The sequence below is a fragment of the Drosophila montana genome, unplaced genomic scaffold (genome assembly GCF_035044405.1).
Source record: "Drosophila montana isolate Dmon_TW-CO22-7 unplaced genomic scaffold, ASM3504440v1 contig_3543_1, whole genome shotgun sequence".
NCBI lineage: Eukaryota > Metazoa > Arthropoda > Insecta > Diptera > Drosophilidae > Drosophila > Drosophila montana.
In genome coordinates, this window is record NW_026998424.1 from 262,254 (window position 1) to 334,342 (window position 72,089).

The following is a 72,089-nucleotide window of genomic DNA, read 5'->3' on the forward strand; positions in this document are numbered from 1 at the left end:
AGACGCTGAGCGCTGACCGGGTGTGCACGTCCGTTCGCCAGCGGCTCGCTTAGCGATTCCTTGGAAGTGGAAATGAGTAATTTTTTTTTTCAATTTTGTTACTTAAAATTAGATTGTAGGCGTCGATAATGGAGGTAGAGATAAAGTTAATGCGTGTCATGATGGGCTACTGTTTACCAAATATAACTGAAAAATTTGATTAACAATGAAAATATTAATAAGCCTATTAATGAACTGCTGGAAACACGGAACCGCCAAATAAGCTGCTACTCATGCACATATATATGTGTGCATGCATATTAATGAAAAATATATTTTAATGAATGAACATTTTTATATTTGTAGCTTACTTTCTACTATTCATATATATTTTTTTTTAAGTCAGCTGAGTTGCATTTTCTGACACTTGACTAATTTTTAGCATGTCTGGCAAAAAGTTGTGATTCAAAAGCCAAAGCAATATTAATTCATATCATTTGTGTGACCTCTATTCGGTCGAGGTTAATAAAAATATAGCAGCTAATATGCTATTCAATCTTCTTCAGATTGAAGAAGTACCTGAGTACAATTGATCTAGCTCATAGGCATTTAATGCCTAGCGCTCTATTTTCCGGAGCCCAGCTGAAAAATGCGCCAAAAAAAGAAGAAAAAGATAAAGGGATTGGAGCGGCGGCTCTTTGAAAATTTTTTGGGCCCGAACCCCAAAAACCGCTTATCTAGATACGATCTATTCGAGCCAGCCGCCAGCCGCGTCAGAGTGTCTGCCGGAACGGCTTCTGTCCCGAGAGCGTGACGTCGCCGCCGGAGGTCTGCTGGCAAGTCGGACTGGGGAGCGGGTGAGTGCAAGTGCTGGTGCGTTGATGTTCAAAGATTGTTAAATGATACTCAAACAGCAATTTGGAATTTATTTGATGCGATATTAATCGTCGGACAAGGGTTACGCATTGTTGTAAAAACACACCTTGCCGTCTTTTGTCCCCATCTCTCTCTCTTTCTCTCTGCCCCTCTCTCACTCTCTGGAGATCATTACTGGGACTTATGCATATGGTAAATGTTTGGAATTGTCAAACCGATCTTCTTAGATCTGTATTACTTTATTTTTTTTTTTTTAATTCTATAATGATATTATCTTAACAGATATTCTTTAGGCTCTTTCATGAAACATATTTTTATTCCATTAAGCAATTTATATTGTATTTAATTGTAGACACCATTAGGCATGAGAGAATTTTCTTACTATTTAACACTTTTTGTTGTATGGCTTAGAAGAGAAATTTAAAATAAAGTATTTACTATGTATAATGATGAATATATTTGTGACATTAATAGGAACCAAAGAAAAGTTCTGAAAAAATGAAACAATCAGTCGTTAAGGAAGTTTTTCTATAAGTAGGATTAACAATTTAAAAATGAACTGAAATACTATTTAAAAAAATTACAAAATTCTACACTTATTTTTTTTTATTTTTGATAGGTAGGTTTTCGAATGGAAAAATTTCTTTCGTGTTTTATACGTATGTTTTTTATGCGGAAGAGAAATTGGAAATTATAAACAGCTGGGATAATTACGGCGGCTCTTGCTTAGGCATTTACTATTCAAATAGTTTAGTCGGGCTTATGCAAAGCGAACTACAGTTCACCTTGCTGGCCCCCAGCTCGTAAACGGCTGCGCTCAAATGACTAACAAATTGTGAACGACAAGACTGGGAAATGAAAGGGTTTAATGAGCTGGCAGCCGAGCCAAACGTTCATTCTTACTTATTACTATTCCGATACTATATAAAATGAACATATGTTCGGGTTCCATTGTCTGCGTTTTGCATATTTGCGGCCGCCCATTGGTAAATTTCATGGGCAAGGCAACTGCAACTAACTAATGTACATATGTATCGTCCATATATATGCGCATACATATGCATATTTGGGGAACACATGTCAACATTCCATGAACACATGTACCAAAGTTTCACACACAGCTACATGCATGCGCACATTTATATGGCCATTGCAGATCTTTGTGTGTGTGTGTGTGTTGTGGGCGTTGGGCTGAGCATCAAAATGGGTTTGTATGTGGTGGGTGGTCTCAATTAATTAATTGCCTTTGCCAATCTATGTGCGTATGTGTGGGTGTGTGTGAGCCAGTGTGTGTGTGTGCCATTTGGGCAAACTGCAATTAAAACACTTACTCGTAAATGTGTCTGCTTTGCGTTACATGTGCGTGTGGGTGTGCGTATGTGTGTCAGTCTGTGTGTGTGCGTGTTGAAATAATGGTGTGCGAACACAAACACTGCGCCAGAGGCAAGAGGTCGCCACTCTACACAAATAGTTTGTGACCTTTTGGTTGTTTTACAAACAAGCCCCAAACAGTTGGCGTCGACGGCTGCCCGTTTCGCGCCTCAATGTCACACGCCGCGGCTGTTGTTGTTGCTGCTGCTGTTATTATTGCTGCTGTTGCTGATGCTGCTGCCAGCAATATACTCGGAACAAGAATGAAACCAAAAAGACGCCGCTGCTGCTGCTGCTGCCGCCGCCGCCGTCACCGGTGTTTGGAATTGCAAATTGCCAACGGCGCGTCGCATCGTTGAGTCCAGGCCCATTTTAATTGTTTACATTTTATTTAGCTTTCAGCGCTTATAATTATTAATTTCCCCACACACTTGCCCCCTCTCTGTCTTGGTGCCCCGTTGTGGGTGTTGTGTTATTGGCTTTTGCGAATGCGGCAGAAATGAATGCAAGCCGACGATGCACAGTGGGAGTTGCAAGCGCAGCCATTTGCACCATTGCGGCTGGCTAAAAAGCTAAAAAGCAATAAACAAGTTTGTTTATGAAAAAGTTAAAAATAAAATAAAACCGAGCATTTTATACACTTTAAATATGCATAAATAGTGGCTAAAAGAAATTTTAATTTGCATTTATACTTAGACTCTTGCCCCTTTTGCACACTATCTGATAAAGGGCAAGCACTTTTGTTGTCCCGGAGTAAAACACACAGAAAATTAACTCTGGCTTCCGTGCTTTGCTTTCTTCGTTAATTGCCGCTTGTAATTCTCAACAAGTTGAAGCTTGACAAAGAGCACAAGCCATTTGCAATCCTAGAGACTAAATCACTTTCCGCTAGTGATATTATCGGGCGTTTCTTAATGCATCTATACAGAGAGCCTGCTCATTTTGTTGGTGTTTATACCTTTTTGTTGAATGACCTCGGCCAGCTTATTATTAGTACTCTGGCATAAAAGTGATTCCCTTTGTACCAGATGCATTTAATTATTGGGAACGCGTCGCAGGCAGATTCAGTTGGCTTCCTTGGGCATGCTTTTTTAACAGCATTATTCGAAGCTTGGCTGCCAATTCAGACAAAGTAAAAATTTGTCAGTTGTTTTTTACGATTCAAGTCAAACTCTTCTCTTAATTTTTGCTTGTGTGAACATTAATTTCCGCTTGATTAAGTTTAAGTATGAAGTCTTAATCTTGAGTAATACTTCTGTCTCATTATTAAGTAAAATTGTTAACTAAAAGTATACGAATTTTTATACATTTAGAGGCATGTATCTGTGCCTCACACTAATCAGAAAAAAGAAAAACAAATCTTCTAGCTAAATTCTCAAAGAGATATCGATTCGCAGAAGACTGTGTCAACAAAATCCTTTGGCATTATCACGCATTATCACTTAGTTTTCCAGGGTATGCTAACTTTGGCATGCCCATTAAAGATACTTCACTGCGCTCAACGTTTTTCAAGCTTCGCCTGTGTGCTGGAAGACTACACATTTGGCAGAGGGACTGTCGCTGTTTCGTTCTTTATTCATTTGAGCAGCAATGCACGCGACCTGTACTCCGACTCCCGGCTCTGAATCGAGACTCTTTTTTCAGGGCCGAACTCTACACAGAACTGGAGTTTCAGTCTTAGATTGTCTACACGAAAACGGACTATCACACTTTCGAGGTTGTTTTTAGCTCTCCACCGTTACCAAGACCCCGAGAGTACTTATTGTATTCTATGCGTATGGCCTGTTCCAGATAGATATAGCTAGTTAACTAGTGCTATGTGAAAGCCTTACTCAAGTGAAACCAGAGCTTACATCGTGTTTCAGCGGCAACTTAGTTGATAATTGTGAGCTCATTATCAGCTTTTGGCGTGAGACGTTCTTAGCTGAAGAAATACACGACTGTCTTATGTACGTATTACAATTTTAGATGCCTAAACGCACACGTATTACCTATATATAGTACTTATGTGTATGTTAATGCTGGATAAAAAAGTTATCGTGTCTGGCGCATGAATTAAACAAACAAACTCTAAATATACACAACACAATGAAAATGTTTTCGGTTGTAATTGGCTGCAATTAATTAAATTCTATTAACATATATTATATCAAATTTATTTATATATATGTGCATATTCGGTATTGCTTAGTTCAAAGGATTTTTGAAAGAGTAAAAGAAAACTTTTGCCGTGAACGTTCCATTCAAATCAAAATTTGTGAAGGAAATCTATAAATTTAAATCCTAAATCTCTAACTCGTATACACTCTCCATCTTTGTGAAAAATTCTTCACTTCTTTTAGATGTAAAAATGTTACATAAGTCAAGTTGATTTTCTTTTCCCTTCTCAGGCCGGGAAATACTCGCAAGTCTGCTTATAAAAGTGTTAAACATTCTAAAATTAAGTAAAACATGATGTTTTAAAAAAAAATATCAAGTTATAATGGACTCAGCCTAAAACTGGGATACAAATGAATGCGCTTGTCTGGCTGCAGACAGAGAGAACGTTGGATTGAAGGGAATACTTTGTTGAGAATACTTTGTTGTAGCTGTGACTGTGACTGTGACACAACAGTCGGCAGTTGGAACGTGATTACAGCGTGTTTGCTCAGATTGGGCGGAAAACATGTGTAGCTCAACTGCTAATGTTAATGTCGATTGTAGAGCCGGGATTGTTGCCGTCCTGCATGCGAATTAGAAATTAATTCGCCCTTGAATGAATATTAAGTACAAGCGTTGAATGTCAGCTTGCGTTTGCCGCGTGTGCGACTGCATTTGGGTTGCAGCAAGTGGCAGCTACCATGATTTATTGGGCACAACAGTCAATAGTAGGGTAGGGACAAAACTAGCAAATATAACATTCCATAAGCTTGTGTTCTACAGTTCTTAGAGAGAGAGAGAAAAAGAGAGACCGTAACGCGTTGCTGTCAAGCGCGTTATAATTTCTGTGCGTTCCCACGACGTTTTACAAGTGGCCAGCGGGAGCACCTGGAACCATCGGACTACGCCGACTACTACCTAAATTAACCGGGAAACGCAACTCAACCATTTGGCAATTAACAGTTTTATTTCTATGAGCCACAAACAATGTTACCGCTGCCATCCACAGTGTACTGTGCCCGTGGCAGTAGCTGTGGCAGTGGATGTGGCTGTGGCAGTAACAGACTGGCGCGCGTTACGCCTCCATTACACCTTGTTGCAGTTGTTACGCAGTAATTTTATGTCTTTTCCCGGAACAAAGTCATACAAAACGGCGCGGAACTGCCTACCATCCAAAGAGACTCTTGGCTTTGACGATGTCGAGCCGAGCCAAGGCGATAATTGCGTGTTTAACTTGATAAGAGGTCTGATCTTTGCCTCCAGTCTTTCGCTTGAGCGACATACTAAAGAAAATCAACTTGGCAACTGCTCTTAGAATTATTTACCCCAAGATTTGTTATGTTAAACGATATAATTTTCATTTACTGACATCCCTACCCAGCAAGACAGATGATCTCGCAAAAATTGTCATCTCTTTAGCCAATTTTATGACCTCATTATCATTTTTTAATGGGCTAATGCTTGAATTGTCGCTTAACATGACTTATTGTAGGGACAGTAGTAGAATTAGTAGCAATAGTAGTGTATGGACATAATAAGAAAGTAGTTTATGTTCAGATCTTCATCGTCGACAGACGATCTGACTAAAATTGACATCTGCTTAGTCAATTTTATGACCCCACCTAATTTTATTTTATGGACTAATAGTTGCTCAACATAACTTTTAGGAGTTTTAATGGTAGTGAGAGTAGTAGTAGTAAATTAGAAATAGTGGTAGAGTAATTAGATTCGTCGTAAAATAAATACTATTAGTAATAGTAGTATATAATAGATGTGCTTTATTATGAGTAATATATAGTTTCAATATTTGTGATTCGATACCCCCAAAATTTCTTGGATGCAGAGTATTTGAAATTCGATAGATCCAGCATGTCCTCATATATTTATAAAATCCAGCTTGTGCCATTCTCTACTTCTCTATATTTGGAACAAGTAACTGACTAAATCACCGGAATATAAATGATTTGATCATAATAAGCATAACCAAAACGGGTGAGCAATAGGCAAGTGTTTCGTCAAATTCCACGATCGGAAAATGGGTGGAAAGCTGTCTTCGTGTTGCAGGCAGCATATCCATACTCTTATCTCATACGATATATGTCAAGTTTTATTCTCTCTCCTCTAATAGAAATGTCAAGTTTGCGTAGAAACATATATAGAAAATCAGCTTTAGCTCTATATATAAAACTGTTTGCCATGAACGACTGACTGATCAAATTTTTACTTTAGCTACCTTTACCTTTGGCTTTAACCGCCACCACTAACACCAGGTGGAGGTGAACGCTTAGTCGGTGCTTTGGAAAATTCCATCCGCAACTCTTGTAAATTGGGGGGAATATGGTTGAACAGAATCTATTTGTTTATCATCCGGTTGGCTTCAAATGAATTTACAAAGATATTTGTAAAATTTACTTGATACGTTTTAGCTAAATACCCCGCACTTGGATGGAAAATGCGGGTTAGAGGTTTAATTTAGGCTTCAAGATTCTTACCACAAGACTAATTTGGGCGCCAACAATTGCTTCAAACGTTTGGTTCTTTATTCAATGGACTTTAAACATATATTCAAGTATCTAAGAAAAACATAATATAACCAAGGGCGAAGCCATGGAATACCCGCTAATTTACATACATATATATATATATATTAATATATTGTTCAATGTGAAGGGCATCTCACAGCTCCTTAAATGCGTTACGCGTTTGGTGACAATTGTCTCTTTTAGAAGGTTTTAAACAGACCGTTGCCCACCATGTAGATGTGCCACCTAATCTGTGCTCCATCCGGGCAAAATCGAATTGTAGTACAACACATTCCTAGGTGCACAGTTCAACAATTGATCTTTGGTCAGCAGGCGTTTAGCAGTTTGATTGTTTGTGCCACAAATTTGCATAGCCTATTGTGCGCGCTGAGTCGTACGCATTCTGAAATGGATGGGGGAGGGGGCGGTTGGGCGCCGTGTTTGTCGGCGTCGGTCGTGCGTCATGGACTAACAGCTCGCGGCTTGCATACATATGCCGCACCTGCGCCTCGATGCCAAATCCAGAAGTCATACCAAAGAAGGCGTTTTTTTAATTGCGTCGACATGCCCGAACTACCAATGAGACTTGTCGTCAGTTGAGCGACTGCCCGCCCGATCCGCCGATAGCGATAGCTAAAACGTCGTCGTCGTCGTCATCGGAGCTGGCGCAGTCGCCTGTTGCCAGTTCCCAGTTGCCAATTGCCACTTGCCGCTTGCGACTTGCGCCTTACCCGTACCCGTTCGCACGCAAAAAGTGGCTGCCACATGTGCGATAATCCACTTACAGTGCAAATACATGCCAGCCTACATACATGCGTACGCTATGTACAATATGTATGTGCATATATATTCATCTCAGCATGTCTTTGGCTTGGCCAGGCGTCGCACAACTCCGTCTAAATATTTGTCCTGTTTGTTAGAGCTCTTACCTTTTAGCCCACTCCCGAACATGGCCCAATGGCAATTGCAATTCATCTCTGCAAAAAAAAAAACTAGCTATTGTGCTCTACACGGGAGTGCATGACTAGGAGATACTCTGAAAAAAGCAAAAACCTGCCATTCCAATCGAACATCCTTGCTTTCTGCAGCGACTGTGCTTCTACTTCCTCCAACCATTCTTTGGTAAATAAGGTCTTATAATCCTCGAGTCTTCTCTAAGAACACATATCTTAAGAATGAAAGGATATATGGAAAAATAATTAAATTGTTCTGTATTTCAAATATAAAGTTTGAAGCTTTTGTGGTCTCCGTGATCGACTCAGGTCGACGTCTGATATTCTTTTTTAATAGGGTCATTGATGCTTGCTTCTGCCTGTTACATACATTTGCACAAAAACATCATACCCATATAGAGTATAGGAAAAATGGAAAGACTCATCCGTTTGCCTTTTGGAAAGAGTGCGCGACTTTTGATTGCTTTTAAGGCAATTGTTATAGCTGTTGTCGCTGTCTAATGTTCATCCATTTATGGATTGCATTGTTCAATGCAATAGTTCATGCCCGTATTACTAGTTATAGATATAACAGAATGCGGCCTAAACAACCAATCAGCGCGTTATGTTGAATATAATACCAAATACTAAGTGAGTTCGCTTTTAGCTCTCGCATCGCTTCAAATATTTGTACAGCCGCCATCTGAAATGTTGGGGGACAACCAATCGATCGTTTGGTCTGCGGCATTTTAAGATTCCATTATGACATCCGACACTGTTTACCTATTTGCTCACATTTAACGGATTACTGGCTTTCGAAGCGCAACGGCGGAAACCAGCCAAGAGATCGCACTCCAGACTTGGCAAATAGTCGAAACAGTCGAAACAGCAGCGAAAACGGCTGCGTCGCATCTGATGATCGTCTCTAACTATGTGAATATGCATGTGCGAGTGTGCGTCTGGTGTGTGTGTCTGTGCGACAGCAGCATCGGCAGCTCTACTCGACTCAACTCGCATCTGTGTTCAACAAATAGAAATCAATGGCCGCTTTAGTCCCACAAGGGGTGTCGGGGGGATCTCTGGGTATGTGATAATCATTCCAATTCTCGGCGTGTGTGCGTGTGTGCGCGTTGTTCCGAGTCATTGGCTGGCAATGGCAAATACCTATTCAAATAGCGACAACGACAACTGTTGTTATACCCCTTAGCAAGCGGAAGAGGAGTATATTGGTTATTGTGCCCCGTTTGCGTCTAGAGATCTTAAACTTGGTATATATGCTGGTACTTATCCCACTGTAGACAAAGTCTTAACATTTATATTGACACGCCCGGTGGAGGGTTGGGCTAACCGAGAAATAACTACTTATACTGCCAAAGTCTTAACTCTAAAATCAGCAAGTTTTTGCAGATAGAGCACTGTAAATTTGTAAATTTTTGCTGTGTTTTTAGCCTATTTAAAATGTGACATTATATAAATATCTGACTTACGCAAATCTCAGAGTATATTCATCTTCAAACCGTTAAAAAATGGATTAAAAACTATACTTGACAGTTGAGCTTGAAAGTCCATGGGCCCCTCAGGAACAAAATATAAAAAAAAAGTTTTTCTAATAAATTTAGCGGATAGATTTTTTAAATAATATTATTGGGCTGTGAACAAGTATAACGCAGTCGTTTACACCCGACTGCAACATTTTTACTTATTGTTGTTGTCGTTGTTGTGCTTGTGCTTGTTGTTCTTGCTGATGTTGTTGTTGTTGCTGTTGCTGTTGAAACAGTCAGCGATGTTTGACTGTTGCTGCCTTTTATCATTTGTCTTATTTACCCACTCATTGGCTCTGGGTGTTGTCTTTCTCAAAATGCAGGCCTAGAGAAGGGGCCTCTAGGCTGGGATCTACGATTGCGGCGTCGATTTGCATGGACCGTGGTGTATTTGCCTTGTTAATACGAGTACTGTCGCTCGCGGCACATTAGTCGTGGCTCTTGGCGACACAAGAGCTGGGCCGTGTCGTTGCCGTTGCCGTTGACGATGCCGGCTTGCAAAACAGATGCCGCTGGTTTATTTAGTGCGCGTGCGCATGCGCATGGCCCATCTAGTGGCCGACAGCCTGAGCCGGAGCCGGCCGGAGTCGGAGTCAGAGTCAGAGTCGCCTGCCACAAACGCCGGCGACAGGGCACTAGTTGCGGCACGGCCAAAGGAATGCTTGAAATGTTTAGGCCAAGTTGGGATTACTGGCGTCCAAACATCGGTAAACATCAAAGAGTTGCCAACATTTGATGGTAATTGCCGCTAAACGATTTTCAATGTTAACTTGTAAAAACGTTAACATTTTTAATTTGTGTTATATACTCACGGACAGTTGTTTATATCTGGAAGTCACACACACTCGCACTCACATATACATACATATGTTAGCAAGTAGCAGCCCGCTACAGGTTTAGCATAAATTCCGTGCTTTATCAAGAACATTACCCACCGCAGACACGCCATTAACAAGTATCTGATTGAAAAGAGCAGTAAAATCTTGTTTCTCCTTATCAGTTTATCTCACAGAGATATATTCACACTCATCAATTCATTACAAGCTTTATAATGTAAATGTACAAACGCAAGTCCTTCCGTTTCTTTTATTCCGTGACCCTTTAATGGGTATATCCCTCATAATGGGTATATACTCGATCGATACAACTTTTCCTGACTGGCAGACCAAACCTTAAATGAAGAAGCTGATATTTAAGTGCAGTAACATAATATGATTTGGTTTTAAAAAGTTCCACCCGCAATTGTAGAAAATCGTGAAAAATGATCAAACACATTCTACTAAAATATTTGTAAAAATTCATTTGAGAAATGTTGCACGCATTTTGCATAATTCACATCTGCTTCGTTGGAAAATGGTAGTTGAAAAATCTTTTCTCTTTAGATTCAAATTGGATAAAATATCCCCAAAGATTCCGAACAAGATGTGCAGGTTTTTCAAGCCTCCATACAAGTGATCCTCATAGAGTGTGTGTGTGTGCAGGGGCTAACAAATCGGACGGATGACTCTGCCAGTCTAAGCATGATCATAATGATCATAACGACATTGTGCATAAAGTGGAATTCTCGAATCAAAATCAGCTCATTACGGAGGCTAATGTAAGCACAACAAAGCCATTCTGCGGGATTTATTCAACAGCTTTGAGTGCTTGGAAGGAGGATGATGCAGCGCTAATGACATTATGCACGATTGCTTTTTAAGGAATGGTTAAAAAGACAGAGTTGAATTCAGATTTTGTTAACGAATCAATGCAGTCAAAAGAAGTATTAATAAGAAGCCTAGTAACATTTTTCAATATATGAATCTGGAGTCGAGGTCGTATCTGAAGCGGTGTGAAAAGGCTTTCATTTCAAACGCAAACAATCGCCTCCGAGTAGGAATTGAAATTAATTTCATGTATCATCATTAATCAAAACACTCGCTCGCGAGCAGCCAAAGTGCTCTGTATGTGTGTGTTTGTCTGTGTGTAAGTGTATTTATGTATGTGTGTATGTACATTCATCTGTGAGTAGAAAGATGTTGACTGCATTGGAGTAAGAGTAGTCATGGTCTGGTTTGGCCTCTTCATATTCTTCTACATATGAATGTATAACGATATTCATTCTGCAATCGGGCCCGCGACTGACAATTTCAATAGCAAGTGGGGGTGGGGTAGGGGACGGCGGTACGGCGGGACTGTGAGACAGACAGGGACATTCCCCGAGCTCAACTAATCAGCATGCAAAGAAAACAACATTAAGAGTCAACAACAACGACTGGCACTCAACACAATTATGAGAACTGACGCTGCAAGAGTTTCATGTTTAATGACAAGTCACTTTCTGCGCCCCAGTTCAGTCATCGTCATTCAGTTAAGCAGGAAAGCGGGCGAGCTGGTGAGCTGGTGAGCTGGTGAGCTGATGCCCCCCGGTTGCCCTCTGTTGCCCCTGGCTCTAACGATGTTTTCTTTGAAAAGTTAGAAGCCGTTTCCAGTAGTTCAATTACAACTTCACCTCACTTGAAGCGTTTTGTCTGGGCCGCTCTAACCTCACGCCCTCAGCGATAATATCCATACTCAATAGTTCATGCAGCATTCCACTGGATGAAATGAATTAATGAAGAAGTTAGAATACGTTGAAAACCACGTGAACCTATTAATTAGAATCGATCCTAATGCAGCTTTTACTCAAAATAATGTAAATTAAAAACAAGTGAGCATGTTGCAGTCGAATGTAAACGACTATGCAATACTCTTCTACAATCCTATACAAATTAAGAGACTACCCGCGAAATTTATTAAATGCAATCTATTTTCCCATTTGCCTCAAGCTTAAAATATATTTGGATCGCTCTTTGGATTAGCTTAGTTCTATTGAACAGCACCCTACTCTGCGATTCTCATGAATTTAAGTTCGTCTTATAAATTCTCATGAAATATATATCAATATTATTATATTTAAAAGTTTTGGTGTCAAACTAATTCACTTTATATCTGCTCTTCTTTTTCTCTGTCCCTCTATCTCTCTCTCTCTCTCTCTCTCCCTCTCTCTCCCTCTCTCTCTCTCTCTCTCTCTCGCTCTCTCTCTTTTTACGTTTCTCTCTCATTTTATTCCTTTCTCCTGCTCTTATTCTTACTAACTCTCTACTTATTTTTTCAGTGATGTGTGTATATAGAAGGCTGCGCCCTCTACTAATAAATGACAATAAGCTAATCCTTCGTATGAATATAAGTTTTCGGGTAAGTGCATATTTACACATTTATTTATACATATATTTGTTGATATAAGTTATCTTAAGACTATTGAGACATGAATTTCATATACCTAAAAAGGACTTTATCTAAATACCCATTATCAAGCGCATTTTATTCAGTTAATTTAAAATGACATTTTAAATCGGGACACAGCTCGGGAGTTGGAACTATTCACAGTTCATCATCAGCGTTTTGATTTTGGTTGGAGCGAGCTGCACACAAAACACATTAACAAAATCGTGTCTCAAATTAGAGCTCCAAACAACAGCAGCTCCGACATCGACATCGACACCGACAACAGATACAAATGTTGTCGCTTTCAGTGCGTTTGTGTGTGGGTTGACAATTTTGGGAACGGTTTCGGCCGTTAACAAAACATGGCATTTAATAATACGTCTACAATACCCATACATAAGTGTTATCGCTGACTAAAAAGCTTTTTGTTGCTACTCACTCGGTTGTTGTGGTTGCCTTTTGTTGTTGTTGCTGTAGGTCGATGTGTGCCTCTGGTCGTTTGCATCCGTATCTGAGTTTTTGTCGTACTCCCCGGCCATAGCTGTATATGCTGCTGCTGCTGCTGCTGTTGTTAATTGCCCGGCGAAAGGTTGATACAAATGAGGTCGAACGTTTTCAGTCGAGTTTTATCAATGTTATTAATATTGTAGATTCAATACAAAACACATGCACACACACGTGATGCCATTAAATGCCATGTTTAATGTTTAGTACCGATTTCGATTTATGTCCGCCCGATAAATATTCAAATTATAATCATGCGCACACAGTTTTGTGGAGCTTCAAAAATTATTTTAATTATAAATATTATGAAACAATTTTATTCTCTTTTTGTTGACTATATATGGCACTAATTGACAGTTAATCTACGGATAAGACCGACCTTGTTTTGTGCCCTACAATTTAACGATTTACTGTGCTACACATTATGCTATTATATTGAGATCAAGTCCCGATTAGTTTTGTTCGAGCTATAAAGTAATAAATTAGGTAAATCAGGTGGTACAACTGGCCACTCCCCAAACTCAGTGGTATGACTAAGGTTAAATACTTTTCAATACTTTAATTTATAGTGAAAGTATAAGGAATAAATCGAAATCCATTTGTATGCTTACAGATGCTATGTCGAAATAATTATTAAATATTCAATCAATTATATCTAATATATATGCACATACGTAACTGGAATCTCTAGCTCTCCATGAACGTTTGACTAAGTAATTTCATAAACCATCCTCGTTTTTGGCAACTTGACTGCAGGAAAATAAATAAAATAATAGTAAAACAATGTGCTTTCCTCGTCGATAAATTGTTTGGCAGTTACAAGCGAGTCCGGCGGCTCCAACCCCAGACTGTGTCATTTGTCGCCTGCGAGGGATAGGGCTCGGACTGGGATTCGGGCTGGGGATTCGACTGGCCAACTGGCATAACTACACGGCATAAAGCGAAAATCAACTGGATTCCAGGACCGCGTCATTCGCATCCTGTCATTTATTTATCTCTATGTGTGGCGCGCCCCCCATGCAACTACGTGCTGCTCGGAGTAGTATTAGTCCGCGTCATTGCTGGTCACAATGAGGATTCAATAGCTCTACCGCTTACGTCCCTGGCATATGTGTGTACACACACATACACACAGACACACACTCAGGCACAGACACATATGTGTTAGCAGGCGAGTCGGTATGTGTGCGCGCTATGTCAATAGAGACAACAATGCGGTTCAGATGCGACAGTCGTCATCCTGTCAAAACAAAGTGTGATTATTGATAATTTATGATGTCACGGATTTTTCCGCACGCCGAATTATTATTCTTCTGCCAGCCATTGCAATATTGTCAACGGTTTTCCTTTCCCATCGGACGTTGAAATTGCTTACAATTCGAAACGATGCGCACATTTCCTTTTTCCTCGGTTATATACACACACACATATATCTGTCTACAAACATATATATTGTATATTTTGTATGTATACTTCTTCTGCGAACTGCAAACGTGCATTATATTTTATTCTATAGCATGCATAGATTGCTTAAATTACTTATTTCTATAAATATAGTATGTAGAAGCTCTCAACTCTTCGAAATCCGCAATCAATATAATTTGTTTTTATATTTTAGTAACTTTTGAAAACATTTGGCAATGTAAACAATTAAAAGTGCTCTCTTCGGCAGTGCCCGACTAGGATATACTTTGAACCCAGCGCTAAGCTCGTTTTAAACGAAAAATTAGGCTAAGGCTGTGCATCTTCTCCATACTATGGGGAAATGCATTCTTGATTAACTTCGGTATTTATTTCGCGATCTTTATGAAATGCTCAGGGCTTAAATATGTCATACAAAAGTGTGTTTATACCATAGCGCATGGCCCTAGCATCAAACCTGCCTTCTTTGGGGAACCGGGGAAAGTTATAAACAATTTAAAAATAATTAGTCCCTATATACTATATACAGAAGAACTTAAATAGCAAGTTTTGAGTAAAAAGCACTCATAGTCGTCGAATTATGCTAAGAAACCCGAATGTCAAATTGGATATTCATTGATAGTTCGGGCTTAAATAAAAATAAATTGTTTTTTAGTAAAAAAAAATATGCCAACTTTCTTACCTAATGTCACACAAATTGTCATCTTTTGAGTTGCTCGGCAACCGGCAGAATCTTCCATTTGGTTGGCCTGCGCATCAGTTTGACCTGTAATTGTGATCCCATGGTAATGGTATTAGCAGTAACTTTTCACTCTGCCTGGGGTTGCGCATGCGGAGAATGTCGAAAGGCTCGTCGCGTCCTAAGCAAATATTGTCGAAGCGACAGTCGTTGCCATGCGTACGAGTGTTTGTTTTAGGGCTGTTTAGCTAGGGATTTAGTGGTTGGCACTGTGGTTATTGTGTGAAAATCTGTTTTTGCGTTTAGTGCTAAAATGTAATGAGCGAGTAGGCATAATATAAATAAGCACAACAATGGCTTAAATGTGCCGTGCCATAAATTAAACAATGACCGGAAGTAATGAGCGGGAAATATTGACATGCCTTGCCACATGCGCATGTACACATGTACGCATGTATATCGAAATATATATGCATGTGTATGCGCAAAACCGATTTGTCAACATAGTCAGCGTTTAGAAATGGCTAAAAATAGTCCTAAATAGTCCGGGTCAAATTAATAGTATTGGAAATGCGAGTTGTAACGAAATTGTTTACGTAATATGCGATAGCTACAAATGCTTCTGGATTAGAATCAGAGACCTACCTCTTCTACATTAAGCAAGCGCCAAGTTCTTGATGTTTTTCATGCAATCCCAAGAGCAGCTTCTGTAAAAATGTCATCTTCCTAGGCCTTACGCTCTATTATATACATATGTGGTATATAAGAGCTTAAGTACATGATCGTTGCCCCTATGCACTGCGTTCTTTTGATCAATTTGGGGCACGTTGGGCGCCATTATTTGTTACGAAGTGAGTTGCGTCACATAATCCATTTAACTCGCGCGGCCAGGCGTCAATTATGACGGGGTCTTTGCCGCGCTCAACAATGCGTCGACGGCAGCGTGGGGCACGCGACGGGACACGCAGCCCGTCTCGAAGGCTTATTAGGTTAATTACGAGTTTTTGATTGGTAAATTAAGAGCGGCAGCATGAGGCGGGTAGCGCGCTCCGCGCTCGTAATGCGGCACGCGGCAAGCCGCCTGTCTGCCGGCCATTTCGAAATCAGTTCTCAACACACTGCCTCAATTCAAATGCGTAAATAATTAATTTAGAGCCAATTCATGAGCTGCTGTGCTGTGTGCGACTGACTGCCGGGGGCAGCTATCTTTTCACTGCTATCTATGCTACTGCCACAGATAAACCACCCGCCGCGCCTCATAATTTATCTGCCCGAACAGTGTCGCAGTGGGCACCCAAGACCAAGCCACGATATCCAACGCAAAGACCCGATACTTACTAAGTTGGGCTTAACTGCCGTTAGGCATACGAAATGTTGCTCGCATAAGCTGAAAGATTGCTCGGGGAATAATATAGTATAATGTTAAAAGACTAAAAACTTTATTATATACCTTTTTTACTTCTTTCCAAGGGGTAACCTTTATGAATATATAAAATATGTTTTATCTTTCTTATAAACGAGATCTTAAACTTGAACTTTTTAAGTGGACATATTGTGGGTTTTACGGTGGTTTTTATAAGAACCATCTTGTACTATTTTGAGGCAAAATAATTATTAATATATTATTCAAGGATTCTTATTCTTATTCTAATTCTTAAGGATGGAATTTTATGTAAGGATTCTTATACAATAAGGGAGAATGTTTTTACAATCCCAAGGAGACTACTTTTTGCGAAACAAGGGTAGTTTAGATATTTGTAACAAATTTCCCTATACATAAACCTTTTTCCCCCAAGAAGAAAATTCGATAAGTTAAGGTGTCAACGTTTTATTTATTCGTAAAACAGATAGTTTATCCCATAATTTATTCAATTATTTACAGATATATTCTAAATATATACGACAGTTTTATTAGATAAATTAAAACAATTTAAATTAAGCTTTAGAAGAAAATGTTTAATTTGATTCTCATCGGAAAAGTTTTTAATAACCGAATGACATAGAGTAAGTTTTCATAAGATAACACATCGTGTCCTTCATCAATTCTCATAAGTTAATATTATTTTTTATCTCAACACAATCTTATAAGCTTATAAATTGGCTTGACCTAAACCAAATTTCCCTTATTTGATCAACTAAAATTGGTTTACGTGGATTTATATGTTCAGGAACGTGTGCATACCATATTCAGCATATTTGCATTAAGTTTTGAGAGTTTTGTTTGGGGTTGGCTAATGTTTATTGAATCGATGGGGCTCAAATAAACGTGCTATGGCCACATTTATTTATTTGATTTGTTGTGCAAAATCAATCTGTTGGTCTAATGGAAGGTAATGAACACAGAGATAGCAGAACAGATAGATGTGTGTTGTATTATCAGCGGATGATAATGCATACACAATTATTACCGTAACGCGACCAAATGTAGCCATGGGCCATGTAATTGACATTTTGGCTCTGATCAACTACTGATAACTGGGCTTATTTATTTAGTTGGCTGCGATTGTAAATGCGACACATTGTGTGTGGCTTTTGATATGCAGCTAAATGAATGCCAAATTGTAATTAATTAGGACAAATACTTATTATGTAATCGCAATTTAAACTAGGAGTCCGCAGAAATCGATAAACCAAATGCAGATCGATATTTTAGGCAAATATCAAGGCTGCAAACACAAAAGTTGTCGTTGTTTTGGTTCGAACCAGCTTGTAGATCCGAGCTGGAACAGGCTAAAAACCGGCTTGCAGCCTTGGTACATTTGTATATATGTATATATCCGGATCACCGACTGGAACCGTAACTATACACAAGCAGATAACATCGAAAGTTTATGCCCTTTTCGTGTGTTTTCGTTGTAATAACAAAAGTTTCGTTTTGTATTAATGGATAAACTCGTAAATTCTGGTCTAGCCACGCATGCTAATGTGCCTATGTTTGGCTGTGTATATGCATATTATTTTCTTTGTTGGGGGGAGTGATAAATGTATTCAGGCACATACAATAAGGTTACTGACAGTTTGAGGGCGTGACATAAAGACTTTTTTATTGCAAGATTGAAGACGCTGCGCTGTAATTTGAGTGTCTATGCGGCACTTATCTTGAATCGCACTCGGCGATTGAAAGCTCGCCAACTTGCAATTACATTACAAAACATAAAGTCACGCACACACACAGACGCCCGCACTCACACTCAGATACACCCGCACTCCCGCACACACACACATATTTATAGTCTGGCATAAGGAAGAGGAGCACGCAATGACGAAATAAATCAAACAATATAATTGCTTCTGTTTCAACACCAACTACACAACATGGACTTGGGGGCTCCAACTGCCGACTGCTCGTAGTGCTCGCATGCTTCGCACCTGTTCCAAGGATCTACCTTCAGCAACCCCCTCCCCATTCCCCCCAAGATGTGGGTAAGGTTTCCACTTTTCTGCAAACTCAAATTTACGGCACGCAACTTGCGCCAAGCTGCGGGGCGTGAACTTGTTGTTGTCTGTCGGTTTGGCGAAGACGTTTTCGACAGGCGAACTGTCCTTTTAGGCCGCAGTCGTTGCCGCAGACAGAAATTGAACAGCACCTGCGGCAACAACTGGCAACTGGCAGCAGTATGCAGCTAACAGCATTTCGATGTTTGTTTCTGCAGTCGGCAGTTATGAACGACGCGCTAAGTATCGATTCCCCGGCTAAAAGAAAAACAAAATTAAGTCCTAATCAGCTGTCGCTAAGATCAAATATTGGCATTAAAAGTATTTCTCATTGTGTTAAATATATTCCATAGGCTGAATGAAACAAATGTAGAGCAAATGAGCAGCCACTCAGCTATATGGAAACAAGGAAGAAGAGTTTGCAAAAAAAAACCGAATACGAAATATGCTCGCAGACATAAAGGTTCCTTGTGAAGCGTATTATAGTTTTGAAGAAGGCATCTTTGACCTCATAAAGTAACATCCGAGTCGATATAGCCAAGTTCTTCTGCCCGCCTCTCTATTTCCTTGCAAACTACTCAGCTGAGCTCTAAAGCTATCGTCATGAAACTTTGCTTAGGTTCGATTTCCTTTTAACAAATTATATTATATATAGGTTACGTATGATAAATAATCAATGTTCAAATTTAAATTCTTGCATGAACACCTTTTTTGTTTTTCTAGAAATCCTAAACAAACTCGACGAGCTCTACCTTCTCCTTAGCTTTGAGCAAAATCTTATCAACATCGCATTAAAAATGCATGCCCAACTTTATATTTTTCTGTTTTGACCGAACCCTGCAATATTATATTGTTTATTATCAATTTTCGCTGAGTTCTCGCCATTATAGATAACGAATATATAATTTTTCGTTTTTAATCAAATGCTCATAAGATACTAAGATAATTTAAATACTAGTTAACGTCCGAGTTTAGTCAAGAATTTGATTTTCTGTATTTTCAATTGATAGTCTCGTTCGCAGCAACATAATAAGGTGATCCCATTCAGGCTGTGCTAGCTTCGTGACCAAATTTTAATACCCTCTGCAATGGCAGACTGTGTGTCAAAATATGGCGCATTGCTTGGCATTATAAAGGCGGCATATAATGGGTCGGCCGGTCGCCGTTGTTATGCACCCAGGAATTATTGTCGGCCATTATTTTATTGGCATTTTCCAAATTGTCATTGTCACAGAAGTTTTTATGTATTCTCTCCCTCCCCGGAGCTGGCAGTTAGTTAACCAGCCGCGTTTTTGCCCGTTCTGCTGGCAGCGATATTTGTTTTCCTGCGGCTCTGGCGAGCGGCACCCGTTCGATCATTTGCGAGCTGCAACACTTATTTACAGGCACACCGCGGGGTGCGACGGGTACTGAGCTGGAGCGTGCATCAAATTAGAGCCGAGGGCATCGCATGGCTGCGAGAATGAGGCGGGGTGGGTTTCCTCTTTTGGGGTGGCTACGCCCAGCCCAATTTGTATATAATTTAATGCAATGTTCGTTGAAATATCTCATGCCGTTTATGTGTTACATAAATATGAATATACATAGCCAGTACATGGCGGTATTTCTGAGCATTTATTTCATTCAAATCTGGCTTGATTCAGTTTGCCTTTGCACAAAGTAAACTTTTCATTTCAGACTAGAAGAAAATATTCGTCGCCCGGTCAATAGTTTATGATGAAAATGCAAGTTGTATCGAAATTGCGTAATGTGCCTTTTTCACGAACAATCGATCCCTAAACTTCGTACGCATACTAAATACGCTTAGCCCAAAAAAAAAAAAAAACCGTGAATAAAAGAACATTTTAATTAACAAAACAAACAAAATTAAAGTAAAATTTGCATACTTATTGCCAGCGTCCATTAAAAACCATTTCTTTATGTTATTTTAAAATTTTTTGTTATTGCCCAAGTAAATAAATAAATTTAAAAATTAAAAATTGCTGATGGATTTGAACCAGCGACCTTCCGCTTATTATTCTGACGCTCAGACACCTAAGCCACACAAAGCAAACTTATATGGATGCGCTTTGTGTTGACGTCTCCCCCACTTGGAGGTAGACTTTACCAAAATCCTGACTAAGTGCTCACCTTTGACCCAAAAGGAAGGGTTAAGTTAAAGTTTCAGTTTCTCAGCTCTTGTGGCGCAGTTATTTATTATAATTTGTATTATTATTGTGATGATCCCTATGATGATCCCTATGATATTCGGGTAAACCCGCCATTGTTTTTATTTTTGCTTACAGTATATTTAGTATCTCATATCATTCGTTTAATTAGGTCTTCGTCTGCGCAAACATCTATGTGATATTTACTCGTATCGAGGTAATTATACGTACTTATATAGAGGCCAAGTATGTCGTGTGTCTTACGAGCACCTGGGGGCATGTGAACGATGACGAGCGAAGAACAACAACATTGACGCCTATCCGCATCCTGCATTCCATGCCCATATACCCACACTCCTTCCCCGGCCCCTGCCCCTGCCCACACCCAATCCCGTCTGGGCTGTGCGATTTTGCTCCGGTGCTGTGTGTGGACTGAAAATTGAATCTGTTATCGTTGCTCATTCACAAACTCACACATTGGCAGTCGGCTGCTTGTTGACGGGAAATGCGATTGGGATTGCCTTTGACACGTCGGCTGCTTCTGCTCCTGGTGCAGGATGCGTGCGTCTGTATGTGTGTTGGCTTTGTTCATATAAGTTAACAGTGCTGTTCAATTTTTCCGCACTAATTAGATTAAAGGAGGCTTGTACAGATGAAGCGAATGGATTGATGACTCCACGGAAAATCCGGGCAACTTCAGTGAATGGAATGCGCACAAAAAAACAAAGGAGAGCCGAGAGTTGCCCCGAATTCCGGCAACGGCAACGGCAAACGGCAGACGGCGATAAAAAGGCAAAAAACAACTGCGAAATACTTTAATCCTATTAGGCATATAATTCAACAATAACAGCGACACATGTTGCCAGTGCAGCCGACAGGAAGGATAAAGACCAGTCCGATTGTCCTTTTGCAGCCAGCTAAACAGCAAAACATAAAAATATAAAAAACAGGACTTGCAAAAGGTGCAGACTATTGCATTCGAAAAAAAGCGCAATTGGCAACGTGACACGTCCCAATTAGGCACAAGTTTTAATTATATTCATCAACTTTTTGGTATCGATACTCTCAGGCCATGATATTCACATTTCCATTCAGCCGACAGACCGTCAATTGCATCTGGCGCTTGCCCCAAGATTCTGAGTTGGGTCTTCAACCAGCTTATAACAACAATTTCTGGCAAAGTAAATAATAAGAAAAAAAGGCACAACGAAGATTAAATACCCTTGTAGATATAGGTTTGCAGTTCTGAGGATCTAGAAAGACAGAAAAGTTAGCCATAAAATATATATGTTTCGCAATATCTTCCTAAAGTAGCCCGATGTTGATACGATTTTGCTCATATGCAACTAACATGGCAGAACTCGTAAATGCCAAGATTGGTAAAGATAAAACGAAAATTGTTTTTCATGCAAGAACTTAATATTGAGTGTTACATCCTATAATATGATATAGAGCTCCGATCCGGCTGACACCGACATTTTTGCACATTTCATGACGTAAGTAAAATAGCCACCATTAGGGGATAAAAATAACTTCAAAGAAACTTTGAATAAGACATCAAGCGTAATGAGGACCCTGCCAATAGAGATGAGAAATGGGAGACTCGCCCACCGCTCGAGAATATTAATTTGCTCATTTCACGGTTTTCACCATTTTTGGACATTATCCGGCTTTTCAATTTGTGTTCCATTCTCTTGCAAATCGAGCTGTATACTGGCCATTGATTCGTCGCTTGTCACCGACAGATCTATTGTTGGACCTTGTTTGGGCTCATACAACGAGATATCTCTTTTCGCCGTCTGTTTTTCTGTTTCCATTCAAATTTCCATTCCGTCACAAGGGATGCTGCTGCCTGCAGCAGGCTCCTCGAACATTTTTCGGGTCTGTGAAATCCGCTTATGTTGGCCATATTTGTGCGTTCGCACGGTAATACTTTAAATTTGCAACTTTTTAATCATTCTAAGCGGATTTCTAGGCGAAACCTGTTATGATGCGCTGGCGGAATCCTCCAAACGGGGACTATTTTTATTATTGACAGCCTTTTCCTGCTGCAAGAATGTTTGTTTGTTTCGGCATTTGTAAATGCGATACATTAGCTGTGACAATGACTGCTCTAGCCAATTAAATTTAAGCCAGGGAAAAAATAATACTTTGTTGATGCACAAGCCCCGGGATTCGTATGTACATAGTCTGTTCCCTATTTATCTCTTTCATTTGCAGACTTATTCTTCGTGGATCTCTAGACAGCCACGGGAGCTGCATAATATGTAATAAGCATATAGAAAAGCTTATTGTTAGAAACTTTTTTAATATAAACATGAATATGCATATGAATGAGAATGAAGATGAGCATGGGGACGGTGTGTGTGTGTGTTTGGCAGGATGAAATGGTGCACATGGCAACAGAGCGTCCTGGCATCCGAGTTACTATAAAATAAGCCCTTATTGTTAATCAGTTAACAAAAAGTAAGCCAGAACAAAACTGCAGAGCTGCGAGCATAATTCAACAAGACTCGACTATATGCGAATGCGAATTGTATAGCATCCCAAAAAAGTTGCTGGGCACAGAATGTGAAAGAAAAGCAAATAAAATGCAGCACATATGAGCAGGGGCCATACGCACAGACAGTCGCAGTGCCAGAAAATCTGAACAAAACCAAAAATATTTTAATGACAACACCCCGAAAGCCAAAACCCAAACCAAACACCAAAAAAAAAAATGAGCAAAACAAAACCTACACGAAAAGTGCGCAAATAAAATGAGCAGAGGCAAAACCAAATGGCAAACAGCAAAGCGCCAACCACCAACACCACAAGACAGCAACCACCAGACCCAGTACCATCATCGAGACACCAGCACCAGCACCCAGCAGCCAGCGCCCAGCACCGAGAGCATCATCAGCGCTAGTCCATTATGTGCTCGTCGGTAATTATTTGCATAAAAATATATGCAGAGAGGTCTAAACAAAACAGTTTAGCAATCAATTATGAAAACACGTTAAATAGGTGAGTGCGAGTGCAAATGTCGCCGCCAGAGGCAGCCGGAGGAAGCGTAACCATCGGGTATAGAGGCACAATGGATGTGACCTGCAGGAATCCGCTCACTCACACACTCACACATACACACAAAGACAGCAGCGCATCCTGAACGGTACGGCCCGGATAACGGAGACACAGACGCACAATCGACAGATGCAGATGCCACTCTCGGAAGTAGGGCCCCAGCAACCTATCCCTATCCCTTGCCCTACCCCTACCACCTATTCCCAAATAGCTCTATTCACGTACGCGTCACAGGGAGAGGCCACCAAGGCTCAGAGTCGGACGCACGCACATGTGGACACACTGGCCGGTACCCGGTAGGTGCCCAGTACCTACGCGTAATGACCGGCGGGCGCTGTGTGTACGCTTAAGTAATGCGATAAGTGAAAACAAATAAGTGAGGCGAGTCGAGTTGAGTCGACTCGAGTCCGAGGTGAGGCGACAAAAGTTTGTTTACCCAGCTAAACAGAAATAATGCGTAATGTGAACGGGGCTGCGGCCAAATGTTTGGCATATTTTCAAAGAAAATTTTCTATTTGACTCCCAACACTTTCAAAGTAATTTAAGTAAGTAGCCCACTTACATTCCTACTTACTAACTTTGTAATTAGTTAGATGACGGCTTTCAAGAACGATTCGCATCTTTTAACCCATAAACTGGCTATAATAATACTGTGTCATCTCATACCTTATAAAGTATACTGTTGATGGGCCTCCATAAAAGCAAGTTGCATATCCTTAAAAAATTGCAAAGTTTAGACCCCAAGCAAGTCAGACTAATAGGCTGGAGATTATCCTATACTCAGGCATCCAACAGATCATAGGCAGCTTTAAAGATATTTCTCTCCACTTCCACTTCCTATAGCAAACAGTTGCGTGAAAAAACTTCTAAATATGCTCTCCCATAGCTATCACATTTTTAGAGTACGTTATTCACATATGTGTGTGCCAGTAACCCAATTTATGTTATTTTAAAATAAAATTTAAAGCATGCGATTTATCATTATATGCACTTATTATACCTATATTTGTTTTGAAGATAATGGAAACGGTTCAGCCGATTAGGCTAATGATTCTAATATACAATTTACAAACACGGAGTTATAGAAAATTGCCCGAATAAATTTTAAAAGTTAAGGGAAAATGTATGCAACTTTTTCGCTTACTCCCCGACGACTTATAAAATCATTTTCTAATATATTTGAAAATTGAGGTCTAAAGCTGTATGGGCGAAAGTTGTATTTTTGTACGATCGGCTTGGAAAAAATGTTAAAAAAACTGTTAAATGCAATTTGTATTTATTTATGTATGTATGTAAGTATGTGCTCTTATAACAAACTCAGACCAACAATGCTTCCCGCTATACTGTCAATTATGAGAGAACTTATTGTTTAATATCGCCCTTCTTAGCGATTCTCATGAATTGATGTAAGTCTCATAGCTTTGCATGCTTTGAAAAGTTGTGTTGCTAATCTAGTAAAATAAATCTCGGCTGCGCCTGTCACTCAAATTTACTCTCTTGCTTCTATCTCTGTCTCTCTGTCTCTCTCTCTCTCTCTTTCAGTCTCAGTCTATCTCTCTCCCTCACTCTCTGTCTTATACGAATATGCAATAATGCAGATATGTTTTTGGCAACTATTCAGGCCATAAATCCACGTGTGCTCATGTGAGGCAATTGGTAACTTAATTTTTACACAGAAATAACATTAGATGGGCCCTCAGGGAGCAGCCCGTTTGGTCACGATGGCATTACCATTTTATTCAAAGGCTAACGCGACAAAAACCTACCACGATTTATGGTCCTACATAAATCCTAGCAATACTTTGGGGCTACCCACCGCAGTTAATCCGATTATAAAAAAGACAGAGACAGAGACAGAGCTTCTCTAGCGGCACACACACACACACACACACACACACAATTCTACGTATATATTGCTGTTAGCCACCTCAGTCGGAGCGACTACAAAGATTGAGAGATTTCACGAGTCTCGGCCCCAACTACATAACTGGTCATCAAAACGTAAGCAACAAATTAGCATGTTGAAAATTATAAGTACATTAAACTCTGCCAGCAAGGCAAGTGTGGTGTAAATTCAAGTATACGACGCCACCCAATAAAACTTCATACCAGTCCAGTGCAGAGCCTCGAGGATGTAGTCAGGCTAAGGATGATGATGATGATGACGTTGATGCCAGGGATATATTTGGGGGTGGTGCTGTGCAGAAATCCACTGCTCAAGTTGAGTTGTTATGCTTGAGTTGAGTGTTGGCAAATATTTAACGTAGTATAAATATCTCTGGCTCCGTCTCAGACCATCTTCCTTCGTATCTACCCAAAACGGGGCCCCAACTCGGTCTGAGGGGGCCTTGCCAGGCATTGTTATTTGGGGTGGAAAGACCCGCGCGCTTGTGTATAACACAGAAAAAATCTAATTTTCCAACTTTTTACGACAGTCGCTTGCGAGTTCTGCGGCAATTTCATAAATATTTTCCGCTTCTTTGCGTTTGCATACTTTGTATATGCAAAAAAACATGCCATCATCAGAACATTATCCCGCCGCGTGTAAATGAAATTCCCATGTCCGCCCGCCCGTCCCGTCGTCTACCAACAAGCAACCGCTTGCGTCGGCAAAAACGCCGTCACAGTAACGGCAGCAGCGGCAGCAGCAGCAGCGGCAGCAGCAGTAACAGCCGCAGCAGTAAATGGGGGAGCATCGCGGGCAACTCGAGGGTTGTTGACTTATATCATTTATCATAAGGAATTAGGTTCAAGCTTGTTATTAATATTAGACGTGGTCTTCCACTGCCTTCGCCAGCCCTCTCCCTGCCCCTGCCCATCCCCCTGGCGTGAAGCCGCTAACGTGCGAAGAGCGCGTTAATAAAGTTCATAAAATAAACAAAGTCGAGCAGTCAACATGTGAAATTAAAATCTTTGCCAATGTCAATTGGCGCTGCGCCGAGCACTCAGAAGTCTATTAAAAAGTAAAGACTCCAGCTAGCGCTTTATGAGGCCATCATCTTGAGCGGAATTAACCTTATAATATATCCATCAAAACAAACATACGAACGACTTAAACGTATTTACTAAACAGTGTGATTGTTGGCAAAGCCAAACAAAAGTCTTTACTCAAGCACTTGACAATTTGAAAGCTTAAAATAAAACAGATTGGTTGAGTATTTAGAACATTATCTGGAATATCATTATAGATTGCATAATACTCCCGATCTTCTTATAATCCATACAATATCATGTAGGGGAATTAAGATAATAAGATAAAATAATGAACAACAACAACTATATTGGCATATATTTGTTATCTCTAACTATTTAATGGCTAGACAACGAGCATAATTTTATATATATGAATATTCAGTTTGCTGGCTCGAGGGTATATATATGTATATTCATCAGATCGCGATCTCTCTTCTAAGAGACCATAAAATATTCTGCCCATATTATTGACTTGAAGCATAGGTATTTCTTAGACTATACAACAGATTAGATTATGCTGCTATATATATTTAGCCTGCTATAAAAACAAATTCTTGCAAATTTTTAAAATCTTCATTTTGTTTCTCACAATGTAGCCCCAATCAGAATGAGAAAAACTTAGCTTGTTACATCCTTTTATAGGGTATTAAAGCTGTCATGAAATGTGTAACGCATAGAAGGCGACAACTCTGAGCAGATCAAGTGCATATAATCCAGATTTGCAGTTGATATAGGTATGTCCGCACATGTCGCTCACTTTTAAAGTGAGTCTTAAAACTTTGACTACATTTGTCCTTATGTTGCAGGCAGTAAATGCGTCAGACTAGGCCCGATCGAACTATATTAAATAGATGACATAGGAACGATCGGTTGAAAACTAGGTTCTTGTATGGAAAAATGTTCTGTTTTCAATATATTTTTATCGAATATTTATTTGATATTTACGAGTTTTTCTCACATATCTGCAAACAAGGGTATTAAATCTCCAGCGCGCCGCAAATAGCTTTATTTTTTGTTAGTCTTTATATCGCCCGCGGGCTGCGACATGCTAAACTTCTGCTAAATTTAAAGAAAATCTCAGGCCTGATGGTGATTGCTGCACGTTGTCAAGTCATTGTAGGTTTCACGGCGATATTCACACGCTCGCCTGGGATTTGAGCCAGCACCCTGCTTGTTCGATTGCCTTTCATGACTAGGTCCTTTTGACAGCTCATCTTTTGCTTAAGTAAAAGTATTTTAACGCCTTGAATCAAAATAAAGCGATAGTAATTTATTGATCGATTTATTTGTTTATCGATTGACAAACGAGCAACAATATTTTGAAGAATATTTATTAGAGTGCAATGAATCAAACTTACGAGTTGTTAAATTTTGCAAATATTTGTGGAGCACTTGTATTTATATTGAATCTATACGAGTAGCTCGTGTGGCTGATGAAAAGTTTTCGCAATTCGTTATTGTTGTTGTTGCTGTTGTTATTGTTGTTGTTGTTTTTGTTGCTGTTGTTGTTGTTGGGTGCAGCACGGGTCAAGTTGCCACAGATGAGAGAAAATACGTTCGTTATATTACAAATTAATAAACTAGAAGCAGTTGGTCTCTGAATTGATTTCATTCAAATTAACTTTGTCTCAATAACTGGCCATAATTCGTAGTTTAGGGGTGGCCCGTGACGGGACTGTAAGTTGTCTCATTATGATATGTTCAGCTTGTGTAAGGACAAACAAGGACATTCGGATCGGTCGACAGGGCGACGGAACCACTTATTTTCCCGGCACTGTCTCGTTTCCGACCCTTGCGGCGCTCTAGAAGCTCCATATAGATGCCGATGATTATTATTATTTTTTTTTCGCCCCATCTCTATCTCACACTCTTGCTCTCTCTCTCTCCCGCTCTCTCGCTATGTTTCTCGCTCTGACGCTCGCTCTGTGTGCTTCGGTTTTCTCACTCGCATGGCGACGTCTGTGGTTGTGGCAGTGGGCAACCCCCTAATCGCCCGAGTACCCATGGCAGTTACTGTGCGCGCTCTCTGCGCGCTTCCCCTATGAACATTTTTTTAGGTTTTGCCTTCTTTGCATTGACCATAAGCCACGCCCTGTGCATGTTGAAGCAGCGAGTGCAACAACACGAACAACTGTTAGATACGAGAGCGAAAAAAGAAAATTGAATGAAAGAGCCAAGATAAACACTTAAACCCAACGAAAAACGATAAAAACGGCCACAAAAACACGGAGGCCGCAAAAGAAAGTTGCCAAAGGTAACAATCTATGTACATACAATGTTTTATGACCGGGCCGAACCATAGCCCCAAAGCCCAATGCCCAGCTCCCATTGGGGGTGGTCGCTTGTGCACATGTCCAATATTCACTTAACGCGATAAAAATGAACTGGGAACATCAGAAATCTGGCAGAGAAGGTGGCAGCGCCGCAGCTCGGATGCGGCAACAGTCCGAGTTCTGTGGGCAAAAAACGACACACAAAAACATCAGTTACACTTTGTTTAGTCGTTTTCCACTGGACCTCCGCTATATCAATGTGTGCGTGTGTGTGCGCACTTATCTGTATATGGTTTCGTGTATCTATTGAAATGCCATCCAACTAGGAAAGTAGCTCGCACGCGCTCCTATCGCCAGGCAGCCAACATGGAATTGGAATCGAGCGCGTAGGGGATATGGAATGAGTGGAATTCGGGTGGAATTGGGCGAATGTAAACGTTAAAAAAGATAGCGTGGTTAAACGCGCTTATTTTGGTTTATGATTAAATTTATTACTTGTACGCCCAACCACAGCAAAGTGGGGGATAACAACGAAGTGGAAAAGCGAAATGGAAACAAAAAGAGCTGTGAAGAAAATTAAGGGAGGTGAAAAGTTTTTTGGGCTTGTCTTGAATTTAATTAAGGCCTAGGCCCTTAAAAAAAAACAAAATCTGAACTTTATATAATTGGCCATTCTTTTAAGCTTAGCCCTTGTTACTTTTTTATGAAACGCTGCCTCTAATTAAACAGGTCAACGGGATTTGGATACATCGCGCATTGCGTCTGGGCCTGGGCCAGCAGCAGCAGCAATCCGACTGACTCTTGACTGTTGTACACGTTTAACTGTTGCAGTAGTAGCACCGACATGGCAGTCATCTTGTGCAACTGCGCCCTGCCCCAGTCCCAGTCCCAGTCCCAGCCGCAGCCCCAACCTCAGGCGCAGCTCGAAAGCTCTGCTGGCAGTGCGAGAGCGAGCGAGATGGCCTCTTGCTCGACAGCTACAGCTACATGGCAAAAGTATCTTTTTATCTGCCTCGCTGTGTGTTTCTACGATTGTCTGCAGGGATGTGTTTTTAGCCTGTGCTTGTGGCTGCCACCGCCACAGCCACAGCCACTGCGACTGCGACTGCGACTGCGAGTGCGACTGTGGTTGTGGCACGACTCGAGCTCTGCTCGGTATTAACATTCACAGTGGCGCTAGCCCTGTGCCTGGCGCTCGTGCTCATCCGTATCCTCGCCGTCGTTGTGGTCGTGCTTGCTGACTCGCTCCCCCCCATACACAGGCGTTTGGGGTTTTCAACGCTGCTCGCTTCTTTCCTTTTTTGTGAGACTTCTTTTCCGCTCCTCTCCGCTTCTCTCGCTCTCTCTCTCGCGTCTCTCGGTGCTTGCGTCTCGTTTATTTATGATTATCTGTGTACAACTTGTTTCGTGTTCATCGCATGTCGATGCCGATGATGGGTGTATAGGCCATGAGCATCTATCTGGTTTGTTTGTTACACCCCGGCATTAAACCCTGCCCCGAGGCGCACACATGTATGCGAGTACGCTTGGCCATGTACCAGTATGTACCTCTTCACTGATACAGATACATTTACAGCTACAGCTACGTGGAGAACACACCTTTACCGCTGGCGTGGATCTTGCCTTGGTTCTTTATTAATGACTACTTGCTGGGCCTCTCGGTTGGTTGACTGCTGTTGCTGTTGCTGACCCGCCGGCAACATCACGAATTGCAGCTCCGTTTATCACTTGGCGTGGATGTTGCTCCTCCCACAGTGCTACTGAAAAATTGCCAGCACTACTCGCAGCTGTCTGTACGGCTCAAAGCTAATGCTCTGCTCTGCGGTTTGGGGTTTCTTCGCCTCAAAAGCACATATATATACATATATATTTATTTTCAAGAAAGTGTCATCATGTCCATCCGCAAGCTTGTCTTTGACTTTAGATGGAGCTGGGGACTGAGACTGCGGCATCTAAATATTTAATTCATGTCCTTTCTATGCGGCATGTCTATTTATTCAACTGAAAAGGGAAAGCCGTGTCGTCTATCCTATAGAAAATCAATCAAAAGTCTTGAATAAATACTAGCACACACAATCACACACCACGCACACACAATCACACTCTCGCCCTCGCCCTCACACTCAAGCGCTCTCCAGAGTGTGGCACGTACAGGAGCTAACCACAGGCACAAGAGGGGGCAGCTCCCGTCAATAGGGCGGCTGGGAACAATAAAAAACGTGGCAAACTAAGTGGAACAGACAGACATTTGGAAATGAATCAATACAAGGAGCCAACACACACACTCCAAAAAGTTCACTAGGCTCTGCCAGGAGCTGCGAGCTGGGAGCTGGTAGCTGTTCTGACCGCGATTGCGTATCCCCGTTGGAAATTCAAGTCAAAGGCAAAGTTCGCACAGGAAACAAACACCTTTTCATTTGTATCTATTAGATTAAAATTCATGTCGACGCACTCGCATATGTACAGAGCCACATGTGTGTGTGTGTGAGTGTGTGTGTATGTATACTGTTGTGTGTTCTAAAAGATACACTGTATAAAGTGGCAAGAAAATTGAGCCCGAAGCTCACAATCATCATTGGCTTTGTGCAAACACACAAGCTCAGATACATGTACGCACTTGCCTCTTGGCTAGCGGGAGAGGGGAGTGGGAGAGGGAGAGGGAAAAGAGCAAGGGTATTGCCAACAACGATTGTCGCTGCCGCCGTTGCTGCTGCTGCTGCTGCTGCTATCTACGACAGAACACGAACAAGAACAACAATAACATCGAGGCGAAGCGAAACGAGGCATTGCGAGGCGAGGTGAGGCGAGCATAAGCTGCCACCAATACGAGTACAAGCAACAGCGAACAGCAACAGTAACAGATACACATACAGATACGCACGGTGCAGTTGTGGCAACAAGAAAAATACAAAAGATACAAATGTATCTCGTGTTCGAAATATAAAAATCGTTAAACAAAGACTGACGTTGTTCCTGGATTTCGAGCGGCTGCGACTGCGACTGCGACTAACGACTGCGACTGCGACTGTCGCTGTTACTGATGTCGCAGTGGCTGTAGCTGTAGCTGGCGCTGGCGAACCCGCGGGTGGCAACGGCCCAGGCATAATCTAGCCCTCCCGCTTTTGCTGCCGCCAACTTCAGTCTGCTTGCGCTGCAAGCTTTCTCTTTCTGTTGCTCCAGCAATCTACTACCCCACCCCCCCAAATACGCCAACTCCTTCTGAACAAACCAGGCGCTGGCTCCATAGCGCCATTGAGCGCCCGCCTCCTGCACTCAAGAGATGTCGCCGCCGCCGCCGTCGTATCACCCCCTCCCGGCACCCAGCGCTAGCAAATGTCGCTGTGGTGGAAGCTGTGGCTGTTGCTGCGGCTATGACTGCCGCTGGCTTCGGCTCCTGTGGCAGCCGCGACGGCATTTTGTGCCCTCGCCAATGACTTAACGTGATCTGAATTTGTTGCCCGCAGGCCAATTACTGCCAAAAAAAAAAAAAAAATGCCAAATATATGCAAAATATGGCAACGGATATGGCTGCTTGGCAGGTCGCCTTAACGCAGATTTTTGCTGCTGCCAGCTGGGCGCATCAAGAACTATTTGAAGATCAGTTAATCAGACATTTTATATATTTAATTAGATACATTGTTGTTTCTCTTACTATTATAATTACAGTATGTCAATCTATTTAAAGTAGCTAAGAAATTACTAAAAACATACACTAGTCTGGGCCTAGAGGGATTTTAATTTCTGGTCAGTTTTATTATTTGCAAATCCGATCTACTTTTTTTTTTGCACTGAAGAATAGGAAGAACGTTATAAATAGGTTGTGATTGATGGAATATTCAATAATGGAGAACTACATTATTATAGAAAATAAATATATTATCATTTTTTATTTTATTTATTACTGTATTCAAGTCAGTATCAAGTAAAATATTTATTAGACTGTAAGAAGAATATTAGATAATCATCAAAAACTAGGAATATTTACATTTAATTATTTATTTGTTTATATTTTGTTTACTATGTTGTGATAAACTTGATTATAATAGTTGTTATAATTATCAACATTATTATTTAAAACATTATTATCCGCTTAACTAGTTTCTTATAATTCGCAACTTGTCTGCTAAAAATTAAATCATTGCAATTATTAAGGAAAAATTTGTGATAAAACAAACAATTTTGAAAAATTATGACCACAAACACTTTCAGGTGTCAAGTTGTGTTTCTTAGCCAGATTTGAATTATATGACTTGTGGCTTATAAGCTTATGTGTAAATGTTTATATACATATGTATATGGTCAATACGCCCAAGGTGCTTAAATTCTGTTGTTGTTCAATGAAGAAGAAACATTATCATCAACAAGATTTTCGTTTTTCTACACATCATCTAGCAGCTGCCAAATGGTGGCTTGGCCCACAGAGGATACCAGGATGCGTTAACAGAGAGAGAGAGAGAGATACATAGAGAAAGAGAGACAGAGAACAAAGGGAGCTGGAACGGAGGGGGAATAAACGTATCAGAGGCTGTCGCAAAACCAACTCACTTACATGAGTACAACAAAGTAACTTCATTTAAATGCTGTAGGAATTTGTTTTCGGCGTGTGCGACACCCGCACGCAGACGGAGGGGGCAGTAGGGAGGGGTGGTGTGGAGTGTATGGTGTGGGGTGGGGGTGTTTGGTGGCAATATAAAGCTTAAAATGAAATTTAGCTGCAGCGCGGCAAACGTTTCCCATTCAAATGGCATACATATGTTGATACATGTGTACGTACATCTATGTATGTAGTTGTGTCTGTGTGTGTGTGTGCATATGTATGCATAAATATGTATCTTTGTTAAAATGTAGCTACAAAAACGATTCGACAGCGCACTCTCTCTCTCTCTCTCTCTCTTTCCCTCTCAGTCGCTCGCGCTCCCCACATTCGCCATCCCGCTTGCGCCAGCGATCTCGCTCACTCGCACGCGTTGCACGTTGTCGCGGACAGCCGTCGGCGTCGTCACTCCTCACGAGTGGCGTTTCAATTAATTAGAAAAAGTTAAAGAAACCCCCACCGAAAAGGGAGGCAAAACCAAAAAACAAAAGCAAAAAAAAAAAACAACAAATATCTCCGTAATAAAATGTAAGCGCGCATGCAATAGCAGCAGCTGCGGTGGCAGTGGCTGTGGCAGTGGCAGTCGCGGTGTCGCTGTCGGTATCGGTATCGGTGGCATAGTCGGCGCCAGCGGCAGCAGCAGCAGCAGCGCGGAAGATGCCGCCAATCCAGCAAGAGCCAGCCAGGCAGCCAACGTGGTCAGCAGGCGGCAGAGGCAAGTGGCAAGCGGCAAGCGGCAGCAGAGGTTGATAAAACCTAACTGAGCTCAACACAGCTGTAGCTAAAGCAGAAGCTGAAGCTGTAGCTGAAGCTGAAGCAGCAGCGGTGGCAGTGGCAGTGCCAGCAACTGAAACATCGGCCCACCCCTTTCACGAGTTTTGTTCATGTTCATCAAGTTTTTCTTATTTTCCATTACGGTTCGAGCGGTTCGCTTTCTCGCTGCTCGCTCGTGTTGTTTATGGCAACAAATACTTGTACAACGTACCGACAACCAGTTCCAAGCCCCCAGCTTGACGGCAGCAGCAGCAGCGGCAGCAGCAGCAGCAATAGCAAGTAGCTGCAACAACAGCAGCAGCAACAGCAAGAGCAACAACAACAATAACAAAGACAAAGGCAACAACAGTGCGTACAAATACATACATCGGCATTTACAACAACACGCAATAACAGCCATTTTTCTAGTTGTTAAGTTAATTTTTTCATGTTCTGCTGGCTCGCTCGCACTTAACACGCGGGGCAACAGCAACAGCAACAACAAACTCGCACTCGGCGTCCACACGAGATGCCCGACAACAGCCAACAGCCAACAGGCAACAACCAACAAGCGCACAACAATCTACTAAGCGAATGCGATTCGTGGCTACTCTCAGGTGCTGTCTCGCTCTCGCTAGCGCTCGGCGCAATAGCCCAGATACTTTATTTATGGTCGCAGCAGCTTTCAGATAATTTTTGTGCTGTTGTAGTTGTAGCAGTTGTTGTTGTTCTTGTCGTTGTTGTTGTTGTTGTTTTGCTGTCGCTGCAGCCGCAGTTGCTGTCGCCGTGACGCAACCGGTTCTCATTGCTGTTGTTGTTATTGTTCTGCTGCAGTAGCAACCAGCAAACCAGCAGCCCGTCTCGCTCGCACACACGGTACGCGTGACAAACAGCCAGCCCACTTTTAATGATAATCATTATTGCCGTTGTTACGGTCGCTGTTGGTCGTTGTTGTTAGTGTTGTTGTTGTTGCTGTTGCTGTTGATACTTTTTCTGCTTTTGCTGTGGCTCACACACACACACGCACACACACTGACAGGCGCGAGAGAGCAGAGCACACGCACACAACCATACGAATTATGGGAGAAACGAGTTTTGTCCACAGTCGCCGGCGCTCTCTCTCACACACACACTCGCACCGGGCTTATCTGTGTGCATTCGACGCGTATCTGTGTGTGTGTGTTTTGCTCTTGTGGTAGCGACGCTGCTTGTAGCTGCCGCTCGCTGCTGCTGTTGTTGTTGTTGTTGCCGCTGCCGCTGCTGCTGCTGTTGCTGTTGTTGCTGTTTTCGCTGTTTTCGATTGTCGGTTGTCGTGTAATTCCCATTTGTCGTACACTTTGTAGTTGCTCAAGAAACTCATGTTAGTCTACTTTTGGCTGTTACGCAGATTGTTCGTATCGTTCGTTCGTTCGTCAGTCAGCTCGTTCGTGCCCGTGTGCGCCTCTGCCTCTGTCAGTGCCAGTGCCAGCGCCTCTGTCAGTGCCCGTAGTGCCCGCAGCGCTAGTCGCAGCCTGTCGTGCCGCCTCGCCGCCTCGATTCCAAACAGTACGTGCGTTCGCATTGCATTGGCTCGCCTTCGCCTCCGTCTCCGACTCTGACTCCAACTCTAGCTCCGACTCCGGCTCCGGCTACGGCTCAAACTTCGACTCCGACTTCGTTTTCGCTAATGCCTTTGCCTTGGCCTTTGCATTTGCCACCACTGTAACCTGGCAGCAGCAGGCGCTAAGATTTTCAAACACCGTAGTTCTCAATCGCAAACTGTTCCGACTTTTGGATTGTTTAACCGTTCAATCGTTTGACCGTCGGTATATGCGCACCATGAAAAAAGTGTAAAATTCGCGCTAGTTTTTAAATACATGTGGTGCACACCCACTCACACACACACACACATACACACACGCGCACTTAAAGAGTGTTCGCTGGAAGTTACAAGAAATTCAACATAATTATAATAAATACACCAAAAAATATTACAATAACAAAAAGAAAAGAAATCAAAACAACTCAATTTGGAGAACCAACACGGAAGAAGTTCAGTTCATGCACAAGTTGCAGCTAAAAAATTTTGAGTCCAATTCAAACGAATTTGGAAATTGTGCGGGCTTTGCTTTGTTTTGTTCAAAATCGTGCCGTGCGTTTTTTGAGTATAATTATTATTAGTTCAACCTGGAAAGCAAACCGAAATTAAATGACAGTGCACAGTAATGAAACCGGTGTCTGTTTAGTAATGGTAAGTACCACAAGCTAATCAACTAAGAAGCTAACAACTGCGCAAAAGTTGAAAACATTCAGAGAGTATTTTATAATGTAGGACTAACTAGTAAAACGAGCGCAAAAACAGATAGGAAATCAATGGGTAATAAGTATACATCGACATCTAAAATTCTATTGCTGATTAGAAAAAGAGAATAATTAAAAAATCATATAGAAAATCAATAGGAATCCGTAAATATCATTATCTGTTATTTCAAAAACTAAAAACCTTAGATGAACAGGCTGAAAGATTCAAATCTAATTTGTATAGCAGTTAAGTAGACATCAATTTGATTACATACCAACAAACTGTTAATATAGCTATATCATTATCCGGTACATATATCATTATATGCCTATGCCTCACAAGTCTTCAATTTTAAAGATCACAGATTTATGTATTGAATAAATAATCAGATAGTTTAATTTATATGACAAATAGACGCCTAATGCTATATACGTTATAAATAACCAGATGATCATGTTTTACTGATGTTCTACTTAATAGAACCAACTGGTAACATATTTATATATGCTATATATTTCGGAATGAAAGATTGTAATCTTAACAATGAAATTTCTATGAATGAAAAATATAACAAGATCAATAGGAGTCAGTATATTTATGTTCATGTAAAAGCTGGCATTAGTTAAAAAAATACATATCCAATATATGCTTAAGATACATTATCTATTCAAAGAACAAGCCTCTAGACAAGTCAGTCTTCCCATTATCTTAATCCAATTTTCCATGAACAAAATAAATTGTTATTTTTCTTCTAAAAAACTCTTAAAATTTGCCTAAGACAAGAACAAAGTTTAAAAATATTTAAGCGAGATTCTCAAATTAATTTGCACTTGTTCGACAAGGTGTTAGTTGCAGCAAATTCGACTTGACAGAGGCAGAGATCGGCAAAAAGCGCAGGAAGAAGAGTGTAAGACATGTGCAGGCATTTTTAAAAATAAATCGAAACAAAAGAAATTTCAAATCGATGTCTGCCAAATCCATTTTCAATCCCCAAATGTCAGACCATACATTTTTGGTGGCACATTCGTACAGCGTATTCGTTGTGTTTCTTGCCTCATGCCAGATCGCGGGCCAGCGGGGACATGTGTACCTACATGATGCCAACTGAGAGGCAGAGGGGGGCCCGGGACGGGGCGAGACGTTAACAGTTGCGGGTGTATATAGACTACTTAAAGATACTATACTACAGATAGGTGCATAACCGAACACGTACTACCTACTAGAGTGGATATTGCTATGCATATGTGTGCACACTAGTGTGCGAGTTATGTGTCTGTTGTATCTCTGTGTGTGTGTTTTCAAGAGCCAGCATGTTGTATGCCTGGTAATATGATCTACATAGAGTGGCAAATATGGCAAGTTAATGTTGCCTCTTTGGTCAAATGTAATCAATTCAACTTATACTTGACACTTCAGCGCCAACACACACACACACACTGTAACAGACACACAGCACACACACTTTGGCACATTAATTACAAATAAGTAACGAGAACAAGCGCTATGAAAAGAGCCCATAAAATGCTTGCGATAAACAAAACAACAAAAACAACAATAACAAAAACAAATCATATGAAATGCAACTTGTAGAACAACAAAGAAAACTGAAACCGAAACCGAATCTGAATCCGAAACCGAAATATCCGAATTGAAGTCGCAGCGAAAATGCAAATCGCTGTTTAGATCGAAAATTCCTCTGTCACACACTCAGTGTGTGTATGTGTGTGTGTGTATGTATGTATGGATATACAACACTTTCGAATAATTCTCAAGTTGTTGACTACACACAAGCATTTGTTTATACAAATACTCGATTCGATAGCGTTTTCCATTTTGGATGTTCCACTAGAGAAACACACACACATATACACAGGCATGCCTCCAAATATGTACATATATATACATTTATATACATACATATTGTCGCGTAGAAGACATGGCGTAGCCTGGCGATAAACATCCGCGGCGGCTGATTCAAAGGCGCCAACTGATAACCCCCATCAGCCCCATCAGAAACCCGAAAATGGACTTCATATGGGTCAGAGAATTAATTTTTAATCGCGTATGGCCACTTCAGTTGTTTAGAGTAGTTCGGCAGGGGAAGGGGCAGGGGAAGGGGTGAGGTAGAGAGAGGGAGGTGGGGCGGTGCTTGCGAGGTGGAGGCAGTGCATCCGTCTATATCTGTGCCTATTTTGTGATATCGCTCACTGTGTTTGGCCGGCCAGATAAAAATCCAATCTAGAGCCTTGAAACATGAGTAAAAAAAGAAGAAGAAAATGAAAAAAAATGAACAAACCGGGCAAAGAGCCGACAACCAAGAGACCAAAATCGAGAAAAGTTTACGAAAGCAGCCAAAGAGACGATAATAAATAAAACTGAAACTTGTTTGTGTGTCTCTGCAGGCCGCATGTGCGAATGTGTGTTGTTGTTGTTGCTGCAGTTGTTGTTGTTCTTGTTGCAGTTGTTGTTGTTGCAGTTGTTGCTGTTGCTTGACTAAAAGTGTTGACAAAAGTGCGCGATAGGCTTATGTGCACACACAAAAACATGGGCACGGACCAAGATGCACAAAGCCCGTTTCCAGTCATTGGACACACAAACACACATATACACACGCACACAATCAAATTGCTCTTAGGACGATGTTGTCGTTGCAGTTGTTGTTGCAGTTGTCGTTGCAGTTGGCCGCGCTGCCAGCAATCGGCTGTGTAATTTAAATCAATGTTGTCAATCGAAAACATGATTTGTTGTTAATGGCGGCCCCACTTTGATGATCGCCTAGGACACAGTCAAAGATGTGGCTATTAAGGGGTATCGGGCCTATTGGTTCTAGGGTCGGTTTGCCTGTGTGTGTGTGTTGTTATTGTGTGTGTGTGTGTGTGTGCACACAAGAGACGCGCTTATCGCATTGATAAGAGGGGGCAACGATTTTAATTAAGTTTTGCCGCGCGCTGCTAGCTGCCAGCCAGGTACAGTAGACAGTAGACAGTAAACGGTAGACAGTTGGGAGTTGGCAGTTGGCAGTTGGCAGTAGTTTGTCCGCTTGGCATTCGCAATCGCTCATCTATTTGTTTTTTTTTTTACTTGCAGAATGCCGTTTCAACTCGCCTTGCTGCCTCATCGCCTACCACGCCCACTTCGAACGCCGCACAGACGCCGCACTCACAGCCAACATCATCGACGTTGCCACCTTTGCCAACGCTAGCGAATCCAACAACCGGCTCCGGCAGCGGCACCAGCACCGGCTCCGGCCACGGCATTGGTGCCGGCCCGGGACCGACGCTTACCGCAGCCGTAGCTGCTGCTGCCGCCGGCTTGCCACCGGGTGTGCCCCTGCCATTGACTGGGCCAGGCTCTGGAATGGTAACATCAACAGTGCCGCCGGGTGCTCGCTCCGGCTCACCGTGCTCCGCCGCTGTCACGCCATACGGCGCGGGATCGGCCGGCAGCAGCGCTGGCGCCGGACCATCAACAATGCCGTCTGTGGGCGTTGGACCGCCGCCGGGCGTGCCGCAGGCGCCAGGGTCTGGCAACCCGAATCCGAATCGCTGCTGTGACAACGGGCGCACCATCTACACGGATCCCGTTAGCGGCCAGACCATTTGCTCCTGCCAATACGATATGCTGAACTATCAGCGTTTAGCTGCGGCCGGCGGACTCGTCGCCGGACCCGGCGGCGTACCGCTCGGCGTGTATCCAGAGGGCATGTCTGCCTACCTGTCGGGCATCGCCGCCGATCAGCCTCCATTCTACGCTAATCCGGTAAGTAAACGCGCGCATGCAAAACCCAGCTCAGCCCCGTCCAAATGCAGCCTGTTCATAACTCATGCGTCTTAACAATGGTGCAATAAATTTGTGAATTTGTCCATCGTCCGACCAGGGACCACCGTCATCGTCGTCGTCGTTGTCGTTGTCGTTGTAGTTGTCGTTGTCGTTGTCGTCATTTGATCGTGTGCCAGGGCCACGCACACAAGGCACCAGGGCCAGGCTTCCGAACATGTGTTGTCTTTCGTTTGGCTTTCGCTCTGCCCACTGGGCCTGGGCCGTTGGCATTCTAGGCACAGATTTGTCAAGACTTGGAGCTCTGAGTAGGCCTTGTGCCTGGTGCCTATGCTTATGGCATGCCTGACCTTTTGGTGCTGACCAACCGCCGCCTGGTGAGCTCTGGCCTGGGTGATATTTCAAGCCGCATTATTGTGAGGCCACAGAGCTGAGCCCGCTCTGCTGCTGCTGCCTCCTCTGCTGCTGCACTGCCCGGCCATACAAAGGTCCGTCGCCATCGTCCCGATTCCCATTGCCTGTTACAGCATGTCCGGCGCTTCACGGCGTGTCCATTGTTCGCCGAATTATTTCTAATAGCAGCGTGTAATTTGCTTTTGTTTGCAAACAATTCTATTTGGTTTGACTTCCTTGGACCACATGCGGTGCCGAGGGTCACCTACCAGGGGTATGGTACGGCCAGGGGTCAGGACCCCCAACTGCGTCGCTGGCCATGCCCCGACCGGATCTGCTGTGTGTGGCTTTTCAATTCGCTCGAATTTCAAATAATGAGAATCAATAGCTAATAGCTCGTTACTTGACACATGGATACGAAGACAATCAATTAGTCGATCGTCGTGAGTCGCACAAATAAAACAATAAAATACCAAAAAAAAATCGATAAAATGTGATTAGGATGTGCTTCTGGATTTTGTGTCTGTTATTAATCTTATTCTAATTATAATTATTATTTTATATATTTTATATTATATTTTCCATAATTTTTTATTTTTTTTGCAATATTATTACTTATTGGGGGGAAAATTCACAGCACATCGCATTAGATGCTAATTCTCTGATACCTTATGCCCATAAAATGTATTAAAAGGGTATACAAAAAAGTTGTGCAAATGTCATGGACGAATGGAGCTTTCTTAGCATTAAAATATCATTTGACAGCACAACAAATTGAATCAATAAAAAGCTAAAGCCTTCATTTGTCGTATATGTTAAATTGTCTTCCTCAAACCAAACAATCGGGCTTAAAGCGCAGAAATTATTTAAAGATGCATTTTACAAGTGAATTCAGTGAGCAGCACTTGTGTTTTTTTGTAAACATGTGTGTGTGTGTGTATATATATGTATATAAGTAGGTACAATATCATTTATGTGCTTGGGAATTACGTAACAGGGTATCTGCCAGCCATGCTCATTTGAATGTTTACACTATAAACTAATGCTAGACACCCTTTTGTATAGTGCTATGAACTTTTGTCCATTGGCTAAGAATATTCAACATTAACTGACATTCATATATATTGTCAAATATATTTTGTATATTTTTATATTTTACTGGCATATATTTGTGTTGAGATTTAATGGCGCAAAGAATAGCTTTATCAAAAGAATACATTTTTGTTTAAGAATGTGCATAAATTTATCTGCCGCTAGCAGATAATATTTATTTATATTTCCAAAAAACCAAACATGAAAAATGTGAAACATTTAAGCAAAATGTCGATTTTAAAATTAAAATATTTGCGCTTGCAAGTACTTTATTTAACAAATTTACGCCTGTGAACTGATTGTCAAATATATTTTTGAACTAAGAAAATATTTAAATGAAGCTTCGATCTGTCAAAACCGAAAAAAAAAAAAAATTGGAAACAATGAGTAACATGAATAAAAAACTGAGCCAACTTTATTTTGAACCAGTTTGTTCAACATTTTTATGTTGGTAATAGTTATATCAAATAAGTTAATACCTCTCTCGGCCGATATTCATAATTTAATCTAATCATACATAAACAAATGTGTTTGTGTATGTATGTGTGTTTCTCGGACGCCACTAAAAACTGACCGGGTGAAAAAATCGATCGTCGTACTACTTACGGACATCAGCATATAATCAAGTGTGTGTGCGTGTGTGTGTGTGTGTGTGTGTGCATAAGTATATTGATTTGCATTTGAAGAAGCTTAGGCAGCAGCAGCTGCCAGCCAGGCAGACAAAAAAACAAACCGGCCTGCCGCCAGTAGCTGCGGTTTTGCATAAATTTGGTTTTGTTTTGTTGCCGCTTTCGTATTGTTATTAAAGATACTTATTAAAAACAAAGATACAATAAAAAAACAAAAAAAAAAGATACAAAAATTCGTCGCATTTGAATTTATCGATTGGTGATTAAACACTGTCGCTCTCAATGCCTCCAAAGGCGCCTACGCTTCGCTGACGCAGCATAATATATATATATTTATATATGTATATTGCTTGGTGTATATATGTATCCGTGAGGAGAATGTGCATATATACCAATACGATCGATCTGTCAATGCAGATAAAAGCTAAAAGCTACTGTTTCATAGTAAACTCTACAGCCATAAATAATCTAACTTTTATGTATGACTGTCTCTTCAAGCTCATTGCAAATGCGATAGAACATTCCATAGAGTTCCTTTAGCATGTGCTCTTATCTACATTGTAAATATTTACAATGAGCAACAACTTTGAAGTGTTGCCAACTTTCGACTGTAGTTTTAACATTTACTTCCCATAAAGATAAGAAAACGATAAGCGATTTAACTGCAGGCTACATATTTGACAGGAGCTTTGAAAACGCATAAGTTGACTATAGAGGCACGCGCCCTTAAGCAATAAAAGTTGTAATAAAATCAATGTCGCCAAAGACGTCTGCGCTTCGCTGACGCAGCAGATTAATGGGTATATACATATATATATAGCTCGAAGTGCATATGTATCCGTGAGGTGGCCATATATCTATAAGTGTATTCATATTGATTGAAAGCGTTTAAAATGGCAAAACAGTTTCTGAATTTTCCGGCGAAGCAGCTGCATAAATCATCCGGCGATCGTAATTAGTCAAATGCGGCATTTCTTTAGAGCCGCCGGCGCTAAACTGGAGCAATTTTTCTTAGCATCTACATATCATTCGGGCCGGAGTTGTAAAAGTGTCGGCTCTGTGCGGTGGATTCATTACTTTGACACGAGCTGTCAAGCGGCTGTCATTTTGCCGCAGCACGGGAATATATTTTGTTGTCTTCCGAGCCTCTCGGCGACGCATGCTAAATGGTGGATGATGGCTGAAGGTGGATGTGCCACTGTGCCTGTGCCTCCGACTCCCTCTCTCTCTCACTCACTCTCACTTCGCTCTCGGTGTGTCTTTTCGATGGATGGGCTGATGGTGCAACGGCGCGGCCCGCTGCTGTCATTTCAAATGGCATGAAACATTTGAAGAGCGCCGCCTGCCAACAAATAGGCCAGGCCGCGCCCGGTGTCGTTGAGGGCGTCGACTGGCGTATTTCGTACCTTATTAATAAATTTGTCAACACGCAAGTGACAGGCTGTCCGCCTGTGATCCGCCCCCGACCCACAGCCAAAGTCAGTCACTCAGCCAGCCAGCCAGCCGTCAGTTTATCTCTCAGTTTCGTTTATCCTTAAGGTTGACATTGACGTTAGCGCATATGTTGCATATCCTGGACGCAATCGCGTGATTCAGCTGCCGCTGCTGCTGCTGCCCTCAGCCACTGCCCAATTAGACGAACGCAATCATAGATATTTTTGGACGCAGTCCTATGCCGCCTTAAGCCAAGCACCGGGTGTTAAGCACTTGATGTTTTTCAGACCAGCAAAAACAGCTACTACAAGCTGGACTCTATAAACGAGAGTCCAGCTGCAGCTGGACTGGGTCTGTGGGCTACGGGTCTATTGACTTTTTCATACTCTTACTAAGTGGCAAAACATCATCAACAACAACAAGAATCTGCACATCTACATCAACGTCAATGTCAAAGGCAACAAGAACAACAATAGCAACAACAATGCACGCATGAAATTTCGCACTCGACAATAATCTTACTCGGGGCCAACACAAAGTCAGCACAACGCACAAGTGTGTATGCGGTATATAGATACTATGTATATCCATATCCACAGCCAGGTCCTGTGGGAGCTACTACAAAAACTTTGTGCCGCTGGCAACTTGCCTGCAGAATGTAACACAAAAAGCCAACTACAAATCGGACCACTCGCTTGCACCAATGCCAAATTTGTTGGCAGGAGAGCCCAGCAACACTCCCACAACATCTCGTCCACACATACTCGACAGCTCAGAAACAACCCCCAGTCGCAGAGTCCACAGGAGCTGGAACTGGAGAGATTTGCCAGAGAACGTACATGCACTGATTTGTCAACTTTCAAAATGTCGAAGTGTCGGCCTCGTCCTCGTCCTCGTCCCTGTCCTCGTCCGTGTCCTCGTCCGGGTCCTCGTTCTCGTCGTGTTGTTTTTTCGGGGGTTGCTGCCCTAATGGCAAGGTGACGGATCTGGAGCTGGGGCCCCAGAACCGAAGTACTAAATACATTTACCCATGCTACGTTCGCATTGTTGTTGCCGTAAGTGTTGTGGAAAGTTTTTGTGTTGCTGCCGTTGTTGTTTGGCTTTTTGGCAAAGTTGAAAATGTTCGTTAACAGTAAATTTTGCACTCTTATGTACACAAACACACACACACACACACAAGGCAACTCTCTGGGTGTCTACGAGAATGTTTGAATGGCTGCCTACAACAAACAACAAATTAGCAGTCATGGCAACGCCAACAACGAACAACAACAACGAACAACTGGAGCCAAGCAAACAAGCAGCAAGAACCACACTTACAACTTTCACATAACAACAACAGCTTCAGGCGTTCCACGCTCACAACGTTCACATCCATGCCACATCCTCATCAGAGTCGTACAACTTTATAAGCGCCAAGCGCAATAACTGTCAACTGCTGCGTGTGGAGCGGCACGAGAAGGCATCTCCTGAGGGATTGCTGGCGCTGGAGCTGGCGCTAGACGCTGCACGGATTCTATTTTGAAAGTCAAAATTGTCGCTGTCGTCGATTTCAGAAATCTGTTGATACCGATTCCCGATACCGATTCAGATTCTGATTCAGATTCAGCTGGATGCTGATTCAGATGCTGTTACTGATTCCATTCATTCTTCGGTCGCGGCTCGTTCCAATGAGTACAGACAGGAATGCGCTGCGTAAACGTGCGTTTATTTTTAAATCGAAGCAGCAATTAATTAACTCGACCCGTCATTACGCGCATCATTCGCATCGCGGCGCATCAGGCGACAGACCACAGGCAAACCGCAAGGCTGTACCCGTTCCGGAGACGTCGCCGTCGCCGCTGCCGGTGCCAGAGCCGCCTCCAAGTCAAATCGATTCGGGCCGTCGCGACGTGTCGGCCAATTGTCGGTGTTGGGCTACATCCGTGGGACATCCATTGACGTTGGCGTGAAGCGCAAACAGCGCCTTACAATTTAGTCAACAATGAAAATCAGATGATGCCCTGTTTGTTTTTTTTATGAATTAATTAGCTTCCCGCTTCCCATGCGCCGAGGGTAGCCGTGAAATTGCACTCCACAATGCGTGAACCGACACAGCCCGAAGCTGCGCACTGTCACCAATGTGATCCAGCTGCCGCTACGGTGCTACGGATACGGATACCCAATATACTGTTTTACTCGCAATCCATTAATTATCTAACTTGCTTGACCTTCTCTTCATGCTCAGTGTAAATACGAAACAGCATTCTGTAGAGTACCGTTAGCATGTGCTGTTATCTACATTGTAAATATTTACAATGAGCATGCAATTACACACCTTTCACACATTCGCATAAGCATTGCCAACTGTCGCCATGAACTACAGCATAACTACAGCATATATTTTTGCCATGAGCTTTGACATGAACATGCCTAAATGAACTTGAATATTTAAATTAATTCTTATCAGAGAGCAATAAGAAGTAAATTAAGAAAGGAAATCAAACAAAATCTGTTCACAAGTTAGATAAAAATGTTCATCATAGCAAAACAAGGAAAGAAACTAACTCGGCCGAGTATTAAAAATATGATGCATCGCTTCCTGGCCTATGCAGACACATAAATTGTGTATATCACTTGCCATTCGCTTTGGCTCGATCCATGCCAGTTCTGGTCCAAATACTGTACTGCTGTAATGGATGCTGCAGCAATGTTGTGGCTGTTGCCACTACCAGTAATAATAAACGCAAAACGTAGTTGCACACATGTCGTCTGTTCATGTTGTTAATATTTTGCATCACACGCAAGAATCTTGGGAGCTGTTCGCCGGTAGCGGAGGTGGACGACCGTGCCGGCTGCCGTGCACCCTATGTAAGTGGTAGCAAACGCAACAATTTATGGGATGTTGCACCGAATGCGCTTCACTCGCATGTCCGTGTCCGTGCCCGTGTCCATGTCCATATGCAGCACGCACTCCACACTCGCTGGAGCCAGGCAGCACACAAGGAAAGATTGTATGGATTTGTTGGATGCGGATGCGGATACTCTGGATGCTGTTGCTGAACATGGTGCTGGTGCACGTTTGGTAGTTGAATGCGATTATTGTAAAAGTTGTAAAAATGTAAACCGGTTCGGCTGCGATTCATTGAGGAATCGCCAGCAGCATCGGAATCAAAGTCGGAATCGGTATTGGGATCGGGATGCAACAGAAACTCCAGCTTCAGCTCCAGCTCCAGCTCCAGCTGGTAATTGATCGCTCGGTTAGGCAACTTTCGACCTACCGAGCCGAAGAAGACTTGTGTATTTCTTGCATTCGAGAACTGTAATTTAATATTGTCAGAGTCTGCCAAAAGGTTGTAAAACGTTTTGCTAAATGACTTCTGCGAACTGCACGTTACGAGCGCTTCCTTGCAGTCGACCTGTCAGTAGACAACGACAACCACAACACTGGCCACAGCCGAGGGCCACGGCTCACAGCACAGATCTCTGTCGCCGGTTATCAGTCTCTATCGCTGCTTGGCTCAAAACTCACCACATGCTGGGCATGCGAACCTTCGACAAACCGACGCGCCGACGGTCGTGGCCCTTAGCTGTTCCTCTCTCCCTCTCTCTCTCTCTCTCTCTTACTGTCTCTGCCTGGCGATTGGCGTTGATATCGGTCCAAACAGCGCACCCAACGGCAACATTCTCATATTGGCGACACACAAATATTTCCGATTTGCAGCCAGCAGCAGCCGTCGTCTCGACGTCCCAGCTAACAACAACAACTGCAACTGCAACTGCAACAACTACAACTGCAACTGTTGTCAGTCGCCTTAATGTCGTATATTCGCATACTTCACATGCGAACGGAAACTCCCCGCTGAAGACACACGGCGCAACGTGCGTTTTTCATGTACTTAGATGCGTATCAATCGTTGATATTACATCATGTTCAAGCAGTTGTGTGACCTTTGCCTGCCATTATGGAGATACCCTATAAATGCATACAATGATGGCTTTACCAAATAATATTCACCAAGTGCCAGTCCGTATGTATTTTTGTTGTATAAATCATATCAATCATGTTCAAGCAATTGTTAAAGATTTCACGTCCGTCATACAGTTACCCCATAATGAACGCTTAATGCATAATCTTTGGCTTTAACTATTTTTATACTTCAATCCATAGGTATTTTTAACGCATCAATCGCTTGCTTTACATCATATTCAATATCTTGTGAGCTTAGACTGTATCTACAGAGATATCATATAAAAGAAAGTATCCATTTTAGGCTTAAACCAGTTTTGTACACACATTTCTGTCCATAACTATTTTCATCGTTTCAATCATATCAATTGTTACATCATCTTCAAGCAGTTTTCTGACCTTTGACTGCCGTAATGGCGATACCCTATATTGAACCGTGCTTCATCTTACGCCGCCTTCACCACCATTGTACACCAATCCATAGGTATTTTTATCGCATCAAGCATTGCTTTACAGCATGTTCAATCTCGTGTGATCTTTGACTACGTCAAGAACGAAATCCCGAAAATAACGCCCATAAATTATGCCTCATTTTGGGCTTTAACCACTTTTTTATTAGGCATTGCAGCAGCTGCTCTCCCCCCCCCCCCCCCCCCCCCATTCTCCTGTTGTTGCCCTTTTCTTTGGATTGGGCTCTGTGCAATCTTTAGGCCTGTTATCACTTGGTACACGACAAACAGCTGACATCAACATCTGTCGCAGTGAATTTAGACAAGACTAAATTACTAAATGTGTATATAAGTAATTGTCATGTTACACTTAATCAACAATACACATACACACCCGTGCCTTTGTGTGTGTGTATGTGTGTGCGTGTATCTCTATCTGTGGGCTTTTGCGATTTTAATTACGCGCTATAGCAAGAGATGGCCACAGCCCGACATATGTTTCATTTACGTCTACTTGTATTATGTACAAAAACCATGTATTCGCATCGCATTATCAAATTAAATAGTCGTAGCTGTGAATCTGAAGTGTATATAAATATATATATATATATGTATGAAGACGTGGACGCGGATGCGGACGCCCTTTGGTCACGTCTTGTCCTCATGGGGGACAGATCTTAGCTTCGGTTGCTGCTCTAGCTTATCACTAAATATTGCTGTACAATGGGCCGAATTCAATGTTTATTAACATTGGCTACAATTTTTAGCCACTGTGCCAATCGATACAGTTCCCTTTCTAGACTGTTGGCTATATTTCCAACCAATTCCTTCTATTGTAGTCTTATGATCGGGTAGACGGAACTTGTAATCGTCCAACTTAGTCAAGCTATCTAGAAAATCGAAAAGAATTTAATTTTCTACCGATCACTCCTATATTATATGATTATTTTGAGCAACGTAAAGTTTCTAATTTGTCCCATTGTAAGCATTGCTCTGATAACGCATACCTCCCAAAAATAAGTAGATGAAAGCGTAAAATATGTACTAATGATTTGTTTAACATGATTTTTAATAATTTCGGTTCAAGGTCTTGGCTATTGGTCAAGCAGTTCAAAATATTCAATTTTCGAGAGATATAGCTACATACAATATATATATAAATATGTAAAACATTAATTATATTGAAAAATGCCAATTATAATAGATTATGTTTCTATTCAATTGCAGGCCGGCATTGATTTAAAGGAGAACCTGGTGGCCGGAGGTGCACCGTGGCCGTATCCATCAATGTATCATCCGTATGACGCAGCCTTTGCCGGTTACCCCTTCAATAGGTAAGTGCAGCAGATGAATAACAATAATTTGACATTGAGCCAGCCAGCCGACACAATCAGGAGTGTGTCGGCATAGAGATTTGCTATTTAAACAAAAAGACTCAACTCTGAACGGGCGAGAACATGAACGGTGGTCCGACAGGCGATCAACGCCAACACATCAGCCCGGAGACGTGACCAGCACATGAATACCATATGCTCAACTAGGGCGCGGCCCTGGCCAACAGCAACAGTAGTAGCCAGCAATAATAATAATACATCAGGAGCTGGCACAGTGGCTGTTGAAAGTTGTGTGCCACAGTTGCGTGCAGCTGCATTCGAAATGCCAGCCAAATTCGGTGCTCACCTTAGCCGCAATGTGCGTAAAAAGTAAAAGCCATGCACATTGGCACGCACAAAAGAAATACAAGCCAGCTCTGATCTGGAGTGCTCGACTAGGGGATACCCTGAACATTTAAGTTTTCTTATAATGCATACTCACACACACACACAAACATAGACACACACACACTGCACGTCAGCTGAGCTGTTCAAGTCCCTTACCATAGGAAATCCTCACTTGAATAACTTCGGTGCTTATAGTCCGATCATAAAGCAATTTTCAATGCATAAATATGTCATCCAAGTATGTGTATATACCAGGGTCCAAGGCTGTACTTATGAGGTTTTAAGGTTTTGAGGGAAACGGGAAGCGGTATTTCGAACATAAAATATTCAGCATCTATGTATACTATACTAGAGCATAAATACAACATTTGATGTCTCTACCTCTTTTAATCATCGAACCATACCTAAAAAACCTTATCACAAAATCGATAAATATCGATATAAAGCAAATGGGAAGATTTTTTATAAGAAATATCGTATGGTATATGACAATGTATAATTGTCGACTCTTAAGACTGACCAAGAATATATTTACTTCCTGGTCGCAGAGATGCATCCTTCTGCCAGAAACAATCTACCCCATTTGAATCATATTCAATGGGTGTGTGTATAAAAACAATAAAACACTCGCATATATTTGATTTTCTATCATTAACAACAATTTATTTGCTTGTAATTGATGATCGGCCGACGGGCGTTGGCGGAGTGGCCGCTTCCGCTGGACGACAACGACGACAACGCATCGAAGAGTTTTGCCCATCGACACACATCGATATTTCCAAACAGAGTTGTCCGTTTAAACAAAACAGCGACAACATCCCGTCACGTCAGGTAGAGCGCTGGCTGCCTGCTCTCTCATTGTTTCCACAGTAATTGACACCCATAACAAAAATTTGAAAGTTGAGTCATGTCGTTGCTGTGCTTCTTCTTCTTCTTGTTGTTATTGTTGTTGTCTATCGAATCATATTCACAATAAATCAATTTTGAGTTATTTCGCCGTGACGTGCCGCCAGAGAACTGCGAATTCGATTCCGAATTCAGTGGATAAAGCTGCAAAGAAATTTGTGGATGTGTGTGTTTGCTTGGCCCCACCTTGTCCGATTAAAAAGGGGCGTGAACGCAAGCCCCCGCTGCATTGTTTGACAACGGCATCCACATCCACATCCACGTCACATCCACATCCACATCCACGTTCACATCTACAGCCACACGTGTGTGCGGGCTGAGGCAAAAAGCCGCCGGACGTTGATAGGAAAATTAAAAAAATTTATTCAACTGTCAAGTGATCAAAGGCAGTGAGTGGCTGTCGGCGCAGGTGTTTTGCACTCGGCGACACTTCGTTTTCAAATTTAAATTAATTAATGCAACGCACACAGAGCACACACACACACACACACTCACTCACACTCACACACACAGACTGGCATCGGCGGCAACTGCCGCGAAATGGCAGTCGCAGTATCCGAGTCCGAGTCCAGCAGTTGTGCAGCTGGCTGGAAACTACAAATGGGACAGCTACATATGTACGCATATCTGCTGTTCCGCTGCTGTCTATGGATGCACTTGTGCATATATACACATGTATAAAACATGCACACAGCCAGACACACATGACTCCATGTCCATGTTAACTGCCCACAAAAAACGATAAAGGACAGTCGCGCCCATTGCAATTACCATGGTCAGCCCCGAAATGTGTTGCCCGACCGCAAACTGCAGCATGTGTACATAAATGTCGCTGGCCACTGCAGACAGGCGGCCCATTGCACATTTGGCTAGCAAATGTGTTTATTATAAACAAATGTTCCAGCGAGAGTGAGCCAAGCTGCCCGCCCATCGATGATGCGTTCCCAAATGAAACCAAACTGATTCGAATTCGGAATTGCCATTTATTTGTTGCTAGGAACCGAACTTAAAGCCAAATCAATTGCCCAAAAGGCAGCCCTACCGAAGCTGGAAGCAATCTATTATAAAGCAAATTTAATTTGTAATTTTTAGTAGAAGGAACAGTAATAAATTTAAAAAACAAAGCAAAGTTTAAGCCAAAATCCAGCTTCGCGAGGCGAACCTAAAATGTAAATCGAACCAGCTAACATTTTTTTTGCTGGTTCACAGCGCTGTTTAAAGTCAGCTTGGCAACAGTTTGGCCCGTTAAATTAGCCAGACTCTGTGAAAAATGGTGCTCCTATTATTTTTGCCACCTGTGTACTGCTCTGTACAGACGTTGGCCCTTAGACCCAAACCCTTCGCTAGTCTCAAAGGTCGCTCTCTCTAATCTATTGGCTTTTCTTGATTGCAGCTATGGCATGGACTTGAATGGTGCCCGGCGCAAGAACGCAACGCGCGAGACGACATCAACGCTCAAGGCCTGGCTGAACGAGCACAAAAAGAATCCTTATCCCACGAAGGGCGAGAAAATAATGCTGGCGATTATCACAAAAATGACGCTCACCCAGGTATCCACCTGGTTTGCAAATGCGAGAAGAAGACTGAAAAAGGAGAACAAAATGACCTGGGAGCCAAGGAACCGAGTCGACGACGATGATGCTAACATTGACGACGACGATGATAACGATAAGAATACGGAGGAGAACGATTTGCTAGGTAAGTGAAGAGCTCTATATTCTATATCAAAGAGTTTTCCGTGACTGACTGACTGATTGATTGACTGACTGAAGAGCTCCATAATCTATATAAGATTTTTTCGTGGCTGACTGACTGATTGAAGAGCTCTATAATCTTGTTGTTGTTCGTGGATAACTGATTGACTCTATATGAATTTTTCTTAAATGACTGATTGATTGGCTGAGTAATTGATTGATTGACTGACTGAGCAGCCATAATCTCTATATGTGTTTTTTGTTACTGAGTGTCTGATTTACTGACTGACTGAATGACTGATTGGCGATCAACGCACAGCGCAAACCATAAAAGCTAGTAAACTGTCATTTTTACTGTAGTTATCGTTTCTGCTGTAACGGGAAAATGCACGGAAATCGGTGGCATGCAAACTCAAACTCAAAGATCCTTGTGAAAGTTCATTTGAGAGGTGTCCCACACTTTTCACAAATTCCACCCGTCTTGGGGGAAATATCTGAATTGTTAAATAATGAATACGAGAATACAAGTTTGAAAGTCGACTCCACTTTAAACTCATTTTCAAATATCTATGTAAATTACATTAAATATACCACGAGCGGAAAATGGATGGAAATGTAATGTCGATCAAAATCAAGAAAAAAAAACTAGACTAGCAAGGCCGGGAAAGACGCGCTAATTATATGGAAGGCTTCTATTCTATTCTTTATTTATCCAACCACAAACTGCCTCGGCTGCAACATATACTTATTTGGCCACAATTAACTTGTTACAGATGCAAAGGACTCTGGACTGGGCTCAAATGATGATAAGGACCGTATTGGGCGACTGGGCGATATGATGGCCGACCGACCCGGCGAGAGCAATAACAGCGAATGGTCTGAGTCGCGGCCCGGTTCGCCAAACGGCTCGCCAGATCTTTACGACCGACCTGGCACCCATCCGCTGTTCCATCCCGCCGCCCTGCATCATCACTTCCGGCCACCGACTGGCTCGCCACCGGACATCGCCGCCTACCACCACCATCAGCAGCAGCTACTGCAGCAGCATCAGCAGGCGCAGCAGAATTCACTGCAAACCGCGGTCGGCGGCACTGGGGCCAGCCTGGCCGTGAAGCCGCGCATCTGGTCGCTGGCCGACATGGCCAAGGACGGCAAGGAGTCGAGCTCTGGCAACAAGGATAACTCGCCTGCTGGCGAGCTGCCACCGTCTCAGCCGGCCTTCTATGGCCATGCGGGTCACAACCAGCATCCGTCTCCGGGCAAGATACTCTCGCCGCTGGCCGCTCGCATACCCAACTATGCGCCATATGTGCGGCCGGATTTGTATCGCGGCTTCTATGGACCGGCTGCAGCTGCTGCCGCCCATTTGAGTGCACCCACGCAGGAGTTTCTGGAGCATCAGCGGCATTTTGGTGCCAGCCTAGCGGCTCACAATGGACTCGGCATGAATCCGTTGCTGTGGAAGGCGGCAGTGTCCGGTGCAGCAGGTGGCCAGCACTTTGCGCCGCTCAGCCTGACAACCAGCAGCAATGCGGGACCAGCACAGGTGGCACCGCCGCCGGGTGCATCGCCGTCAGCCTCCAGCTCGTCGTCGTCAATGGGATGTGATGTGGTGCATATACCCACCAGTGGATCGCATTCCACAGTACAGCATATGATCGGGCCCATATCCAGCAATTCGACCTCTTCATCGTCCTCCTCCAATTCCGGGAAGATCTCGCCTGGTGTAAATGTCGTCAGCCTAAGCGGCAAGCCATGACACCCATCGCACTCGCACTCGCACTCGCAGTCAGCCTCAGCGTCCGCGTCGGCGTCGGCGTCCCCTGATCCGTACGCATTGCCGCCGGTGGTTGCCAATGGATCAGCCGCATCTCCGATCTCGGCATTCCGGTCCCTGTCGCTGATCGCCATACGGGAGCATCACCTGCAGCAGCAAGCACCAAAGCTGGCGCTGTTACGGCCGTAGCCAGGCACAGAGTACGGGTCAGGTCAGCGAGCAGGGCGCCCGGCTATCGAGCTAGTTTAGATCAGTTCCTGTAGCAGATCGGGCAACTTTCGGACAATAATTTACATGTGATTATTCGGTATTTTGATTAAACGCCGCTTACACCAAATAGCAAGAATCATCCCGCTGGTTCAGCAGCGGTTCCATTGACACAACAGCCGCATCAACTGTCAAGGACTTTGTGCAATTTGTGGGAATGCAAATCCTAAATCTAATTGAAAATACATTAATTTTAAAATACATACAACTTACGCAATCAGAGCTTATAGGAAGTAAATTTGTAAGAGTTAGTGAAAAACTACCCCAATGACAACTAGCAGCACACAAGAAACAAACACACACACATACAAAAAAAAAAAAAACGAAGCAGATTAATATATGTATCTTGAGCACAGGAACCCAACCCAAACCCAAATATAGCCTGATCCACACTCTCTCACACACCAAGCAACCAGTTGGTGCTTCTGTTCGATTAGCTGTTAGATTAGAATCACAAAGCTGGTTCGAACCCCGCGCATTCTGTGACGTTTAGAGCTCCCCATGTTATGCCAGCGCTTTGAGATCTAGCAAAGTAGTTATATACATATATTTTTTTGACCTTCACATATAATTGGCTTCAGACCGGCGCTGATCTATGCGGCTGATCAACGATATGTACCATATATACATATAGATATATATATATATGAGTATCTTACACATATTAAGTTAATTGAAGTACCATGTCATATGCTTGTATCGGGTGGACATAAAACATATCAACGTCACCAAGCTCCAATCCAATCCCTGGACCCACCACATACCAACACACACACACCAACCGCCCGACCGCCCTGACCCAAACCAAATATGCAAGTAAATGCGAGCAATGATTGATTTAGTTGTTTATTGTTTTTATTGTCTTAAGTTCAAACTTTGTTCCTGTCGTTTGTAAATTTAATTTATTGTATTTGTATGTATATGTATGTATTTATTTGATAAATTGGCTAATCACGATTTACCTACTTATACTTAGTGTACGAATATACATATACACATAAATATATATATATATATATTTAATAATTGCTGTATTTTATGCACAAATTTGATTGTAAGCTCGCATAGTTTTAGTCTTTAGTGTAATATACTTAATGCAACTGTATATACTTATTATACCTAAATAATAAATAATAAAAAAAAAATAAAAATGAAAATGATACATATAAAAAAGAAAAACAAAAAACTTTACTTTGAATGACAAAGATTTAATATTCTCAACAATTGGTCTTAATTAATACTCTTGATAACCACACACCCATTTCATTTGATTTAAAGTGTTTCATTAATTTAAATCGATATTGGTATTAGGGTAATACAAATCGCAGTCAGTCCAGCGGAGAGTCAAGCAACTCAAATTGATAATCGTTAATCGCTAACAATGTCAAGTCACCAAGTAGTCAACGGCTTGATTGGCCTTGGTCTCTTGTCTCTTGTCGCCGCTGTCTTCATGTCAGCGCAGACGATGTCTTTAAGTTATTCGAAAGCGTTTGTTGTGGTTGATGTACTGGCGAAAAAGCTGAAAAGCAAAATTTCATTTTGCTCGAAACGTGTTTTCCTGCAGCGCAGACCGGAAGTGCATTCGCAGACCTAAACAGAACTAAATCAGATTGTGCAGAAGACTTGCTATGAATGACAGTAATATGCTAGTGGATAAAGTTTTTATACCCTGCACCCATCAAATTGTTTTTCTTTTAATAAGCAGCTATAGTTACTAGATCAACTAGGTTACACTAGGTAATTAACAATTTTTTAAACACAAATATCCTCGGGAGTTTTGACAATAATGAAATCAGTTCATTATTAATCCATGCATCAATTCATCAGAAACAAGATGTTTTATTGGTTTGGGTTGGTGTCAAAACCACATACTGTTTGCCCGAGGAAGATTACAATTCATAAAAACTATTTAAAAAAGTGAGACCTGGCCATACCCTACTTAAATGGGATGTGCCTCTTCGATAAACATATTTTAAAATAATTTTTTCATAAAGCTGCAATGTATTTAGTTATAATTGTATTTTTAAAGGTAATTATTTTATTGTAGCCTGAACCATAAACTTTATCCCACCCGAATTTTAGATTCTGCTGTTAATAAGTACGTATTTAGGTATGCCTTTGGGCTCTCTCATAGTTCAAGAACTGCCTGTTACGTACATTTGCAGAAAACCAAAATACTCCTTACCCATTTTTATGGGGTTCAAGCTATAAAAGCTTGTCTAATCGAAAGTCCTTTACTATAAGATAATATTAAGCACAACAAACTTTTTAAGTTCATTCAAATTTCACCAACACTCGCGATCATATATCGACTTATATAGAGTGCATATTTGTGCAATATTAGTATTCCATTTCAACACATTTTAATGGGTATAAGATGTTTGCGATCCGATCGACTTTTGTCGTCTTTTCCGTGAAACGAAAGTGCTTTCGTAAATGCATCCATTGTTTTGGTCTTTGTGCCGCCGACCAATCAATAGGCGTAATACTATAAACCGATTAGTTGACTCCAGTTGAGCTGCCGGGGTTACCTAAACTATTTAAGAATGAATAATTTGTATAAAAGAAAGTTGTGTTGATGTCCGTTTGCCGCCCCGCCAACATAATTAAATCATTCGACTGAAAATTCCAGACGATATTGCGATCGACATAATCTGACAAACGTTATCCGTTCCAATTTCAAATGACGACAGAGTTTTAACGGCGCTGACAATACACGCCCGACATTTTATGTTAGGCCTTTGTCTGCAGTTACAAAGAGGGACAAGAATCAACAAAGTGCTCGGCGCATGAAATAATAATTTACTTCATAAAAACAGACGTCAGCTTAATATTCGAGAGTTCTTTTTATTCTTCTTCTTCTGAGCTACTGGTTTTTTATTCAAGACACCAGATTACGCCGCTTGTGTGGGATTGACAAAAAAAAAATATGGTATGAAGAAAAAAACACCTTTGTTGCTATAAGACGTCGTCTGCGAGTTAAGCTGGATCGTTCAATTGGGATACCTCTGCAGTCGCTTTTATAACTTTGTCACAATATTTCTATGGCATTTCTGACTCCGAATACATTCAAATAATATGCCAACAACGCCATAAAACAAAAAAAAACGAAAAAAACAAACTAAGTACTATTGCACAACAAATAATTGTGTGTCCATGTGCAAAGGTCGATTGTCTCAAACCAATCAATCGAATATTGCTGAGATAACTGTATTAATATATATACAACTGTTTGTACAGACTGATTGACTGACTGACGGACTAACTGACTGAATGATTGGCAACTGCATTTTACAGTGGTTACCTTATACGATGTCCGTGCACTCCAAAAAGGAGTTTTTAAAATTCCACCCGCAAAAGGTACATAAGCTTATAAGATTGTACATATATATAAGTATGGTTGTACGCATGCTCTTGTGTAAGTATGTGTGCATATACATATGTGGACACATATATTTATATGTATGTATGTGTGTCTGTATGTTTTCTTATACAAACTTATTTGCCGCAGCGCTGCAAATTAAATAAAACGAATTTTTTCTTATCGCTCTCCTACTCGATTCTCATAAATTCAAGTAGGCCTAATATAATTTCTCTCTTTAATTGTAAGTGTTAGATAGGAAAGTGGTGTTGGAAATATTAAAAAGTTAGAATCAGCTCAGTCTTCCTCTCACTTTACTTTGCTCTCTTGTACGCTGTTTCTCTTTTTTCTAATCTCTCTCTCTCCCTCTCTTACTCTCTCTCTCTCTCTCTCTCTCTATCTCTTTTGCTCCCTCTCTCTCTCTCTTTTACACTCTCTCTCTCGCTCTTGCACTCTCTCTCCCTCTCTGTCTCTCTTGCTTTCTTTCTCTAGCTCTCTCCATCTCTCTTTCTTTTGTACTCACTCTCTCTCTTTACCTTAATTCACTCTCGTCCACTCTCTCTCTCTCTCTCTCTCTCTCTCTCTCTCTCTCTCTTTCTCTCTCTTTCTCTCTCTTTCTCTCTCTTTCTCTCTCCCTCTCTCCCTCTCTCACTCTCTCTCTCTCTCTCTCTCTCTCTCTCTCTCTCTCTCTCTCTCTCTCTCTCTCTCTCTATCTTTTGCTCTCATCTCTCTCTCTCTCTCTATTTCCCTTTTTCTCTCTCTCTCTCTCTGACTTATTTTTTCTCTTACTGCCTCTCTCTCGGTTATTACCTTTTAAACAATAAACGAAATCAAGATTTACGGTACATTTGTTAAGCCCATACAACATTTCCAAAATGTAAGCCCATTGGCCAGAATTTCAATTTAAGCTAGTCTCTTTTAAGAGATACACTATATAATAATTATTATGATAATTTTGTACGCTGCATTTCTGTTCTTATGTGTGTTAAATTGCTGATTAAATATAGGTGGACTGAACTTGGTAAACAAATATGACGATAATGACATGTTATTAGCACAGGCAAGGAAGGGATTTCAGACAATGCTGGGACCGTTACAGAAATGATTTCTCAGTCGAGTTCAAAAGAGTATGTTGCGCAAAAAAATGCAAAATTCAACTTCCGCATTTAGCCAAGTGGAACGAACGGCAAGCGGAAGGTTTTCTACATTTTCAGGTCTTGCCAAACTTTTATTAAGTGTCTGACAGCCAAACTGAAAAGCACATGTTGCTGCTTGGATCTCATGAAAGACTTAGATACCAACAAATTGCGATTATAATAATACAGCAAGAATGTGCTGCAATAATTATCGAAAATTCGGAATAATATTAAAAGGAAATATTATTTAAAAATGTAGTTTCTTAAGATCAAATAGGCCCCATTTAAGCGCATAAAACTCAGTCTTTACTTAACGATTAAGTCAGTATGAAGAAAGCACTTGCAGATATAGACATAAATAATACAGTCTGACAAGATCGTGTTGATGCATCCTTTCAACAAAATTACGCATCACACATACTTACTTATTACGTACACATTTTGACACGTGTGGCACGTTATTCGGAACACATCAGCGGTCGGCCTTTGATTTAAATTGTGTTTATGCAGCAAATTAAAAGATCAAAAGATATTCAACTGCATGAGTAGGTACTCGCTGTGCAGATGAGGGCGAACTAAAAAATAAAATATTAATATTTGCATGAAGTAATGTTCGAGTTTACTCATGAATGCTACGATGATTATTGCATCCGTGTTGCGATTGACAAATGGGGCAGATGATTGAGATGGCAGAGCGCAGGGAAACGGGCTCTAAACTATGTTGACTAAGGAAATATTTCCGGCTATGTTCCTCAAGAAATGTAAGTTCTTTTGAGCGGTAAAAAAAACAACAGAACCAAGTTTTAAACAAGAACTCCACTTTCTTATTTAGTCGAGTTCGTTAGATATAGAGCAATTTACGAAAATTCCATTATTAATTGAAAATTGAAAGAAATTTGATTAACCAAAGCCTGGCTCACAGATGTGATAAACCAAGTACACGAATTGAATTGACTCGTGAACCGAACCAGCTAAAATATGTATTGGATGTGCAGGCTCTAGCAGAAGTGGATTGCAAGCTTCAGAGACTATATAATTGGTCAAAATGCTGTGTGGAAGTACTGCAACAATATGTACAAGAGCTGGCCATCAGAGTCTGGCCAAATCGTGGCCGTGGTAAGTGGAGTGCATCAGATCGTCTTGAACAACTTGAACATGTGAATCAATAAGGCATTCACATGTGGGTGAAGCGTTTGTTGTCAGGAGGGTGCCTACACTCGCACCTCTACTTACCTGACTATGTGTGTGTCGGTGTGTGTGTGTGTGTGTGTGTGTGTGTGTGTGCACAACACGCTGGCAGCATTGCAACGGCAAGCGCGATCTCTGTTGCCAGATAAGACACTTGGGATGTTTCTTATTGCATGTCGTGATTGTGTCAGTTTGTGTGTTCCCACTGGCAGCACTTGAAAAGAAACAAAAACAACAACAGCAACAGCAACAAAATTAAGCAGCAACCAATCATTGTTAAATATAATGCTTGCCCGTTTGTTTAAATTGAAAAGTTTTAAATTATCGAGGCTCCGAATCAAAAAACAAAAATAAAGAAAAATCATTCCAATTAAATGTACATACATATATGCATTTCTGCACAGCACTGTGCCAAAATGGGCTCAACCCGTGATATTCTCTTTTAGTTATTTTGAAATACCCAGCCATGTGTTGCAATTCGTGTATTTCGCTTTAAATGTGCAATTTATTTGATGAGCTGCATATGTGCCTGTATAAAAGTTTAAAATGTTCCAACAATACATTTTATGTAGTTCGCTTAGAAATCCTAAATCAATATGATGATGATGAAGGTGTTTTAGACATTGGCCAAACAGCGCAAAAACATTTTCACGCAACATGCAGCGTAATGAGTGGTACATGCCACATACATATATAGTATATGTTGATTCCACCTAGGGATTCGGGATTGTTGACAGTGATCGCGCCACATGAGATGACGATATAGACAGAGAGTCGGCATCGTTAAGTGGCTGCTTACCCATATCATCGCGTTGTCTGTCAGTATACTATGCAGAGGTGTGCGTCAGATGCTTAATTTAAATTACTGGAGGGGCGGGACGCGAGATGCCTGCGAGCCCGAGCCCGATCCGATCCGTTCCGATCCGAGTCGAGGCGAGTCGAGCAGCAGCAGCTCAGCATGAGTAGCTGCGATTTGACACCTCGACTGACAGCTGAAATTGTGGAAAATTATTAAGCGCATTGGAACCCAAGAGGGCGCCCATTAGATGATGAAAAAAACAGGAACGTCTTTATTTTCAAGCGTATTTGGAAGTTGTGAACAAGGGGAATCGCGTCCAGACCCACTAATTTATTCCACATCAAATTGCTGTATAATTAAAATCATGATACAAACTGCACTTGGTGCAGTTTTTTTTTCTTTTTCTTTTACGACTTCACAAACAAATAATCATATATTTTGTAACCGAATCTGGCCATCATTTTCATTGTGAGTTGATTGCCTTCTATTGAAATATCTCCAAGGTAATAATGGAATTTATGTGTATAATAAACAACGACTATCTATGTATTTATATCATGTGTTTAGCTTAGCCAGCAAGTACTATATATAAGTATTTGGTCTGTTATGAGTCATAAGTTAACTATATAATAAGACAATAACGAATCTTCAAGTATATTCCGGTTCTATCAACAGCAGACTTTGCTAACAACTTCATGAATTGCAAGCTTTAACAGGTTGAGAATTACAGGCGCCACGCAACGAAGAGAGCAAAGCGAGCCAGCCAGAGTCCCTTGATTAATAGGGTTCAATTTTAATTTCTTAAATGTATTTTGAAGGAGTTACTTCAAAAATGTGAAGCTACACACAAGTCAAGCTGTCTCTTAAGCGTGAGCAAGGGGCATCCTTTGGTAGCTGACTAAAAAGCCTTCTAACATACTTTCAAACAGAATTCAATGGCACGGGGTATTCGGCTGGGCTTTCAATTTGAACTATAGTGCGGCAACAGCTCCATTTAAGGGCACCCGGTACAATATGTTAACAATGATGAATTCAGAACCATGTCTTTTGTCGCCGAAAACATTTACCGCAACGAAATGAACATAAAACTGTCATATTTTCTGATGACTTTATATTTATGAAGGCCAAAAATGTTGATCATAAAAAACAAACAAAAAAAAAAAGGAGAGAAAAGGAAAAAGGAAACGAGTTGTTTTTGTGTTTTCGAATTATTATTATGAATTCATATTCGCTGGACCTAAGGACTCGGGGCAAGAATGAACATCGACTGTCAGAACACACAGGCCGTACGTGCTTTACATTTTAAACGATGGCCAGTCGTCTGCACTAATTGATCGCTTCCGACCGTGGAACCTTCGGGGACGATTGTCAAACTGGACCAAATGAAATGTAATGATGTCCCTTGTCAGGGAACTAGATTATTTCCTTCTGCCGGAGATTTTTATTCGACATTTGTCAACGATTATTGTGATAATATACATGAGCAACAGTTTTTTTCTCTTTCGGTTATGTGTGTATTTTATTAACTTTGTTTTTCACAATCAATGTGCTACAATTAGTTCCTTTTGGCCATAAGCAGTAACTCAAGCCCTTGAGACGGGCTGAAGAAAGAAATTATTAATGTTGTCCATTTAATTATAACAACAATATTAACTAACTATTAATGTATTTCACATTAATTCCATTTAGAGTCCCAATAGTCCGAACACTTTATTATGGTACTTCAAAATTTCGAACATAATTGCCCACTTAGTCTGCACTTCATTTGTTTAGGCCAAGTTGACTTTGCCAAATCTTTGACGTGGTCGAAAGCGCATGTACGTAAATATTGACAAGGCCTTCAGCCATATTTTATCAAATAGAGCATTGTTTATGCATAAGTATTATGTCTATTACTTAAGTCGCAAATTTAATAGCTCTTTCTCATTAAGACTCTTACATCGCATGTTTCTTCTTTAAGATATGGTATACCTATTTATTTACATACTTATTTATTTATAAATGGTTTAAAAAAACTTAAAGATAAGTCACATGCGAAAGTTTCACGCAGAACGATTGAGTGAAATATTTTGTATATATGTACGCATGTACGTATGTACGTATGTATGTATGTATGTATGCATGTGCGTATGTGTGTTTGCATGTATGTAAGTCCGTATGTATGTATGTTTTTTGCTTTTACTTTACTAATTTGATAACTTCCTCGCTGCGCTGAAAATTCAAATATAACGCACTTATATTTAACGCCTTACTCTGCGATTCTCATAATTTCAAGTAAGCCCAGCAGGTTTTCATGGCTTTCTTCTAAGTGTTATGTGTGGGATTAAGTTGTGTTGTGTTGTATGTATGTATGCAGGTATGTATGTATGTATATATATATATGTACGTATGTATGTATGTATGTATGCATGCATGTATGTATATATGTATGAATGTATGTATGTTTATACAATGTATGTATGTATGTATGTACGTATGTATGTATGTATGTGTGTTTGTATGTATGTATGTATGTATGTATGTATGTATGTATGTTTGTATGTATGTATGTATGTATGTATGCATGAATGTATGTATGTTTGTATGTATGTATGTATGTATGTATGTATGTTTGTATGTATGTATGTATGTATGTATGTATGTATGTATGTATGTTTGTATGTATGTTTGTATGTATGTTTGTATGTATGGATGTGCGAGTGTGTGTTGTTTTTTTAATCTTTTACAGATGTGGACTTAACGAGATCTGCCTCCCTCCTGCCATGGGTCCGTATTTCAATTTTTAGGTAAGTGTATATTCCCATATGCATAAATATACATCAATAAATATAAAATTAAACGCAATTCGGACTTTCGAACAAGTTTTCTCGCAGTCATTTTTATCGCTTTATTCATATGCAATAATTTGTTATTTATTTATTATTTAGTTGATTAAGTTAAGCAGGTGCATAATCAAGTGCATACAATGTATAACGCAGGGAATAGCTAACATATTTCGCTGACTAGATAATATTGCTGGCGGTATCAAAATTGCTGGGACAGCGGCTATACGCCGGGCCAACCACGTGTCTGTTTTCAGTTCAGTTCAGTCTGGTCAGATCCGATTTCCTGTTGTATGCCGTTGTCGCCGCAATCCGAGTCTGTTGACTATTGGCGATTGTTCGCTGTTGTTTAACACCGAATTCCGGAACATATTCCTGGAATTTGTTTTTCCCAAGCTTTTATTGTCAGCGAGCCGCTGACACCCGAGTTATAAAAGTCGCGCTGCAGACAATCCAAATCAAATTCTATATATTTGATATATTCCACATTTTTAATTTGATTTTAATGTACATTTCTTATTTGTTGGCATTAGTTTACTTTAAAAAAAGTTTTCAGCGCTGAGTTAGTTTTGAGCTTATTGAAAGCCCATACTGCCGCCTGGGATTCGAACCCGCTTTCTTCTTAATGACTGGCTTCCTTATAAAACCCATCTATCGATTATTTTCTATTTTATAAGCAGATTTTAATCCGATTCGAGTTGCCTCTACTCTACGCTTAGTACATTTTTCATTTTGCACACTTTTGGTGTTAAATTTTGTAAAATATCTATCAATACATAAAAGACTTAAAATGTGTCCCTTTTTCTTTGTATTTCTGATTGTATACATTCAGTTAGCACGTGTTGCTGTTATAATAAATTATGTTTTCAAACTTTATGCTTTTAATGCTGTTATACATCGATTTCTATAGCGAAAGTGGCAAGCTTACCCTGCGCTACGCCCACATTTTGCCAGGAGGAGGGCGAGGTGTCTATTCATGATTTCAAACTATATGAAACGCATTCATACAATTTCACACACACACACTCGCACACACACACACACACACACATATAGGTGAGCGTGTACAGATGTGTAAAGGATTGTCAGGACGTTTGTCGTTTCGCTTCTGGGGAAATGTTAAAATAGAAACAATCTGCTACAAATGTGTAAAGTGTTCTTACAACCGCCGCTCACAGCCACCATCAATAAAATCATAACACGCCTCCCCTCCCTCTCCCCCTCCACACACACACAGCCCCCTTTACCCCACGGAAAGTGTTTCAAAGTGTTTCAAATATTGTTGGCAAAAAGCAAAAAGTGCGGCGCCAATTGGGGCAAGGATGGCGGCCTAAAAAGCGCAAAAAGCCTTTTGAAAATAAATAGCTTCGAAATCAGAAATCTGAAATGATTATTGACGCTTTTTATGTTTTAATAATGTGTCGGGAATATTTATATATTAAGGGTTAAATGCGCCACCCACGTCACAAACACTCGTCGCATTTAATACAATAAAACTTTCAAATTCGTTTTAAAACGACGCCGGCTGTTCCAAATTTATAGCATTTTTCCTTTGGCAACAGCCGTTTATTGCTTAAGAAATGGAAATGTTCTAATGCATGAATATCTCATGCCTGGCGTTTTGCCGGGCGTAAGAAAAGCTTTCGACTAGCAGATACCACGTAACTGATTCTAAGCGACACTTCGATCCACTTCTAACATTTATGTTTTTATATGATTTTGATTTTGATTTCAATTTGGAATAACTAAAATATCATGCTCTTAATTTCGATCAGTAAGAATAGGTTAGACTAACAGATACCCTGTAGCGGATTCTAGGCTACACTCGTTGTTACATTTGTGGCTACTATATAATTTTGATTTTGATTTCAATGTGGAATAACTAATGTATTAAAGATTTTTTTTTATTTCGATCAGTTTTGCCCGCAGTAAGAAAAGGTTTGACCAGCAGATACCTCGTAGCTCGTAGCCACATTTCGATACAAGTTGATTTAAATTTGGAATAACTTATATATCATGATTTTTAATACGAATTATGTATGATTCTTGATGCTGTTCAGGAAAAAAAAAGTAAGACTTTCCTGTCTTTTTCATTTGCACACATATACCCCATTCTAACCCATTTATGCAGCTACAGGATACAATAAAAAGTACTTTAATTTTCAGTTGACATATTTCAAAGCAAAAGCAACCCCGAAAACTGTGTCTGGAAAATTCTAATAGACTTTGATTGCCGCACTAAATATACTTATAAGCTAAATGTTCGCCTTATATATAATAGTCAAACAAATACTCAGTTAATACCATATTCTAATGCTGAATAACTTAATAATAATTAGTCGCAGATATATTCACATTTAAATTAATTTATAATTTATATGAAATTATAAGAGCTGTAATAACATTTATTCACAAGCAATTCGATTGGATTTGAAGTCAAGGCGAGTTTACTTTCCATTATGATATGTGACATATTAGGCAAAGGAAATAAATACATTTATCATTAGTTGCCAGGAACCAAGACAGACCACCCGTCGCCATTAAAGAGTAAGAGCACATCCTGTAGCCTGGTGATGCGTCTGCTGTTTGCAGCTACCGCTGTGGTCCTGAACACAAACTCTTGTTTTCCTGTCGAAATTGCCACAATATCCTTTATGTCCATCGATATGGCAGACAACACACAGAGCGCTTATTGTTGTTGTATAAATCCCCATGCTGGCAGCCCAGCCCAGTGTGCCCGCCAAACAGTATTAAAACGAATACAAGAATAATACCCAAGTCATTTATCACTTGGCATATTGTCCGGCACTGCGATTGGCGTACTACTCTGAACCCATTTCCCGCTTCAGTGCCACATCTCCTTATTCATCTGGGCGGCAGTCACATGCGTTTCGCACTATAATAATAAATAAATATCGAGCTACCCGGCACGAGCAATGGTCCTCGATTGAATAGGATGACCTTTTTGCTGTCATTTAATTTCGAGCATTGTCTATGCGCTTTGGGAACGGAAACCCCTAATCTAGCCATGATGTTATTTGAAGTGCTATCATTCCATCGGATGAGGTATTGGGGGTTGGAATCGGAATTGGAGTTGGAATTGAGCGGTGGCGAAATATTGTTCGAGGTGTTCTTTTTCTTTTCTTTTTTTCTTCCTCATTGTCCTTTAGTTTTCTTGCCTGCTCGTATCAAAGAAGTCAAAATATTTACGGTCAGCATTTATCTTCATTTAAGATTCGCCTGCCCGGAAAACCCAAGCTAAGCATATCTCTATGCCGCCTGGCCCAACGAATCCAATGAATGGCAAGTAATTATTTAGTTATAATCATTTTTTCTTATATTTGTTTATTTATAATATAATATATTATATTTATTGAAATATAGTTATCGATTTAATATTGGACAATAATCTATTTGCCTAATCCCAAATTTAATTATAAACATTTAATAAATTATTGATAAACTATTACAACTTTTAGTATATCTAATAGATATTTTTACCTCTTCTCAAGTTTGCCTCTATAGTTTTTATACCTTTTTCCACTGTGGCCTGGTCCCATGTTATTTTATTATTGTATGTTATTTTGCTGAAACAAATCCACGAACCACCCCCAAAATTGAATTACCACAAAGCGAATTTTCCTGTTAACGTCGAATACAATAATGATGTTGCTAATATTTTGCGTTACTTAAAAGGGATTTCGTGACGGTTTGACTTGCTGTGGGATAATCAAAATTATAATATGACTGATTACCCCTGCTCGAAGCCTTCGACACACGCACGCATCAATTCATGCACTCACACAAGCCGAAATGTGAGAGGCCCCGTGTTAGCGTACAAAACATACATGATGTATTTGGTATTGTAAGGGGTTGGTTTTCTTATCGATGCCAAAACCGTTCGAATCTCTCAAACAGTGGTGAATAACACGCTACAAGGTGGCAAAAAGAAAAATGAATCGAAATTGATAAACTCCTATCGATAGCAATATAAATATTGTATTTTTAGGGCGGTTCCACCTTACGTATCCTTTCTATGATATTTTTGGATATCTTAAAATTGATTTATAGTACTTTTTCGCTCTCCACCATCACAAACCATCCTCGTCCTCGAAGATTCCCTTTCACTTAATTTATTTCCCCTTTTAAAATCGCCTTTCTATGCGATTCTCATGAGCTTAAATGTTATATTGCAGATTTGTACGTGTTTTATCTTGTGGTTTGTATACCCTTTTTAAAGTTTTGTTTAAGTTATAAACTGACCCTATACCTTACTATACCTTTATATGTGATTGTTATGAGCTTAAATGTGATGTTGCAGATTTAAATGTGGTTTGTCTTGTGATTTTGTACAATTATTAAAGTTTTCTTTAAGTTATAAGCTGAACCTATACTTAACCATCCCTCTTGTACAGGTATATACGAAAATTTGAATAGCAATTAATTTTAATAATTAATTTTCACTTACGAAAACATATCATGGTTTACTTTCAATAACACGCACAGCCTGTTAATCCTGTGTTAGATGCGCATCTATGAGAAACATAATGAGCTAAACAAAACAGCACAAGCTTTGCAATAGTTGTAACTCTTGTTCGGGTACTCTATTGTATAAATATATAGTGGGAGCATTTTGTGACAGTTGCCAGCACTTCGGCTGGAATATGAAAACACGTGTCGACACTACCACAAACGCAAACAATACCCCCAATACTCTCTGCTCTTCCGGATGGGTGCAGTGGAGTGGTTAAGAACTGGCATATCGTTGAACTGCATGCGAGGCTGCAGGAGCAATACCGGCTGCAGCCTCATTAAAACAGGAGAGGCGTATGCCCATCGGAGAAATTTCCATATTGAAATTGAATTTGCGCAATGCGTGTTGCGGTTTGCTAGGGGCAGGTCCTGCGGCAGCAGCTGCAAGGATATTTTCGTTTTAAAGCAAAACTGGAGCCGATGCCGCTGCTGCTGTCATTTCCACTTGCAGTTGACAAATAAAGCAGTAGATAACTCCGCGATATATGTATATATATGTACAGATAACTGATGTACATGCCTATGTACAATTTACAGTGCTGCGCGTACATAATGTATATTCACAGCTTGGTAGTGTTAAAAGCTCGGGATAATTTAATTAAAATTGTAAAATATTTGGCGGATTTTGCATAAGCCTGCAAAATCCCATTAATTCAGAAAGCAACCCATTGTTGACCGCAACACAATCAAAATATGCAAATTTATCGCATTAACTCGCGAAACCTCGAATGCTGCCAGCGAATGGGATATCACAGCAGCAAAGAAAGCCCAATCCTGCCAGTAAACAAATACCAGAGTCATTTAATTGGGGAAAGGACCTCGTCTATGCCGTTTATAAGATAGCCGCAAGCCGTGTTGCCTGGCTCAATACAGACTCATAGACTCTCTATAAGACAAATGCGTGTGTTTCTTGCTAAGTAACTTGCATCTTTAAACACTTCAATTGACCCATTAAAAGCACCCCAGTTTACCAGGCTCTGACAGCTCAGCAAGCTCTGGTAGCTCAGCAATCCGCAGGGGATTGCTTACCCTGTCTTTTCATTTTACAATTATTTACTCTTCGTATCATGGCTGACAATTCCAATTAACTCTCTTAAGTAATACGATATATGTTTCGTTCGTTTTTATATATAAAGTTGTTTGGGAGCAATAAAAATAGAGGTGTCAAATGTTTAACTGAGGTTTTAAAATACAAAAGCAGGATAACAAGAAGTTCTTAAAGAAATCCATAAAAAAAATCTGTTAATTTAATTCAATCTACATGAATTTATATCGCAACAGTCCCCGTTTATTTCCTGCACAAATTAAACATATAATAGAAACTCGTTAGGTATAAAATGAAAAATACTATATATATATATACTATTCTAGAAGCTACATGTCAAGTTTGGTAACTCTAGCTCATATTTTTTGCCGTAATTGCTAAGAAAACAGAATTTCGATATCGATTTTTATCGATTACTTGGAAACGAGACAAGCTATCGAATATCGCGAAACTCGATCTAGGCGGGGACTAGGAGGACCTACAGCTAAAATTTCAAGTCCCTAGCTCTTATAGGTTCTGAGATCCTTGCGTTCATACGGACGGACGGACAGACCGACATGGGTAGATCGACTCGGCTATTGATGCTGATCAAGAATATATATACTTTATGGAGTCATAGATGCTTCCTTCTGTCTGTTTCATACATTTGCACAAATATAATATACCCTGTTTACCCATTTTTAATGGGTATAAAAAGCTTTTGATACAGTTGTGACAATTTTCGACCATGCAAACTATGTCTGTATATACATAGTTTGCATTCTTGAGCCAAATTTTTATATTTACATTTTTACACAGAAACAATGTATAAATTAATTTACAGCAAAATAGAACGAAGAGTTTTTAAAAATATTGAGCAGATGGAAGATGAAGCGCAGGCATTGCATAGGTATGAGTCGGCCTTTTGGGGCTGTGTACAGGATATCTTCAAGTCGAGCACTCGCGGCTTTCTTTGTATCATATTGATTTTTGTACGATAGACAACTGACATAAATTTATATCTTGTTGCCCAGTGTAATTGTAAAAGTGTAAACAAAAAACAACTGGGTTTTTCAATATTTAAGTAATATGATATGAACGATTTCTCGAAACCCGTTCTACTGCATCAGCTATGAATTAACTATCTTGGTCGGAAGTGCTGCAAACTAGTTTTGTTAGTCACATAAAATAGTTTCCGCTATTAAATGGTTAAGAAACATGTGTTCGCATTTGTTCAAGTTAATGTACAAGCATTAAATTATAAAATAATCTAATGTAAATGTAATGAGAAAACATCATTAATTTCGAATGGAGTAAATCCTTTTTTAAGTTTAATGTACGCAAGAGGGAAATAAAATCGCCTCCATGCCATTATTGGCTTTCGAAGACCTTTTTTTGCCTATTCTAATCCTTCAGTGCAATCCTAAATGGAATCAAATCCTAAAATTGGATTGAAGAGCAACGCCCACTCTTTGTCACTCCACTCCACTCCACTCCACTCCACACATTTATGGTTATTTGGCCGTTCCACCCCGATCCATGCTCTTAATGTGCCAGCCAAATGCTCAATTGCGGTGTCCCAGGACATGCCAAAGTGAGCAGAATAGGGGATTTCCACTCAGCTTCATTGTGTTCTTAGCCAAAGTGGCCGAGCCGGGCGACGATGATGCTGCAAATGTAAACAGAAGAAAATGGAGATTCAATTACTTAAACGGTTAGTCCATTGTTCCAACGTACACAAATTTGCATATTTCTTATTTTTGTTTGTCTTCTATAGGTGCGATATCCCAACTGTATCAGTACGATTCAGTGACGATTTAGCTGGAGGATACTTATTTACAAGTAAGTTCATGTTCTACTAAATTGAAACTGGGTTATGTGCCCATGTAGTGCTCCGACTGCTTGAGAAGATAGATATTCAAAGATTCGTACGGTTTGGTATTATTTTTACATACTATCGAGACTTAGCTGGAAGACATTTCCTTGCAAGTTAGTTCAGGTTCTATGTAAATTAGGAATGTGTATATAATAAACATATTTACTATGGATATCATTAAGCTGACTGAGTGTATGAAATGTATTTGGGGACTGTGACTTAGTCCCACGATTTATCCGCAAGCTATTTATTTGCAAGTTACTTCAAAAACTACAATATATATGTACGTAATGAACAAATTCACTTCCCAAGTGGCATTTACGCTGATTGTTGAAGGATATATCTTCGGGGATATCGATTTCTATATATTAGCTAAATTACACTGGAAGTTACTTATTTGCAAGTTACTGCCGTACATTGTGAATTAGGATTGTGCATATTATTTTGCTAGGAATACAATTGCTTGCTTGTGACTTGATATTTGAACATTTAAACTTCGGTGTTACTGTTTTTTTTTTGTTTGTTTTTTTTT

General features: G+C 40.9%; 1 protein-coding gene across 1 annotated transcript; it reads left to right on the top strand.

Moving 5' to 3' along the window:
- The first annotated feature begins 12,504 nt into the window (after window positions 1–12,504).
- Window positions 12,505–55,196, top strand: mirr (mirror). The gene is made up of 5 exons (XM_064692294.1): window positions 12,505–12,576; window positions 39,818–40,489; window positions 49,681–49,787; window positions 52,474–52,778; window positions 53,548–55,196. Exons 1-5 carry the CDS (start codon window positions 12,559–12,561, stop codon window positions 54,531–54,533), a joined length of 2,088 nt encoding a protein of 695 aa, XP_064548364.1. The 5' UTR covers window positions 12,505–12,558; the 3' UTR covers window positions 54,534–55,196.
- The last annotated feature ends 16,893 nt before the right edge of the window (window positions 55,197–72,089 follow it).

Excerpts from the sequence above, each read along its gene's own strand:
- mirr (XM_064692294.1), top strand. Across the intron at positions 40,490-49,680 it reads CTCCATTCTACGCTAATCCG|GCCGGCATTGATTTAAAGGA; the intron begins GTAAGTAAACGC and ends ATTCAATTGCAG. Across the intron at positions 52,779-53,547 it reads GGAGGAGAACGATTTGCTAG|ATGCAAAGGACTCTGGACTG; the intron begins GTAAGTGAAGAG and ends AACTTGTTACAG.